The sequence below is a fragment of the Lycium ferocissimum genome, chromosome 8, assembly GCF_029784015.1.
Source record: "Lycium ferocissimum isolate CSIRO_LF1 chromosome 8, AGI_CSIRO_Lferr_CH_V1, whole genome shotgun sequence".
Classification (NCBI taxonomy): domain Eukaryota; kingdom Viridiplantae; phylum Streptophyta; class Magnoliopsida; order Solanales; family Solanaceae; genus Lycium; species Lycium ferocissimum.
In genome coordinates this window covers 48,538,399-48,591,569 of record NC_081349.1, presented here as the reverse complement: position 1 = coordinate 48,591,569, position 53,171 = coordinate 48,538,399, and the positions used below count along the sequence as shown (strand labels likewise).

General features: G+C 36.5%; 1 protein-coding gene and 2 long non-coding RNA genes across 3 annotated transcripts; 2 read left to right on the top strand and 1 right to left on the bottom strand.

The window, feature by feature from the left end:
* The first annotated feature begins 6,368 nt into the window (after nucleotides 1–6,368).
* LOC132066442 (uncharacterized mitochondrial protein AtMg00810-like) lies at nucleotides 6,369–6,987 on the top strand. The gene is made up of 3 exons (XM_059459754.1): nucleotides 6,369–6,430; nucleotides 6,474–6,575; nucleotides 6,705–6,987. Exons 1-3 carry the CDS (start codon nucleotides 6,369–6,371, stop codon nucleotides 6,985–6,987), a joined length of 447 nt encoding a protein of 148 aa, XP_059315737.1.
* A 13,332-nt stretch (nucleotides 6,988–20,319) lies between these two features.
* Nucleotides 20,320–22,946, bottom strand: LOC132068676 (uncharacterized). Its single transcript, XR_009417470.1, has 2 exons — nucleotides 22,804–22,946; nucleotides 20,320–20,576 (listed from the first exon to the last, which is right to left on the bottom strand). It is a non-coding gene; the product is annotated as an uncharacterized LOC132068676 (long non-coding RNA).
* A 9,739-nt stretch (nucleotides 22,947–32,685) lies between these two features.
* On the top strand, nucleotides 32,686–33,160 carry LOC132067027 (uncharacterized). The gene is made up of 2 exons (XR_009416992.1): nucleotides 32,686–32,968; nucleotides 33,042–33,160. It is a non-coding gene; the product is annotated as an uncharacterized LOC132067027 (long non-coding RNA).
* The last annotated feature ends 20,011 nt before the right edge of the window (nucleotides 33,161–53,171 follow it).

The following is a 53,171-nucleotide window of genomic DNA, read 5'->3' as shown; positions in this document are numbered from 1 at the left end:
TCAGCAACAAAAATCAGTAATTACAAAAGTATCCCAAGCAGAAGGGCGAATTAGTCAATTACTATGAACGGGAAGCTCCTCTCGATCCGCTTCTATTAATAGTGGTAAAGTAATACTTTGTGCTTGCAGGGTGACAAAGTTTAGGTTTAATGTAGGATTCATGTAAAGAAAAACCATTAGTTTGATGCAGAAAATTCGTATCTTTTCTGGAGGGGTGTTCTGTTCACAACATTGTGCAAGATGAACTGTCACGACCCAACTAGTGGGCCGTGACGGTTACTCGGAGCTGACTACCGAGCACCATTCATCATGCTATCTATCATGCTCAACCTGGACATACATCATTCCTAGCACAAAACTTATCATGAGACAATCTCCAAATTTTTCCCAAAGCATATGTATGTACGTAAGCTCACGAGGCTACAAAAATGATATATAGAATATACAATGAAGAAGTCACATAACATCTACAACCCACACATAAGAATCTACGAGCCTCTAAGCTGGAATACTGAAATCACAAGGGCGGGACAGGACCCCGCCATGCCCCAATATGTACACAAAAGAATATACCACTAGGCTGCACTGTCGGAGTAGTGAGGTGCTCCTGTGAATCTGCTGAGTGAGCTCCTAAGCGTCTGCACCGTCTCCCTGTCTACGGCGTGGGCATGAACACAACGTCCATAAAAGAAAAGGACGTCAGTACGAACAATGTACTGAGTATGTAAGGCATGTATGTCAACATAATAAAGAAGTAAGAGAACATGAGATGAAGAGATAACCTGTAACTAATTGCCTCTTAAGGCGGAATCATGCATGCTAACTTTCATAATAAACAACATCATATCATGTATATATATATATATATATATATATATATATATATATATATATATATATATATATATATCGCCGTCCATATAGGTACGGTGTGATCATCATTAGCCCGCGTCCGTGGTAAACATCTCGAAGCCGCCCACTAGTTCGGTGTACGCCCGCCAATTAGGCACGGTGTAATCATCATCATAGCTGCCCACTACGCCTGTCGTAGTGGTGGCTGCCCGGCCAACTAGGCACGGTGTAATCTTACTTATACATAATATACATAATCTAAAGCATGCGTGAGAGCTCAAGTAAAATCTGTGACTCTATCGGAGTGACATAAGGTCGGGAGCCTCCGATTACATTATGGAATAATTCTCATCACTATGTCTCACCTTGAAGGAACTAACATCATGAGGTGAGCTAACAGCAATAAGTAACACCAGTGAAATCTTAAAGATAAGAATATCAAGTTCATCATAGCATCATTATCATCATCATTATCATGGAACATATCTCATCTCTATCTCATAACAAGTTTTTAAGAATCTTTAACTTTCATCCTTTGGGATGTAAGAAAATCATGGGATTATAGAAAAGAAATCATAACATTGGGGTCATGCTTTTGAAAGAAGGGAACTAGCCTTACATACCTTTACGTCTCCTTAACGACTAAGAGTTCTCCTTCCAAGCTCACAGCTCTACATTCAAGAGAATTTGTGCTACATTAGATCATTAGGAACATGCTTAAGGCTAAGCTAAGGCGACTAAGAGCTAACGAAAATTGGGCAGCGTTTCCTTTGTTTCGACAACTTTCTCCATTACTACAACAACTCCCAAACATCAATAGCGACACTCATAATATCATAAACAATAAATTTCTCTAGTTAAGCATTATTCAATCCTCAAAATCCCCTTTCAAAATCATCCACAAGCGTAGCTACAACATAACCTCATGTTCATTCTCATATAATACTCCCTTAACATTATTAGCATTATTCATAACAAGATTATACTCACCTCATACTAAGAATCATGACTCAATTAGCTTACTACTCAAAATGCCCTTATTTCCATATTTGAGCTCATATTCTACATTCTTCTCTAATCCAAGTCTTTCAACCACTCAATACCTTGAATAACATGAGATAGTTGTAAAGCTCACCTTTGATTATAGAGGAATGACCTTTGGATGAAGAAACTCCACTTGAGAAAACCCCAACTTCAATTCCAAAGGGAACCTTGGCTTCCACAAACCCTAGTAATCTTCTCTACACTTGATTCTCTTGGTTCTTGATGATAAATCTTTGATCTCTCTTGAATTTATGTTAATAAGGTGTATGTAATATTCTAGAGCTCTCTTGAAGTGTGGAGAATGAGTGAAATGAGAAATAAGAACTTGGGGTCCTCTTTTTATAAAAATTAAAAACTACCCGCTATGGATTATACGGACACTTATACGGCCCGTATAATTTTATACGGTCCGTATAAGTGATCGTATAATACTTCAGATGACCTTCAGCGTGATCGTTATTATACGGACCATTATACGGACCGTATAATTAGTCGTATAACTCAATCTCTTCCGAAATTATTCTCGTTGATTCGTTTGATATCCAATACTTATGGAACCTTCTTAACACTTATTTAATACTTCATTAACCATCTAAGGAGCCCTATAACTCCCCTCAAGACATTAATAAATAATCCCTAACTCGATAGTTCGCGAAACCTTTCCAAAGCGCGACTTATATTTCACTTTTCCTTGATGAACTTAGTTTCACCGATTCATATAGCTTTAAAATCGTATCGTGTACGCTTTGAAGCTACCACATACTCTCCTTAACGTCATAAGGGCTTCATATTCGCCTTAAGCTTGTGTTAGTCTATTCACAGTATGACAACACGGAATTTTTGAGATGTAACATGAACAGTGCTGAAAGGGCTATCTGATAACTAACAAGAAATGTTGTAATAGATGCAAATAGGTTTTTTGGCTGATGCAAATTCAAGTGTAGTTGAGGAATTGAGAAATAACAATAAGAGGAGATAAAAGATACTATAGTGATTTCAGCCTTAGTGGACAGAGTTACCGGGTACCTATGTCGGTGGGAGGTTAGCAGGTATCTGTCAGAACATTCTACACTAAAACGATTGGTATGGACCCCAGTGTTATGAAAAAAAGAAAAAGAAAAAAAGAAAGAACAATTAGTTTAATATGTGAAGTAGAATCGTGTAAATCAAGTTCAAAACAAAAAACAGCAAGCAGCTCTCAAGTCAAGTGTTGCTGCTCTCTTCGGGGATGGATCGCATTAGCAATAAGGCACACACTTTAGTGACTAGTTGCCTATGTTAAAACACCAATTAAGTGAGGCAAAACACCCAACTTGCGCGTAGCTATAGAGTTGACGCCTCAACTAAACTTTTAACAACACTACTACGAACACTTGAAGATACCAGACTGAACAAGTCATGATTTCCATTTTTGTACAATCCCAGTTTGATTCCTTGGATTTAAGTGGATGTGGTAAATAATCGTCAGTATTCTTCATGTTTCCCCTTTTGTTTGGTAGCTCCTGATAATTTGGAAATTTCACAACAACTTGAATTCCTTTTATTCACTTAAATACTAAGTGGGCGTTTGAGCATAAGAATTGTGAAATTTGGTAAAACCTAGTATTGTTTCAGGTTGAAAATTGTATTTGGAAATTGAAGTTGTGTTTGGACATAACAATTGGAGTTGTTTTTGAATTTTTGTGAGTGATTTAGAATGAAAATTGTGAAAATAACTTTTTGGAGTTTTTGTGAGGACAATGGGAGGAGACTCAGAGCATTTCCCAATTATGATGGGGTTGCATCAGGGTTCAGCTCTTAGCCCATTTTTATTTGCCTCAGTGATGGATGAATTAACGTCGCAAATCCAAGGTGAGGTGCTATGCCATATGTTATTCATGGATTACATACTGATTAACAAGACTCACAATGGAGTTAACGCTAAACTGGAGGTTTGGAGACAGACGTTGGAGTTTGAAGGGTTCAGGTTCAGTAGGACCAAGAAAGAATACTTAGAGTGCAAGTTCAGGGGTGTGACGCATGAGGCTAGCGTGGAAGTGAGTCTTGGTACTCAGGCCATCCAAAAGAAAGGAAGTTTCAAGTATCCTAAGTCTATTATCCAGGGAAATGGAGAGATTTTTGAAAAAATAAAGTTGATCTTTTGGAATTACAAATATCATAGATTTTTATGAAAGAAGTTCTAGAATAGCCTAGTGTAGTATCTTAGATAATTATCTTGAAGAAATATTTAGATATTCTAGAGTATTACTAGAAGATAAAAGTTTATTAGATTGTTCTTGTAGATGTATCTAGAAGAGTATCTAGAACCATCCATAGACAACTATAAATAGGGATGGTCTTGTACATTTGAATTATGTAATTCAACCCAAATACAAATCCACTTTAAAGTTATTCAAACCAATTCAAGAGATCCTTCTTCCATAACAAAGTTCTCGTTTCTGTAGCTTCATCTTCTTTAGTTTGAATCTTCCGACCTTAGTTAACAGTCTTGGGTTAGCAGAAGGTCTCCCCGATTTAAGTTTTCTTCTGCTAATTTCTCTACATAGTATCAGAGCCATAGCCATACGTTAGCTTCTGGATTTTATTTCAAGATCGGTTTAGTGGTATATTTAACTGGTTTCTATAAATGGATTTAAGCGGTCGTGTTAATGGACTGGGAATGAAATTGTTGAACCAATCAAATTACAAGGTATGGAAAACATGTATGGAGTCATACCTTGAGGGCGAGGATTTGTGGGATATTGTTAATGGGAGTTGCACAAGTCCTCCTTCGGACCTACCGGAATAGCGGCGCATACAAGAAGTGGAAGCAGATTAATACGAAGGCGGAGCTCATCCTAAAGAGGTCCATCTCGCACAACTTGTTTAATCATATTATAAGGTCCAAATCAGCTCATGAAACATAGATGACCTTCGATCGGTACGTTCAATCAGAAGGATGAAGCCCGAGATATTGGAGAATGAATTGGTGAACACTACTCAAGGTAATCTTTCTATTGCCAAGTACTTTTTGAATATTAAAAACTTATGTTCAGAGATCTCTTTATTAAATCTGACGAGGCTATCTCTGAAGCACGAATGAGAAAAATTATCATTCGTGGTTTGAAGAAAGAATATATTCCTTTTGTTACGTCAATTCAAGGATAGGCTCAACAACCATCCTTGGAGGAGTTTGAGAATCTTTTATCATCACAGGAGCTACTAGCCAAACAGATGGCTGGTGTATCGGTCAAAGAATGGGAAGGAAATGCTCTTGTAGCTAACAAGAGGAATTTAAAGGAAGACAAAAGGAAAGTGGCCCAAGAAAGATGGCGCATTCTCAATTCCAAGAGGATTCAAGCTCGTCAAGACAGAAGGAAGAGTCTTCTAATAATTATGGTCAGAAGACCATTAAATGTTACCAGTGCAGTAAAGTAGGACACATAAAAAGGTTTTCGCGAGCCAAGAAAAGCAACATCGCTCAAACTGAGAAAGCTCTCGAAGAAGAAGAAGACTGGGAAAAATGCCTCATAGTTGATACACGAGGGGTAGATGCCATGGCTTCCATCAATTTTGAAAGAGATTGGATTGTTGATTCAGGATGCGGACACCATCTCACTGGAGATCAATCCAAATTTTCCACCTTTCGTGAATACAATAGCTGTGAAATCATTGTGACAGAAGATAATTCAGTCCATGGTGTGGAGAAGGAAGGAAGTGTTGTCATCAACGAGAAGCAAGGGGGGCCTATCACTCTCAATAGTGTCTTTCATGTTCCAGGTATGAAGAAAAAACTTATTCTCAGTTGCAAATGCAGTAGATGCTGGATGTTATCTACTATTCGGTCCACATGACGCGAAGTTCCTCCGAAATATCAAAGAACTCAAGGCAAATATCATTCATACCGGTACAAGAGTTAAACATTTATATGTGCTATTTGCCGCTAATTCATATGTTGAGAGGATGAGTAGCAAAGATAACACAACAGTCGAGAAGCTAAGAGAAAGGGGGAGCCGGGGAACTCAACAAAATAAAACTCGGCAAGAAGATATTTTATGTGGTTCGCAAAGGACAAAAGGAGATATTGTCAAGCCAACATGCTAACTAGGTGAAAATTTTGTCCGTACGAATTCTTCCTTCTTTGCAGGACCTTTTGATGATGAAGAACCTCCTTTCTTTGACGAAGCTAAAGGAGTTAAAGAGTGGGAGCTTGCAATGGATGATGAAATGGAGGCTCAAATTAAAATCACACTTGGAGCCTCATACGAAAGCCCAAAGATTTACAACACATATCTTGCAAATGGGTTTACAAAATTAAAAGAAGAGCAGATGGCAACATAGACAGATATAAAGCAAGGCTGGTTGCTCGTGGATTTTCTCAAAAGTATGGTGAAGACTATGAAGAACCCTTCAGTCCGGTGGCTAAGATGATCTTATTTCTAGTTGTATCAGCCATAGCGGCCTCGTACGGTTGGAAATTATGGCAACTTGACATGAAGAGTGCCTTTTTGTATGGGAAACTTGACAAAGATATCTACATGGATCAACCACCCGGGTATGTCTCTAACTTATATCCTAATTATGTCTGCAAACTTAAGAAAGCACTTTATGGACTCAAGAAGGCCCCATGAGCATGGTGGAAAAATTGCTCAATATCTATATTTGTGTGGATATGCTGCATCACATTCAGATCCTAACTTGTTTGTTAAGAAATAAGGAGACTTGCATGTGGTTGTTCTCTTGTACGTGGATGATATGATAATAATAGGAAACAATGGCGATGAGGTTGCAAGGCTTCAATAAGAGCTTTCCATAAGATTTGATATCAGGAAGTTGGGAGAGCTATATCATTTTCTTGGCTTAAAGGTGACAAACACGAGTAAAGGGATCTTTGTTACCCAGGAAGGGTATGCCAAGAAGCTTGTTGATAGGTTTGGGGTGAAACAAAGCAAAAAGTGCTCCACTCCTCTTGAGGCTAGCATGAGGTTAAAGCGTGAAGAAGGCTCACTTCTTCCAGATCCTAAGCCTTTTCGAGCGCTTATTGGAAGTCTCCTATATTTGACTATTACAAGGCAGATATTACCTTTTCTGTTGGATATGTCAGCACGTTAATGCAATCACTAAGAAAGCCTCACTTGGAAGCTGCAAAGAGAATTCTGAAATATATCAACTCAACATCAGATATGGGCCTATTCTTCCAAAAGAAGAATGATTTGGTATTAACTTGGTATACTGACGCCAATTTTGGTGGTGATCTGGATAACCGAAGATCTATATCGGCTATATTTTTCTCTGTAGTGGAACAAGTGTTTCTTGGTGCAGCAAGATGCAAGACTCAGTTTCTTTATCAACTACAGAGGCGGAATATAAAGCAGCAACTCTTACCGCTCAAGAATATGTATGGCTCCAAAGACTTGCTGATGATTTGCATCTATCTATGTCAAATCCAGTTGAGATTTTCGGAGACAACTAAAGTGCCATCAAGCTCGCAAACAATTCAGTATTTCATGCAAGAACTAAGCACATTGAGGTGGAACATCATTTCATCCGAGAAAAGGCTCTTGATGGAACTATAAATACTTTGGAAGTGCGAAGTTAGGAGAATATTGTTGATATTTTCATCAAGTCACTTCCTAAAGGTTCGTTTGAGTTCTTCCACGACAAGATTGGGGTAGTTTCCAAAAAATTACTTTAAAGGGGAATGTGAAAAAATAAAATTGATTTTTTGGAATTACAATATCATAGATTTTTATGGAAGAAGTTCTAGAATAACCTAGTATATATCTTAGATAATTATCTTGCAGAAATATCTAGATATTCTAGAGTATTACTAGAAGATAAAAGTTTACTATATTGTTCTTGTAGATGTATCTAGAAGAGTACCTAGAACCATCCATAGACAACTATAAATAGGGATGGTCTTGTACATTTGTAATTCAACCCAAGTACAAATCCACTTCAAAGTTATTCAAGTAAACTCAAGAGTTCCTTCTTCTATAAAAAAGTTCTCGTTTCTATAGCTTGCTCTTCTTTAGTTTGAATCTTCCAACCTTAGTTAACGATCTCGGGCTAGCAGACGGTCTCTCCGATTTAAGTTTTCTTCTACTAATTTCTCTACAAGATTGATAATGTCACACATCGTATTAGTGCAGGGTGGATGAAATGGAGGCTTACATCCGGAGTCTAGTGTGATAAGAAGGTGCCACTAAAACTCAAAGGCAAGTTCTACAGAGTGGTGGTTAGACCAACTATGTTGTACGAGACGGAGTGTTGGTCAGTCAACAACTCTCACATTCAGAAGATGAAAGTTACAGAAATGAGGATGTTGTGATAGATGTGTGGGCATACTAGGAGAGATATGATTAGAAATGAAGATATCCAGAATAAGGTGGGAGTGACCACGGTGGAGACTAAGATGCGGAAGCGAGACTGAGCTGGTTGGGGCATGTGCAGAGGAGATGCACAGATGCACCAGTGCGGAGGTATGAGAGGTTGGCTATGGATGGTTTCAGGAGAGGTAGAGGTAAGCCGAAGAAGTATTAGGGGAGGTGATTATACGGGACATGGCGCAGTTCCAGATTACCGAGGACATGACTTTAGATGGGAGGTTATGGAGGACACAGATTAGGGTAGAAGGTTAGTAGGTAGTTGAGCTTTGTCCCGCTTATCCATGCGTACTAGAAGTAGTAGTATTGCTCTTGTAGTTTCTTGCCCTTCGATTTATGCTATTACTTGATGTTTCTTGTAGTTCTATTATCATATTGCTTTGTGGTAGTTACTGATCCTTTTTTCAAACTACTTTATCATGTTTTTTATAGTATTTTGTCATGGCTTATTCGCTTTCGTTATTTCTTTTTTCGTACTGCTTTGAACTGTTTGTTTTTGTGCTGAGGGTCTATCGGAAACAACCTCTCTACCTGTAAGGTCTGCGTACACTCTAACCTCCCTAAACTCCATTTTGTGGGATTTCACTGGGTATGTTGTTGTTTGAATTCCGAAAAATTTCAGAATTCAACTTGAAAATTGTAACAATTCTATGTCCAAACAAGCCGGAATAATATTCCAGAAAAAAGTGAAAACTATCCATGGTATCCTACTACTAGTTATTGAGAAGAAAGAAGAGGGTGATGATGATATGAGATTCTCCCTTTTTGACTTGATTGGCATTTTACAGTATTTCAGTTTTTGTTACTGGTCATTTTGTTGGCATAGAATTTTGATATGTATTGCAGTCCCTGCATAACTTCTTTCTAGCAAAACGATCCCTAAGTGTGATAATCTTTTTTGGTCTAACTTTGTGTTTGATATTCTTTTGTTCAGATTACTTCGGGACTGAAGCGGGGAGTGCAAAGTCTAAATGAGTTCTTTGCAATTCGTGCACCAACATATATTTTAAGATCCATTCAGTTTGCATTATGTAATGTCATTATGACTTTTCAGAGCCGTTTGCTCATGTTTCCAAAGCATCCTGTAAAATCTGTATGAACTATGAACCAAGGGCCATTATGGTGTATATTTGCCTTCTTGTTAACTTTTCAATCCAAGTACATTCTGAAAGGTTCCAATTTTTGTAAAGAAAAGGGAAGAAAGTTAAGAAACCAAGACTGCATATATTCTGAAAAGTTCATTCATATGTTCTTATCATTGAATCCATTTGTACTTCAGAATTATTAATTAAAAAGTTAATGTTTATTTAAAAGATAGTAATTTTTCACAAATTGTTTAGTTCTTGTAGAAAATGTGGAGTTCTATTGAACGAATAGAATCTTTATTGCATTCGTCTCCGTTATGAATGACGCCGTAGATACTTTTTTACGCAAGTGGCCATCTTTTAAGGAAATGTTTACCACTCATTGCTAGAGGATGTTAATCATCTATCAACTATGCACTGTTCTTGATTGTACACAAGTATGAACTCTTGCTAGAGGGAAATACGCCATTTTATCCATTCAGTCGAGAAAAAAATTAGATACGATCATGTTACTTATAAGGAAATGTTTGTATTAAATTTACCTAGTTGGGTTACCGGCTTAGAGGCCCAGGTACGCTCCAATTATTCAGGCTGATTCCAGATATTAAGATATTTGGAAGTATATATACATTAGTGTCTTATCTATTACTTACTATACCAACATTAGGTGCCATTGTGTGACACTAGCCTAGTTGATTCCAAAAGGGACTCGAATCTTGGGAGTGATACGTCTAACACACTTGCATGTGCAAATATGAGATCATTTTCAAGCAATACTCTTGGCGGATCCTCAGTTCAATTCCTTTTGGTGGATGGCAATGTTAGAGAAATGTTAAATGTGCAATAATAGTTGTGGAAATAAGTTAATCATCTACTTACACGGTCTTGGACATTGTGAGCTAGAGATTTTAGTTTCGTTAAATCCAAGGTTCATTTTCTTTGCGGTACAAGGGCTAGACTCATTGTAATTCCCGGTTTACTTAATGTTAGGCTCCGTATTATATTTGTTCATGCTCTAGCTATCCGGTCCTAAATAACCAAGGGGAGTTGAGTGTACCGTATTGGTTGAAGGATGAGATATTGTCTCCTTATATGAATCTGGACAAATCTAATATGATGAGCTAGCTTCTATATTTGGGTTACGCCGATGTCCATTTTTGTTACAGCAAAAAAAAAAAAAAAAAAGGGAATATCTAAATGCATCTCAACAATTTCAAGGGGGAATTCTAACAGACACTTCGAGGAAATTAATGCATCCCCAACGCTCAAAAGTTTATATATATATATATATATTATATATATATATATATATATATATATATATATATATATATATTTTTTTTTTTTTTTTTTTTTTTTGATCAAGTACTAAATACTTGTCCCGTCATTGCAGACATATCCTAATCCATTACAAGCATTTTCCTTCATAGTCATTCGTTAAGTAAGTCGCCTAATATTCTCCTTCAGTTCTTGTTGCTTATTTATAAAGTCAAGAGGATCAGGCTGATCAATCGAATTTAACATTTTTCCAGGCAGCATTTTGTCGATGTGGATGGTACGGTTGCCCAAAAGGTCAGTCCTGTTGAAATGAAACATATTTGGAGATTACCTCCTATTCATTGGAAGAAGCACTTGATAGTGCTAGTGCTAATATGTTGTCTTGGTCAAGGGATAGTATGCCTTCTAAGCAATATGCAACATAAACAAATATCAGCTAAGATCTGCTTGAAACAAACAAATATTTCATGATATTTTGAGGTAATAGCATGTATATCCGTTATGGTTGGACAAGGTTTCTTTCTGCTGACATGTTTGCCTACAAATCAACAGATTGTTGTCCACAAGAACAGTCTAAGGGGGATACATTTTCGTCGAGCGGATCCTCGCCAAAAAGTATGTAATTGTCTTGTGTGACTACAGCATATTCAACATCTAGATTCTATGGTTTTGTCAAATAAATATGAAGCTTCCTGATGATTTTCAGGTTTATTTTGAGCCAGATGATGTTTATGCATGTATTGTAACATGTGGAGGCCTATGTCATGGTCTCAACACAGTTATCAGGAAATAGGATGCGGTTTATGCTATAGGTATTGTAAGAAGAGTCGTGGGGATAGATGTGAGTAACATTTCATTCCATGACACACAGTAATACATTTAAGCAATTTTACCATATATGTTTTTGAAAAACAAAGCAACATTACTTTTGATGATGGTTACATACTTGGTTTCCCTTTTCTGAAACTTTTCTCATCAAAATGCTTGACAGATAGTTGTAGAACCAGTGGCATCTTGAAGAGGATTGCAACAATTAGATTAACATTTCTCTCAATCCAAAGTATAATGCATAAATTTGGTAATTTTAGGAACACAACGAATGAGGTTAAACTCAAACTTAACAATCAAAAGGTTCAAATCAAACTTAGTTATTCTTTCCCGTTTTTAATATACTTCTCTTCGCTATGTTTTAACAGTACATTCTACTATCTTGATTTGTAATTCCAAAAGTTTGTTTATCCATGTATGCATCAGAACTACTGTAATTTTGTGGATGTGTAGGGAGGATATCGAGGTCTCTTTTCAAAAAACACAGTTCCCTTGACACCCAAGATTGTGATATATTCATAAATGTGGTGGAACAATTCTTGGGACCCAAGTTTATGAAGACCAACACAGAAGGCCCAATCGCTTAAGCACACTGCGGCCCACTTAGTCCTAAGGATCCGACCCAATTGTATTTCTTTACTGTATTGGTTTTATTTCATTTTGGATTCACTTTTGTATATACACAAATATTTTGGGAATGTAAAGTCAACAAGTTCATTTCATTATTTTACACCGACTTACTTTCTTTCTCTTTTCTGAACTGTTAGGGTTTCTTTTCATTTCTCTGCCATTATTGCTCGATTGAGCATCTTAACAGGGTATCAGAGCGAAGTATAAGAATCACCTTGCTATGAGTTTTGTTCTGATGGTAATTTTGATGATGATGGTTGAAGATTTCATTATCAAGTTTAGAGTTCGAATTTCAATTTCAATTTTTGGTTTCGCTTCTCCTTGTTGCTCCAATCAAGGAATTTCTCATCTGGTTTTCAATTTCTAGTGTTAATTAGGTTGTCGTAGTTTCGATTTGTGGTGATTCTCAACGATTTTGGGATTTTTGACGGTTTCTAGGGTTTCACAGTTGAATAAGGCCTTTACTTTTTTAGGTTGAAGAAAAATCCTGGTATCATCTACTCTATCTTCATATCTCATCTGATAGAATTTGATTTCCGCTACTTTGTCGAGATCTGTTATTTTTTTTCATATCGTATACTTGAGAATTTATGTTGTGTGTTGCTGTGTGTATAATCATGGTTTCAAATACAAGTCCTGTTTAATGCAACCCGTACAACTACCACGTCTGGTACTTCTACCAACCCTGGTACTGAAGGTTTTAGCCCTTTCACACGTGATTCCTCCCATGTTTTCTATGTGCATCCGTCTGACAGTCTTGGTTGCCAACTCGTGGCTGTTCCTTTCTATGGATGTGGTTTTGTTACTTGGAGAAGTAGTATGTTGACCTCCTTATCAGCTAAGAACAAACTAGGGCTTATTGATGGTAGAAATGATAATCCAACAGTTGATTCTCCATTTTTTACTTATTGGGAAAGATGTAATGACATGGTGAGAGCTTGGATAACCAACTCTGTGTCTAGGGAAATATCTACTAGTGTAGTGTGTATGAAAACTGCTAAGGATATTAACCAAATATTTGGAAATATTAACCAAATACATTTAGATTCAGAGGGAAATTGCCTCCACAAGTCAAGGCTCCTCTGATATAGCCACTTATTTCACCAAGCTTAGAAACTTATTGGATGAACTTAATTGGGCTTATGTTGGGCCAACATGCACATGTAGAGCTTTGTTCAAATTCATTGAGGACGAGCAACTTTTTCAATTTAAATAGTCTGAATGATTCTTACTCCATAGTCAAGAGTAACATCTTGATGATGAATCCACTTCATTCCATAAGTAAATCATACTCCCTTCTACAGCAAGATGAGAGTCAAAGAGAAATCCTTCCTTCTAACCCAAGTTTCTCAAGTGACTCTACTGCCTTCCTAAGTTCTGGACCTCACAACAATTCCAACAAGTTCACTCAGAAGGTGAATTTTGAACCAAGAAAGGGTATAGGTTCTAATGGACTGAATGGTTTTGACACAAGAAGGGGTATGGGGTATGGTGCAACTACTGGTCAACCTAGTGGTCTTTATTGTAAGTACTGCAAAAAGACAAATCATACCATTGAGAAATGCTATAAGTTGCATGGGTATCCCCCTGATTTCAAGTTCACAAAATCTAGAAAGTCAGCCTCTTGTGTCCAAACTGAGGTCCCTCCACTTGATCTTGCTCCCTTATCTGTTCCAAAAAGTATTCCATTTAACGAGCTCATGGTTTTTCTCCTGAGCAACTTCAGGCCATTTTTCATCAGTCTCACTTGTCATCTACTGGTTATGGTTTTGGTCACATTTCTTCAGAGGACTCAGGTTTTTCTCACTTTGTAGGATTGTTTACTACATATGCTGTAAATTCTGTAGGATCTCATGTATGTGCAACTTCACAGCTAGGGCTTAATCCTTGGATCCTAGACTCTGGGGCAACTAACTATATGACCCCTCACAAACATTTACTCCACAACATCTCACCATTACCTAAACCTTTTCTTGTCACTCATCCTGATGGATACAAGGTAAAGGTTATATCAACTGGATCCTTGCATCTCAGAAATGACATAATTTTATTAAATGTTCTTTTAGTTCCTTCCTTCCACTTTAACTTAATTTCTTTACATCAACTCATTTCTCAGTTGAACTGTATAGCACTGCTTACTAAACATCATTGCTTGTTACAGGGCCTTTCTCAGAAGATGCCACTGGTAATTGGTAAGGCTGTTGGGAGACTCTACTATTTCCATCCTGATGCTGATCTTTTTCCATCCTCCTCCACTAGTTCATCACAACTTCCTACTGTTTGTCCTGATTTTAGTTTTCTCTCAAATGTTTGTAATAGTCTCAATTCTATTGTTCCTTCTGAGTCTTCTATTTCTGCTTGTCACAAAACTTTTACTGATAATTCCCATAAGCAGTTCAACTTTGTAAATAGTCCTAAGAATTTCCCTGCTACTTGTGATAGAGTTCTACTTGTAATCAAGCTTCTGTTGTGAATAAAAGGGACATATTTTGGCATCAAAGACTTGGCTATATGCCTTTTCACAAAATGGCATCTATCCCCTTCCTATCATATAAAGTTTCTTCCAAACAACTTTTTGTCTGTCTAGTTTGCCCCATGGCTAGACAACAAAGATTACCATTTCATGATAGCACAATTCACTCCACAGCTCCTTTTCAACCGGTCCATGTAGATACTTAGGGACCATATAACACTAGGACTTATAATGGTTTTAGGTAATTTTTGACATTGGTAGATGATTGCACAAGAGTAACCTGGACTCCCTTCTTTCTTGCAAAAGCAATGCACTTGCAGTTCTCAAAGCTTTTACCTCTATGGTTAGTGTCCATTTTAAATCTAAAGTACAGACCTTTAGGTCAGACAATGCTTTCGAGCTTGGTAGTAGCACTGAAGCTGTTGCTTTCTTTTCCAGCCAAGGGATTCTTCATCAAACTACCATTCTACACACCCCACAACAAAATGGGGTTGTGGAAAGAAAACACAAACATCTTCTTGAAGTGTCTAGAGCTTTACTTTTTTAATCAAACCTTCCTCTCAAATACTGGGGTGATTATGTCCTTACTGCCATATACTTAATAAATAGAATGCCTTCCTCTGTGCTAAATCAGACCTCTCCCTTTGAAAAGCTTCATCATCTTCCACCTACTTATGACCATCTTAGATCTTTTGGCTGTCTCTATTTTGCCACCTCTTCTAAGGCTGGTAGAGATAAATTTCAATCTAGGGCAATCAAATCTATCTTCTTAGGCTATCCTTATGGTAAGAAAGGTTACAAACTCCTAAATCTCAGCAATCACTTAATCTTTTACTCTAGAGATGTCATTTTCCATGAACATATCTTCCCTTACTCTTCCCCTTCTACATCTCTGTTTCCTGCAACACCTGCTCCTCCATTTGTGGATTTCACACCTAGATCTTATATTCCAGCTCACACTCAGCCTCCCTTTTCACCTCCCACATCACAATCTCCAGCTTATTCATCTCCTCATACACAACATCCTCCTTCCTCCTCTCCCACAACACAACCTCCACCTGCTTCACCTCCTGGTTTTCCAGTTTTACCAATTCAACCTCCCATTGTTCCTCTTATCCCTCCACCCAGGGATTCTACCAAAAGTAAGTTCCAACCATCTTACCTCTCTGATTATATATGCTCTTCAGTTTCTGGTCCATCCAAGGTTCCCAGTAGTGATATTCATGTACATGAACCTCGGTTTATCAACGAGTACCGCCTCTTGGCACAACTGGCAAGAAGCAATGTTAAAAGAATTTCAGGCCCTAGATGCAAATCACACTTGGGATATTGTCCCTCTCCCTTCTCACAAGAAAGCCATCCCCTGTAAATGGGTTTACAAGATTAAGCAGAGGGCTGATGGTTCTGAGAGAGAGACAAAGCTAGACTTGTAATTCAAGTCTAGAGGGGATACTCAAAAAGAGGGCATTGACTTCAATGAGACCTTTTCACCTATCATCAAGCTTACAACTATCAAATGCTTACTCACACTTGTTGTTAAAAAGGGTTGGACAGTTTTTCAATTAGATGTGAATAATGCTTTCCTTCATGGTGATCTCCATGAAGAGGTTTATATAAAGATCCCACCTAGTCTTACTGTTTCTTTCTCAACCAATTCTACTGTCCCTTTGGCTTGCAAGCTTAGAAAATCATTATATGGTCTTAGACAGGCCTCTAGACAGTGGTTTTCCAAATTGTCTGAGGCTTTTGTTTCAAGAGGTTACACTTCCAGTTTGAATGACTACTCTTTATTTACCAAGCAGTCCTCTGGTTCCCTGATAGTATTGGCAGTGTATGTTGATGACATTCTCCTAGCTGGGGATGATCTAGTTGAACTTAATTCCTTGAAGCAATTTTTGGATGCACAATTCAAAATCAAGGATTTGGGTAATGTGCATTATTTTCTTGGCCTGGAAATTTCTCTTACTTCTCATGGATATGTCATAAGTCAAACTAAGTATACCACTAATTTGTTACAAGAGTTCAACTGTCATCATTTTTCACTAGTGATTACTCCTTTGGATTCATCTACCAAGCTCACTTTGGACATGGGGGAACCCCTCTCTGATCCTAGTGCATACAGAAGGTTGATTGGCAAACTCAATTTTCTTCAACATACAATACCTGATATTGCCTTAACTATGTAACTCTTAAGTCAGTTTCTCTAGTAGCCCCAATTCCCACATGTGATGGCTGCTTTGCATGTTCTTAGGTATCTCTCACAAAGTCTAGCTCAGGGTATTTACGCTTTCCAGTGTTTCTGATTTTTCTCTTCAAGCATACTCGGATTTTGACTGGGCTGCTTGCTCCATCTTTCGTAAATCTGTTTTTGGTTACTTTATCACATTGGGTGGCAGTCCTGTGTCTTGGAAAAGCAAGAAACAACCCACTATTTCCTTATCATCTGCAGAGGCTGAATATAGAGCTCTTCGAAAAGTGGTTGCTGAACTTTCATGGCTTATCAGGCTGCTGGGTGACCTTGGGTTGAATATTACTTATCCTATTCCTATTTTTTGTGATAGTCAATTTGTCATCTACATGGCCAAGAATCCAGTCTTCCATGAGCGTACCAAACACATCGAGATTGATTGTCACTATGTTCGTGAATGTTTGTCATCTGGATTGATCATCTTACACTACATCTCCACTGTTGATCAGCTGGCTGATATTATGACTAAGACTCTTCCTGCTGCAGTTCATCAAGGCATTTTATCCAAGGCGGTGTGTCCCCACCCTCCAGCTTGAGGGGAGGTGTGAAGACTAACACAGAAGGGCCAATCACTTAAGCACATTGCGGCCCACTTAGTCCTAAGGACCCCGACCGAATTGTATTTCTTCACTGTATTGGTTTTATTTCATTTTGGATTCACTTTTGTATATACACAGATATTTTGGGAATGTAAAGTCAACAAGTTCATTTCATTATTTTACACCGACTTACTTTCTCTCTCTTTTCTGACCAGTTGGGGTTTCTTTTTCATTTCTCCGCCATTGTTGCTCGATTAAGCTCGATTGAGAATCTTAACAAAGTTACGCAGACTCTTCACTTTTGCTGCTGCACCCGTCTGGACACAGTGCGGGTGCGGGATGCGTCTCGGATTCGGTCAACCAACTTCAAATACTTTGACCGGAGTCCATGGACAAATTTGGGGGGAAATTGAGATTTTGATTTCTCAAAATGAAAGAAAAAAACATAGTTAAGACCTTGGAAATGACATACCTTCAATATTATAGTCCTTTTGTCTCATATTCGCTGCTTCATGTTTCATACCAAACAGAGAGAAATAAAAATTCAAGGGGTAATGTTCTGAGTATTGACTTCTAGTAGACAATATCTGCGACCTGTAAGGAGAATTGGTGGAAGGCCTTGAATGGCTTTCTTTTCTCTTTTGAGGGGAAGAACCAGAGAGCTTGAAAGAAGAAGTTGGGGTCTTTATATCTCTATTTTTATAATTTTGAATTTTCTTAGCCGAATGCCCCCACCTGTATCCATACCTGGATCCGCACCCCCGAATCTTAAAATTTAGATTTTTGCCGAATCCGTCACTCGGATCCGTACCCGTATCGGATACCCGCACCTGAGTCCGAGCAACTTAGCTTGGGACAGCTTGAGGAGGTCATGTCACAAAGAAAATAGTAGATAGGATTCAGGATCGGGGTATCAATTAGGTAAAACTAAAAAATAGAAATTATTGTTTGAGAACTAATTCAGGATATTTTCTTTCCATCTAATCAGCGCATCCTGTTGAGATATTCATGTTGCCTTTTTTTCTCAAGGTTTATCTAATTGGAGGAGATTGGACCTAGAGAGGGGCAGCGGTGATTTTTGAGGTGGACCTTCTTAGCAATTAATCAGTAACAATTCCAGAATAATGCCTCAGAAAAGCATCTTTTTGATCAATTTACTCTAATGTAATCACTTGATGTGATGGTAATATTTAGTGTGTTGATGGAGAAAACAATGAAAATGTGTCACTCAAGTTTATTCTGCCTCTTCTCCTACAGGAAATTAGAAGGCGTGGTCTCAATGTTGCAGTTGCTGGAATCCCCAAGGCAATCGATAATGATATACCGGTAACTACTTTCTCATATAGATTATCAAAATTTCAGTGGGCAACCAAATTATATTTAGTGATCTTTCTACTTCTCTCCAGGTCATTGACAAGTCTTTCGGTTTTGATTCCACTGTTGAGGAAGGCCAGCGTGCTATTAGTGCTGCTCATGTTGAAGCTACCAGTTTTGAGAATGGAATTGGCCTTGTGAAGTTAATGGGACGGGACAGTGGTAATTCTTCACATGCTATACTTTTTGAATTGCCGATTGCTATATCTTCTCTGAGGGAAATTTTAAGAAGTACCTCAGAACTTCTTTAAGGTCTTAGCAAGCTGGTTTGTATTCAAATGTAATTTCAGATCGCCGATTGAGTTGATCCCTCAACAAGTGAGTTTCGTGCTAATCCATGTAAATGTACTAAATTGGTGTAAATAATATTAGAATATGTATACTTGTATTTATTATCATTGCAAAGTAAAGGTGTCAACCGGTTCCAACCGGAACCGGTTATGGAACCGGTTAAGGAACCGGCCGGTTCCGGTTTACCGGTTTTAAACTCCAAACCGGAACCGGTCCGGTTTGGAGTGTTTAAAATATATATATTTTTTGTATTATATATATATATATATATATATATTATAGTATTTATTTGTATATTGTAGGTATATTTACATATGTTATACAACTTTATAATTAAAGTTTAAATATTTATCGACTTGTTAACGATATGACTATAATACAATAGTGTTTTTCGTATACATATATATGTATAACTTACATATACTTATATATATGTATAACAATATATATAGTATATATACTTATATACTATATATACTTATATATATATAACTTAATATATATACTAAATATATATATATATATACATATATACTATATATACTATATATACTTATATATATACTAAATATGTGTATAACTTAATATATATACTATATATACATATATACTATATATACTATATATATATATATATACTAAATATATGTATAACTTAATATATATACTATATATATATTAAGTTATATATATATGTAATATATATACTATATATATGTATAACTTAATATATATAGTATATATACTTATATATATATATACTATATATATGTATATATATATATACTATATATATATAACTTATATATATACTAAATATAGGTATAACTTAATATATATACATATATATATATATACTATATATACTATATATACTATATATATACTAAATATGTGTATATATATATATACTATATATATGTATATATATGTACTATATATATATATACTATATATATAGGTATAACTTAATATATATACTATATATACATATATACTCTATATACTATATATACTTAATATATATACTAAATATATGTATAACTTAATATATATACTATATATATATTATATATATAGTATATACTATATATACTTATATATGTTTAAGTATACTATATAACTAATATACTTATAAGTATATTCTTAGTATATTTTAGGTATATTCCTAACTTAATAAAAGTAAAAATATGAACACAAGTAAATAGAAGTAAGCTCAATGAGCCATATTTTTATTCATTCTTGGATAACATTTATTTGCAAGTTATATTTTTTTTTAACTTGCAAATAATACATGAGTTGTACAAAAATAGTAGAATAATAAAATCACCAATTTTGAACCATTTCGTTAATTTCCCCCGCACATCATATTCGGTCATGGAAATATCTTCAAAGTCTTCCATTTGGTCCGGTCCACTAGCTATCAAATCTTCAATTTCTTCCTCTTCGCCTTCCTCCGCTTCGAGTTTTGGTTGCGTCGCTCCGATCTAATCCAATCTCGAATGCACACTAGTACTTGCAAGCTAAAGCCGGATAATGAATGTCTATGGTCTCCAATTTGTTGTCTTCCTTGGCTAAATGCGCTCTCCGAAGCCACGGTTGATACTTGAACCGTAAGGATATCTCGAGTCATTCTTGAAAGTGGATAGCTTGCCTTGTACTTCTTCCACCATGCTAAGACGTCCACCTCATCCAGGTTGGTTGATATCTACATTTGGGTGCATCAAATAAAAGTTATATTCATCAAAGTTTGCGTAGAAGAAGAAGTTGGTGAATGTAAAACTTTTAAACCCGACAAGCCCTTTTTGCTACTTTGAGAAGTAGTAGGGCGTGGAGCAACGGGTGTTGCACGTTCTTCCAAACTAGAATAATGAGTAAAAACTTTTCTAAACTTATCATCAATAGCGAGTTCGGCTTGACTAAAGATGGTTGAGCTCCCGCTTCAATTTCTAAAAATGTATAAATTTGACTAACCAAATTTTTAGTATAAGACAGCTTTTAAACAAGGATTTAAAAGGGAACCCAATATAAATAAAGTTGGGATGGGAAAAAAATACTTCTTAAATTTGATTATCATTTCAAAAATAGCCGCTTGATAACCGGGTTTATGTTTATACTCTTGTAAAACTCTAGCTATTTCCGCTAAGTAGGCTAAAATTCCGGTTACCGTGGGATAAAATTGTCTAGAAAAAGCAAGAGTTGCATTATAAAAATTTTCTAAGAGTTCAATACATTCTTTAACATCTTCCCAATGCATAAAATTTAACCAATCCTGACTATCGGTATTATATTTGTTGTGAACTTGTTGTATGGGAATCCTATACTCATATGCTTGTTATAGCATAATGTAAGTGTAGTTCCACCTAGTCTCAATTTCTACTTGAATTTTCCTAGGTCTAAGGTTATTTTCCACACAAGCATTCTTAAAATCTCTAATTCTTCCCCTATTAACATTACAAAAAGAAACGCAACAAGATTTCTAACTTTTTGAACGTAATCATCAAAATGCACAAGACCATCTTTAACAATTAAATTTAAAATGTGACAACTACATCTTACATGAAAAATATTTTTTAGAGGAGGGTTTATTTCTTTTTTTAAAAGACCAACTGTCTTTGTATTATTAGAAGCATTATCTAAAGCAATACAAAGTGTTTTTCTATAAATGTTAAAAAATCTCATAATAGTAGACATTGAATCGGCTAAAAATTTTCCATCGTGACGACCTTTTCCTTCGTCATATAAAAAAGCTATAATTTTTTTTTTGCATAACCCATTGTCATCAACCCAATGACATGTAATAGCAAAAAATCTAAATGGTTAATACTAAGACCCAAATCGGCGATAAGACAAACATTACAATTTAAAGAATTAAATACGTGGCGCAAATAAAATCTATATTTTTTAAACAAATCTATAACATCGGCTCTACAAGTACTTCTAGGAATACCCTCAAATAACGGATTATAACAACGTTGAATGTAAGTAACAAACCCCAAACCCGAGGGAAAGGAAAATGGTAAACAATCATAAGCTACCATTTTAGCTATTTCTACGCGTTCTTTTTTCTTGTCATACTTAAAATTTCTCTTAGGTTCGTGGGTCTATCGTCATTTGAATCCCCCCCACATTTGAACCCGTTTGCTCTCCCCAAGCATCCATATGTTTGGTTCTCATATGAGAATTTAGTGTACCCGTTCCACCATCCTTACCAGTTCCTTGCTTAAAACTAAATACTTGTCCACATATGTTACATGTAGCTGATTGGTTTTCCCTATTCTTAGTCATAAATTTCCAAATTTTAGCTGGCTTACGAGTTCTAGGCGGTTTGTCTTGTGTATGTGATTGTGCGGTGTCATGTATCTCTATGGGATTTTCGGGGGGTTGTGTTTCATCATCATTATTTAAGTCTTCATTAAAAGTGTCGGTAAAATGTTGTTGCATTGCCTCATGACCTAAAAGTGGATTATTTCCACCAACATCAATACCTAAATTAGGTGTTTCTTCCACAAATGTTTCCTCATTAAGCCGCACCCCTAACAATACGACTACTACTACCGGCACCACGTCTTAATCTCTTTGACATTATTAAATAGAATTAGTTTAAATCACAATCAAATAAATCACAAGAAAATAAATTACAACAAATTAAATTGCGTAAATTAAATTGCGTAAATTAAATTGCATAAATTAAATTGCTAGAATTAAATTGCGAAAAATAAAGATAGAGTTGAACGAAGATACCAAATTGCCGATTAATTTCCAACAAAGTCAAGGCGGCTAAATGCAAATCCACCAAAGCTACTTCGGATTGTTGCAAAATCACCAACTCCACCAACAATATTATAATTGCAAAATTAATAATTGGAAGTTGAAACTATAATAAGACTTTGTGGCTAGTTATTGCAAAATAATTATAATTGAGAGATTGAGATTTGAGAGAAAGATGAAGAAGAGTGAATTGGTGTGAATTAAAATGAAAATGAAGAAGGGTTTATATAGGGGTGGGGGATGGGTTAAAGTGTTAAAAAAAAAAAAATTTGGGGGCCAAAAATTAACAAAATGGCCGTTTATGGCAACGGCCATTTTTGTAAATGGACCGTTGCATTAGTCCATTAATAACGGACCCAACTAACTTCTTTCCTTTTTTTTTTTTTTTTATTTTTTTTTTTTAATTTTCACTTAAAAACGGTTTAACGAATCCTAATTTGTTTAATGTTTTAACCGGTTCTCCTAAAATATTGGAACCGGACCGAAAACAACAATTACACGGTTAGGAATTAGGCAACGGTTCCTTAACCGGTTTACCTAAGCTCGGTTTAACCGGTTAAAACCAGTTAGCCCGAACCGGTTGACACCTTTATTGCAAAGTACCAACGTACTGAAAAAGTGTTTTGAAATTGTTATCAATTGTGTTCTTCATAGAACAAGCATTGAAAAATCACAGAAACCCAAAATCAATAGAGTTAGATTTGAAATCAAACCCACAATTCCAATCCCTTGTTTTTAAAACGGAAAAGGGCCAAATATACCCCTATACTATTGGAAAAGGGTCAAATATACTCCTCGTTATACTTTGGATCCAAATATGCCCCTACCGTTATACTTTGGGTTCAAATATACCCCTACCGTTATACTTTGGATCAGATATATCCCTCATTTTAACTGAGGGACACGTGTCATCATCCTATTGGTCTATATTAAACTTTATCTTAATTAATTAAAATACAAATATGAGTATGGGTTCCACTATTACTTATATAATTCATAAGTCAAATTTGAAAGCTTAAACTCAACAGCCAATCAAATTATGTAAAAAAGAACGGGACTGAGGAATAATTGGACTGAGATCATGCTGTTGTTGTTATTGGTTTCTGTTTTATTTGCTTGTAAGCATTTTGAAGTAGTACTCTGTTCATAGATTATTTTTGCAGTTTAGCAAAGGCATGTTAGTGAAGTGACCAGATGATTCTACTTTGCCATGGCTATAGAAGCTACCCTTCTGTCCGATCTATCTCCAGCAATGGGGATTAAGAATCTTTCATTTTCATATAATTTTCTGTGAAACTCTGAATGGAGTCGGATGGCTTTCAGTTTTATCTTCATTTCAAGAATGTAAAATGTCTTTGATTTTATCAAGCAGCTGGTGTCATTATTTCTCTTTGTTTTTGTTATCATTATGGGTATGGGTTGGATTAATTACGGAAAAGGGCCAAATATATCCCTGTACTATCGGAAAAAGGCTAAATATACCCTTCGTTATCTTTGAATATATATATATATATATATGTGTGTGTGTGTGTGTGTGTGTGTGAAATATCCTTCATTTTAACGAGACACATGTCATCATCCTATTGGTCCATCTTAAGTATCTCCTAATTAATAAAATCTAACCTATAATTAATATCTAGCCCATACTCCATATCCAATTAAAAGAACTATATCCGTTTCTGAAAATTAAGCCAAGCTTCATCAGTGGCAGCTGCCAATACTCACTGACCATCCGTGGCCATTGCCGATAGTCGGAGCTAGTTACAGTTTCCCAATTCATCTGCCATATTCCTTTATGCTGAATTCTTAAAAACCCAGAAATCAAACAAGATTGAAACGATAGCGAAAACTGCAAATTGTTTCACTAAAGAGTAGAAAAGATAGCTGCAAGTAATAATTCAGAAAGAAAATTTAGATAAAAATCACAGCAAGAAGTAAAAAAGTAACAGAAACAAATCAGTACAATAAGCTTAGATGAAAAATCCCTTCTACATCTCTCTCTCTATTACAACACTAATTGTATATACATGCGGCCCTGCGGGTCTTCGTCTTCAATTTGTGCAGTTTTAATAAAATGATTTTTCGCTTGTAATAACAAAAATGTATTGTTAGTTTTATAGGGCTTTCATTTTTTAGATTACACAGTGAACAAATCAAAACACAGTTGTTCCTTCTGCATTCTACTCTTGCTCTGCCTTATTTTTACAGTTCTCGCAGAGGGAAAAAGAAGCTTTCGTGTTACGATAGACTCGTCGAGATTTAGCGTTTGCTCCGACGGATGAATCACTTGCAATTATCGAAAATTTACAGCAGCAGGGGACACGTTTTAGTTAATTTACATTTTCTGTTGTAACTAGCACCGGGGACGGATGGTTAGTGAGTATTGGCAGCCACCATTGATGAAGCTTTGCTTCAATTTTTTGGATACGGTTAGGGTCTTTTTAAATTGGATATGAGTTATGTGTTAGATTTTAATTAATTAGGAGATACTTAAAATAGGCCAACGGGATGATGACACTTGTCTCTCCGTTAAAATGAAGGGTATATTTTGCTGAAAGTATAACGATAGGGGTATATTTGAACTCAAAGTATAACGAAGGGTATATTTGGCCTTTTCTCATAGTTCAGGGGTATATTTGACCCTTTTCCGGATTAATTAATTAAGGGATATTTAAAATATGCCAATAGGATAGTGACACGTGTACCTCCATCGAAATGAGGGGTATATCTGAACCAAAGTATAACGGTAGGGGTATATTTGGACCCAAAATATAACGGCAGGAGTATATTTGAACTCAAAGTATAATGAAGGGTATATTTGGCCCTTTTCCGATAGTACAGGGGTATATTTGGCCCTTTTGCGTTTTTAAAATAAGTTAGTTTCGGAAACAGCTATTGAAAATATCAGCCAATTTTTTCCAACAAATGCATAATAGGGTCTAAAAGATGTGTTAATACATAAGCTCCTCTATGATTGTATTCAGATGCTAGTGTTAATTCAGAGGGGGATCTAAGATATCTAATACATGGGTGCACTACTAAATAAAAGAGGAAAAAATGTGTTAAATTTGAATTGATCCTTATTCGACTTGGTTGCGGAGAGACCATTGTTTCACGTGTCCCATAATCTCCCCTATAAATTCGTCCCCGTGTTATTGAAACATCAAACAACATATGATGAATAATTATTGTTAAACTATACTGTAAATATTATATATGCATGTTATTCTGGAATGCAAGCACCTATAATATCTAGCAGTACGCTAAAATTGAATTTATATAACAGAAATCGAAATATTTTACCTGTGTTAAGCAAAATATGCCAAGCGAGAAGATCACGAGTAGGTCATTATGGAAAAAGGAATTTTCTTAGCAGATCAAGCAAAGAAAGAGGATACAATGATTTTGACTCTTTATTGCGCACTTTTATAAAGTTAAGAAAGAATATCAAAAGACTATACATGAATATAAGTTGTAATGATGGAAGCTCAAAAGATCAAATAAATGAAAGTTAGAAATATGGAAAGGATGATAATAATTGTAAGATGTTCACAACAACTGCCTACAATAACGAAAGGAAGATGAAACAATTGGTCCACTCACTCGGTTTTCCAATGAAATGAAGCTTTAATTATTCATCAGTAGAAGGAATTTTTTGTGAAGGCTAATAAAATGGTTTTTTGAAATTTCTTTCGTTAATACATCATTGAATATGCAAATGAAGAAGACCATTAAAATAGATCAATGAATCAGACCATTAAAATAGATCAATGAATCGGGTCTACATAATTTTTTTACAACTCCAAATTTTGCTTAGAGCATAATGAACTGATCAATCATGTGGTCAAATTCCCATTTAATTGATTTATTTATTATTTGTTGGAGGATAAATTTACTATTAGGTACAAAAATATTGTAAGAGTAATGTTTAGATGAGGGGTAAAAATGTTGTCTAATTCTTAATGGATGGACATTTTGGTAATTCAACTTTTCAACTTAGATCTTCCCATTTTTAGAATAGTATGATGATGATTGAAGCACATAGTAGTGCTTGAATGAGCTACCATACATCTTTCATATGCATTTTACTCAGTCAAGACTCAAGATGTATTCTACATCGAAGAGGAGCCTTGGAACAACGATAAAGTTGTGTCCGTGTGACCTAGAGGTCACAGGTTCGAGCAGTGAAAGCTGCCACTAATGCTTGCATCGGGGTAAACTTTCTACATCACACCCCTTGGGGTGCAACCCTTTTCGGACCCTGCTAAGGTGGATACTTTGTGCAGCGGGCTGCTCTTAAGATGTTTTCTACATGTTCTAGAACACAGTGATAGTTCTGAATGGCATCTGCATACTGACTTATTTGTAAGGTACTGATTAACACTACGGACCTTTTTGCAGGAGCATTTCTCTAAACAAAAGACGATGGTCATTAATCTTAAATATATAGGTTTGTAATTACTGTTTGAATGAATGCCAATTTGTAATATATTAGAAAGGACCTAACAACCTGTTTCTCTATTCTCTGTGCACATCCCACATACATGATTCGGGCTATTCTGAGTAATGCATCTGACAATGTGTATTGCACTCTCCTGGCTGAAAGTGCTGTACATGGAGCAATGGCTGGCTACACAGGCTTTACAGTTGGTCCTGTCATTGTTAGACATGCTTATATACCCTTTAATGTGAGTTCATTTCCTCTCACTCGGATCGCTTATCCTTGTTGATAATGGCACAACATCCTTCTTACCTTATAAGTCACATAAGTGTATATGATGGCAGTCACTGCTATACTAAACTTCAGCATGAGATGTAGTGATTGTGATCTTTTTTATTTGATCTACTTTTACAGAGAATTATTGAGAAACAAAACAAAGTTGTGATTACAGACAGGATGTGGACAAGACATCTATCTTCAACCAATCAACCTAGCTTCTTGAGAACGAGAGATATAATTAAAGAAAACAAGGAAGAAGAACCACCTACTCAGTTAGCAGACAATTCCACTACAGACGATAATAGAAACAAATCCTTTCCTAAGTAACTATCATATGTATGGTCCGTAGTAAACAGTACGTTGAGAAACAAAAGAAGTCATCTTGTGAGATAATCCTACAGTTCTGTAATTTCAATGTGCGAGGATTACCTGCTCGGTGAGTTTTACACAATGTATAATTTGTGACTGTAAATAATACACAATAATTAAGAAAAGGATACTGTGGTTTTTCAGAAACTACTAGACTTCTGTACCTGCAAAGCATGCAGAATACTAATGCTGAAATTGTTATAAAATAGCATTTTATGTTTTAATAGTATCGATAGGATTTTCTAATAAAACAAGAACATTTATTCGTCCATCACGATTCACGGCAGGGGAGGTTCAATCTAATTGGAGGCCTCCCCGACTTCATAGTAAAATATGTTAATACTTCGGTTTGCCAGTCCAGGCTCAACTCCTCACTTTACGTTAGCGGCCATACACGTCGGGCTGGGGCTCTGCGCTCTTTCTTTCTTTGTGGGTCAATTCCGTTCATTGGAACTGAAAAGGGCTATCCATAAACTGTCTTCCTTGCATCTTGACTGTTATCTTATTGTAGGAGCTAATCAGAGAGAGAAAAGTCTGGGTATACACTACGTTAATAGCAGAGTATTTTCTTTACTGACCATTAAGTCCACTAACATCAGTCCAAAAAGCAGAAATGCTTTCTGTTTGATTACTAAGGTATAGATGGTTCTGATGATGCGTACAGATTCAGTAGATAATCCAAGAAATTACATCTGGATGTGTTTTTCCTGGAAAATATTCTATGATGTGTGCATATTCTGTATATTTTCCATAGATTCAGTTATGACGCATGAGACAAAATTCGCATATTAGTCCAAAAGAAACTTCTGATAGATGGAGTGGTAATACATGATGAAACAAAATTTTCATGTCGGTGCTTCCCAAAGCTCTCATCTTCCAAACAAGATTTGGTCAAGTGTCTATGAAAAGGTACAATCTTGTTCTTCCTCTTCATGTGCCTCTTTTTTATACTTGAAGAAATTTTACGTCTAATATGTACTCATATGTCATCTAAAATTTCAATTAACTGGGGTGTAAGGTTTAGAAATTATTAAGCAAAGATAATGCTGTGTTCTGTACTAGTATATCTTTTACATTGAGAATTGAGGTTTAGGAATGCTTACACACCACCACAATCTTAATCTACGATTCCTTACTTCTCCTCATCATATTAACTGGTTTTCCCCAAATTTTGAAGCTATAATAGGTTGATAAGAGAGGTTTTAGTAGTGTGTGGTGATGACGAGCTGAACACAAGAAAAAGAAAGTGAATGTATAACAGTTTGTTATTGCATTAAGCATTATTTAACACATAATACACTCACGAGAAAGGTCAGCAACTCTACTTGTGACAATATAGTCGAGACATTTGTAGAACGGATTTTAGAGTCAGAGAGAAAATTGAACTCCTGGCCTGTCTCTCCATTCTCTTCTATGAAACTTCTCCACACTGGAAATTAGATTTGCTGCCCCCTGCAGACTCTTCTTTTGAAGAATCTGATGCGCTAACATTGGTACACTGAATTTTACCGTTCTGACTTTCTCTTACTTCCATTTTTTTTTGTTGCCTTAGTTCCTTTTGTAGGTCTAGGTGTATAGTACTTTTACATTTCATCTTCAGGAGTGCTTACATTGGAGATTTGTCCTCTCAAAAGACTTCACATAAAAATGTGGTTTGCATTTGTAACTATGTAGAGCTTGTATAGTAAAAATAAGAGAGACCATTTTCATGTCTTTTTCTTAGTGAGGTTGAGTGAAGCTCCTGAATGAGATTGTAAGTATCACAATTATATGTTGCTTCTTTGTGATCAAATGCTTTGAGGATTTTATCATCCTGCTATAAACTATGTTGATTTATGCTGTTTAGGGGAAGTCCCTTGTTCCAAGTGTTTCTTTTCACTGTTATCTTTATCTTTCAGTTTCGTTTTTTATAACCGTAGTGTTCGGGCCAACTTGCGTCCACCTCGACTATTTCCACGGGGTAACTGCTATTTCCCACCAACACAACACAGGTATTGGGTAACTCTATCCATCAAAGCTTGAACAGATGAGAATAAATCACATAGTGTTTTTGTCTCCGTTGGGAATTGAACCCGAGGCCTCATGGTTCTCAACCATTTCATTGACCACTAGGCCACACCCTTGGGTGTCTTTTTCAGCTTCATTTATACAAACAGTTTTTAATCAATAATCTACCTCGTTCTTATCATGATATTAGCTCCCAAGTTGCAAATGAGGATCACATCGTGGAAGCAATTAGGCTCTTCAACAATTTCACAATGGATGCAGCACGATCTGTAACCAATCAACACATAAACCTTACTCCTGAGATGGCAAATGAGATAAAGGTTTGACTCTTGTGCAACCAATACTCACATAAAATTTCCCGCTATACGTCCTTCGGTCACAGTTTTAATAAATTTAACTTTTTCATGTATGAATAGCAAGCGGAAGCCCAAATTAAGAGACGAATGGGTATCGGTAGCCATATATTAGAGAGACGGCTAATTGATGAACTGACCAGGATGGGCATGAATGAATCAAGTGAAAAGTCCTTTCACTGCTTCACATATATGCCTTTTTGTATCACCTATTTTCTCCATTTATTTGATTATTGGTGCCTTTCTGTTTGGTAATAAACAGGTAGAAGCCTAGATTTATATAACAATACTCTTAGACCTTCTTGTGTTGATGCAAGTGCTAAATATTCTCAGGTAAGAAGAGTACTGATAATTATGCGTCAAACGGATGAAGTATAAAAGAGAACGGAGAGTCATAGTCCGAAAAGCATAATGACTATCATACTACCCAGTAGCCTTCTAAGTAAAACTTTCAGCAAGTTAATGTTACAAGGACACTGTCCCCAGTCCATTGATCATCAAATCGCATGTAATTTGATAATTTGAACACCCTCAGCAAGTCAAGCAGAAATATTTAGATTTCGGATTTAGTGTTGTGAGGAAGGGGAGCCTTGGAGCAACGGTAAATTTGTCCCTTGGGGTGCTGCCCTTCCGGACCCTGCTAACGCGAGATGCTTTCTACACCGGGCTACCCTTTTATTTAGTGTTGTTATACTGCCTCCCAACACCTCTGCACATTAGTCTCTATTGATTATTGAACTGTAGTGTTCAAGGGTAGGAATGCACATCCACTTGTGTCTAATGGTGTTAGTTATTTTGAGCAATCTAATAGTACTTCATCCGTGTGACTGCACCAGAATGATGATGTATTCTACACTTCCCTTGCAATTCCAGCAGGATCTACAACTGGATTTTTATGTAGTTGTATTTTAAATTAAACTCTAAACCTATACGCTAAAGTTACTCTCTTTGCCACCCCGTATCAATATTTTGGTATCATGGGGTCAAGATTATCCTCTACGAAATCGAGAAGATCTTGTGTATTAAATACGGAAAAGCGAAATGGACAACTTTTCTTGATGTAATAGCTGTGCATATTCTGTTAAGTGATTGTGGAAAACCAGAGTGTGCTTAGAGTATTAAGAGCACTATAATAACAGGGAATTGAAAGAAAAAAAAAGTAGAAAGAGCGGATTACAGGGACTAAATTGGGAACTGCATGAATCATCATACTCCATACGGCAAATTTTCCAATTTCTACAAGACACGATTTGGTGACAGCCCGAAATTCAGAATCGAATCAATATCATTCAACATTTAGCTAGTTTGATCTTTGTCTGCACCAAAACATATTACAATTATATGAAGAGTAATACTAACAAAAAGACTATATGGTATTTCACTTTTGCTCCTATATGGTTCTTGAACCATTTACAAAGTTGCATTAAGCATTAACTTTAGAAAGTAATTTGAACATAAAACTTGAATTTCTAGGATCCCAATATAGCCCAATTCCATCACCAACATCCAATCTGCGATCATTGAACAATTCTATGCATGATAGATAATGGTCGTCATGTAGCTTCATAAAGAAAACACTTCCACCTTCATACTTCTTAGGGTTATTCTCCTCAGTTACATCCCACACATCAACACACAATCCGTACCTATTCACCAAACTTTTGGCCGTGCTCAATTTCCAGTATCGAAGAATGTACTCAAACGTCTCGAAAAATGGAATCACCAAGCTTTCCAAGTACGACCTCACCATGGGTAATCTTTTTCTTGATCTGTCGTGGGTTTTTCAGATCAATTTTCAGGACAGGATATACGTCCCGTATCTCTGTTAGTTCTCGAGTCACTACCCACAGAGTGTTGTCAAATTCACAAGCTTCTTCAGCTTTTGATGGGATGAATTTGTGAAAGAATGTGTTCTTCGTGTTGATCAAAGGCTTTTGATCAGCCATTAAAGAAACTGTCCGAATGATACAATTTCCCAAAATATGACACACTGAAAATAGGTAGTAACACCCCTATTTATTAATATAATAGTGCAAAACATACTTTGAGTAGAAAGTGGAAAACCTATTTCCATATACATTTGACTACAAAACCTTTTAAAACATTGATTAAAGTAACTAGCAAATACCAAATCCTAAACATATTAGGTTTTAATTTCTACTCTGTTATGAAGGTGTTTCAGGATTTAGGGTTTGATCGAATCGGGGATTGTTGGTGAATCGGGGATTTCTGATTCAATAATGAGGAGATTAGAGGCACGCATAGCTCACGTGCGCTGAGCTTCAACTTATCCATGTGGCAGGCTGATCAAATAATAGACGGTAGAGGTTAAAAGTTAACCAACGGTGGAGATTAGAAGTCCAATTATTACGCTCAACGGCTGAGATTTATCACAACTGTAAGGTTGTCAAATAACAGATTGGGCAGCTAGCACAAGGCAGTTATTGATTCATGGATGTTAGTGCCAAGGTTGCTTTAGCATAACAACTGTCTTTAGCCATTCTCAGGCCGTGGTTGTTTGCAGAAACTGCTAGACTGTGTTGGGCCAGCCTACTCGTGGACGTGCTAGAACGACGGGACTCGGGGAATGCCTAATACCTTCTTCCTGGTCAACATAATTCCTTATCCGGTCTTTTATTTTCGCAGACCAATAATAAAAGAGTGATTTCCTTTTGATTAGAGATTTCATAAGGTGACTTGGAACACCAAAACTCAATTCTAAGTGGCGACTCTGTAAATAGGTACTTCTTCTTCTTCAATCTTCGCTCTTCTTCTTCTCAATATCCTTTCCTAATCTGCATTTCTCCATTACAGGAATTGCTTGGAGCTCAAGAATCAATTGGAGTTCTTAATTCTTGTATTGAATTCTTCTACATTCTATCCTTGTATTGTAACCCATCTGAATATCAATAAAATTCCACAATTTGTTCCAATTATTCATTTTCGTTACAATTTCCAGTCAATCTAATTCAAGTAACATACTCCAACTTTGCATTGTAGATGTTCAGCACATGGTAATCAAAGGGTTTTCAGCTACTTAAGAAACTGTCAATGCTGAAAGATGCTAAGATCTAATTGGAAATTCGGGAGATAATTTGAGAGGGAAACAGAGAGAAAATTATATTTTCTTGTTAAAACTGATTTTTGAACAATTAATACACGTGGTGTCTATTTAATAAGCTGCAGCTTCACACGTCTTGATATGAACTAGGGGTTGTGTACAAGATAAACCAAAAACCAAATCGAAGTGAAAAATTAAGTTAACACCTATAAAAAAAATCAACTTGGGGTTTGACTTGACTTGATTTGGTGCTGAATAACTTTTTTTTCTAAAAGTATGATATTTGATTCAGTTTGGTGTTAGCTAAAAAAATATTGATTCACCAATTAGAATATTTGCAGTGATATAGTGAATTCATTAGCTCAACTATATATAAAAAGTGGGGGAAAAATAATTTCAATATATGTTTCTCTGTTATTTCTTTTACAAGTCGTTGAAATAATTTTCTCTGCAGTTCATCAAAATGATTAAAAAATCTTATTTTCGTGCATGTAAGATCGTGGCCTTTCTTTTGTTTGGACAACTGTACTTTGTGAAGGATTATCATAGTTTGAAAGTTACCCTTCAACGAATATGTATGATCCAAACCATTTGGAGAAAATGAATCTTAACTGTTCCAAATATAATGGGTGCTCTATTTGTGTTGAAGGCATATGGAAGCAGCTTCTTAGATGTCTTGGATCACAAATTCTGAAGTGTTTCATGATTAATTGGATGGTCAGTTTCTACACTTTTCAGCTGAAAGTTTTACATTTTTGCTAAATAAGGGACTGAAAGTTGGCACTTTACTACGGTGTGCCTTTGCTTATTAAAATTCTACAATAATCTCCTAAGTCCTAATAACCATGGGTACATATACTTAAGTCCGAAAAAGAATAGGTAACCAAGTTTAGCATAGACATAATATTGGCCGGACAAGTTGTCGCGGAGAGCATGAATAAGGTGCACTTTGAAAAACTTGTTCCGTTAAAGTTCTTAGCATACTTTGGCTTTGCTACCAACACGCTGCAATTTTTGCACAGTACTTCTGGCAGAGAAACTTATGGCATGTGAAGTTTTATATTGCTTAACTAGTAGGTTCAAACGAAAGTTTTTTCCATTGATCGATCAGGTTGGTTCTCTGAAGCTTTGAGTTTTTATTTTGCATATGCCTTTCTAATTGAAACTTGACATTAGGTAACCATTATTTATGTTTCTAATATACTAATACCGCCAAGGGAGTCTCAATAAAATTAGTGACCTAAAGCTAAATTTTAGCCCGATGACTTAAGTATACACATATATAAAAAATTTAGTGTTGCCTTTTTATTTTTTCATGCTTGTTGCCATTTACTAGTGAGGATCAATGCAAGTCAATAAGACATTAGCCATGTGTTTTAAACACATTACCTTGAATGTTCTTGTAAAAACTTTATTTAATAATATGAAGATTTGAGTAATTTAGTTCAAAGTTTTAAAATATTTCTCTTAAAAAGTAGACAGTTTTTTCTCTTTCTTTTGTTATATATATTTTGTACTTCTTTTTACAATCTTCTATATTATCTAAGAGAAACTTAAACCATAAAATTAGTCGGTAAATTATTTTGGGGCCTCAAAAGCTTGGGGGCCTAAAGCAAAAGCTACTAGCCTCACCCTTGAGCCACCCCTGGATACCGCTTGTGAAATTTCATGATGACGATTTTATAGGGTAAAATCTGACATTACACGTGGCAAGCGATGATGTTGATATATGTCAGGCAATGACATTTAGGGAGAAATTCATTCGAGAACCTAGAGGAGACCATTCCTTGCGTACCCTAACAACGAATCCGAAGTAATTGTCACGGAGCAGTTATGTGCTTCAGGCGCTACAAATCCTGTCCGGATATGCAACCAGTCGTTATGTTCTTGCAATTAAAGTAGCATTTATTGATCATTATTGTCCATAATGAGGAAGTGATTCAAGGACTCCTGCTGATGAATTTGTACCTATAAAAGGAGCCCAACTTCAGTGTTAGAGGGCATCCAACTCTAGCTTAACAATTTGCACTATACGCATTCTAGCAAATCATCTTATATCTTATATACTTTTTGTACCGGATTCATATTGTCCTTCAAGGCTAAGTGTCTATTCGGAGTCATCTTTACTGAGAGATTCCTCTTAAGCTCATACGGATCAGGCTTAATTTATTACATTATCATTTTACAATTACTTGATCTCATTACTTATCATTTATAGTTTACATTGTCTATAGTAAATTGATTCACGTATCCTTTAAACCACTAAACAAATTCAACTGTACCTTTTGAGGTTAAACAAAGATATTAGAAATATAGCTGTTTCAGGTACTTGTTTTACTTGATAGGGCCTTTCCCTTTTAATATATACTTCGCTTAACTGTTCTTTGAATTTATCAGTTCTTTTCCCTTTCGTTATGTATTTTTGATACCTAATTGTTGTTGTTCAAGCCATGCCGAAGCTGTTGCTCTCAGTAAAACTTTCGATTGAGACGAAATGTTACATGATTTGAAGAAGTTGAATTGACAACTGGAACAACTGGAATTTAGTTAGTTAATTGTCATTAGTTTGAAAATTAGTTGAATTAGCTTTGGCGGGAAAAGTTGTTAGAGTTAGTTACCAACTGTTTTGGCTTATATTTAGCTATAACTAGTTGTATCAAACTCATTGTAATCATTCATTCACATTACTTGATTCTTAATACAAGAACTCTACTTTCTTCTTTCATTTCTATCTTTTTTCCATCAAGTTGATCTATTCCCTCGAATTCTTCCATTACATTCCTGTTCTAGCTATTGAATTACTCGAATCAACATTAGATTCCTGTGATTCTGCTATCACTGGTATCAGAGCCTTGCAATTCTCGGAAAGGATGGCAAAATGACCTAGGTCAAATGGAGATCCAACAACTGAAAACACCATGGAAGGTGTTGATGTTCGAGAATTACTGCAGAAACTGGTTTCTGATATTGGAACCCTTAGTGAAGAAGTAGCTTCATTAAAGAAATTGGATCAAACAGTGGCACAATTGAAGGAGCATATAGATGGAACCAGAAGTGAAACCTCACCAGTGTTAAATGCTACTGAAACTTCAAGAGAAAGATTGTCAAGGGATAAATAAGAAGCTGATGAAGAACATAGAGACAGACATACTGCAAATTATCAAATTTATCTTAGAATATATAGATATTCAAAACTAGATTTCCCAAGATTTTCTGAGAATTTGAATTCATGGTTATTCAAAGTTGATCAATTCTTTGACTTTGATAATATAACCATAGACAAGAGGATGGGACTAGCTACAATACATCTTGAAGGAGAAGAAATCCATTGGCACCAATCATTTATGAGGTATAGATAGTGCAATTCCCCTCCCACTTGGAATGAATATGTAATGACATTAGTTGAGAGGTTTGGGGCTGATTATGATGACCCAACGGAGGAGATTAAGAAGATTAAACAAACTAGTTCTGCAAAAGATTACCAGATTATATTTGAAAGCAAGTTAACTAGGGTCAATCTTTCTCAATAAAACGCAAATTGTATAGAACTGCTAGAATGCAGTAATCCTTCTTGGATGCTCAAGCTAAGTCCTACAAACAAATTTCAGTAGCAACAACAAGTTCTAGCTATGGATATAAGAGGACTAGTGAACAAAGGGGTCAATCTAAACCTTTGTTACCTACTCCTGGAAGTGATAATAGCAGTAAAGGGGTAATCAGAAGGAGGTTGAGTGTGGAGGAAATGAATGAGAAAAGGGCCCAGGGTTTATGCTATTTCTGTCCAAAAAAGTATGTGATGGGACATAAGTGTAAGAACCTTAAATAACTATACTTGTTGACACCTAATTTTTGACCTTCCATAATTTACTTTAATTACTCAGAGTTCTTGGAAAATAAATAAAATAAATGCACCTTAAAAGGTTTAAATGATTTTTATAAAATTGCTCAGACCAATTTCTGCTCTTTTAAATTTATGAAAGGGCTATTCATGACATCACAAAGTTGTTTAGAAATTAATTGGCATTTTATGACATTTATAAGATACTTATTTGATTTAATCAAGAGGAAAGGGCATTTTGTTTTAAAATAATAACAGTTATTTAATTATTAAAATTGTCAAAATTAGTAAATACTTTATTCCCTTTAATCCATGGATTTTGAGTAATTTAAATAATTGACCATTTCACCCTTTAATCTTTAATTTTTGCATGATTGTGTGTTTTATCAAAATTCATGTATAATTATCTAATAAATATTTTAATTAATTAATTAAGTGGACCTTATTACAAATTGAGGTTTAAATTATTTTGTTATGGCCAAAATTAATTTGACCATTTCATGGTTCAAGGAAATTGGGTCAATTTTGTAAAATTAGCCTTTTAATGGCCTTGATTGAAATAACTGTTAACACCTAATTTTCACCTCATAAAACAGGTATTTTAATTTTCCAAATTTCCCGAGTCCAAGACGGAGCAAGGATACCCATAAAAATTTAAAAATCTAAAAGTCCCGAGAAAATTGCAAAAATTAGCGTTTAATTATTATTTGTATAAAAAATTAACAATTTCAAGAAATTACGAGTTATTTACTTTCATAAATACAATTCAAAAGAAGACGTGTATCCTGCTCCGTCTAAATTCGAGAAATTCAGTAATTAAAACGACGTACAAATTACGATTCATTTTTTTACCGCATTTTTTCCATCTTCAAAAATTATCCGGAACTATGTCAATATTGGGCTTATATTAAAGCTTGTATTTTAAAATGACATATTCCAAATTTGAAATTTACAAAAAACGGGTAAGGCATTTTGGACAAATATGTAATTTGGCAAAGTTGAGCATTTATTGTTTTAATTGTGTATAGGGTCCTCTAAGAAAATATTTTCTAAAACCTGAGGGGCCTTTTTAAACCTTTTTTAAGACAATTTTTTTTTTTGGGGAGGGGGGGGGGGGGGTTTACTATATATATTAAAAGGGAATCAAAGTTATCAAAAAGATAACTTTCCCCCCCCCCCCCCCCGCGCGTTTATTTTGTGAAAGCTAATCGTCTTCTTTCTCTCTTGGCCAGCGATGGCGATTTAGGGTTGAGTTCTTTTGCGATCTTTGTTGTAGCCATTTTATGGCCTCTTTCAAGCAAATTCTTGAGGGGTTTTGCTCCCCTTGTTCTCCTATTACTAATGGTAGGTTTTATTTTTAGTTTTAATCATGTTTTCATGTTCAATTCAAAACCCTAAATTGGGAAGTTACTCTTGTTTTCCCCTTGTCATGGGAGCCATGGACAGGGGCCTTTGATCCTGTTGTTATCTTGGCACCATGACACACAAATGGGAGGAATTAAAGGGGGAAATCCCAACGTTCAAATTGGTTAAGGGAATTTTGGGGATTTTATCTGTTAAGTGTACTGTGTGGACGTTGTAGTGTACTAATTTTGGCTGTTTGTGTGGCTCATTGTACTATCCTAGTATTTGGGAATTTATTGAATATTTTTGTGCGTATTTTAGTACTATACATTGGAATTTATTTGGTTTTTGTTGAGTATAGGATAAGGTAGTACAATGCTGAGAGAAATCTGATCCTTTACTCGTTTTTAAATTTTTGTAATGTGGGAATTAGGGTATTTTTGGGGGGAAATCAGTCTTGATGAGGGATTTTCCCTTTTTTGTCCCTAAATCCCTAATTGTTTGCTATAAATAGAAAGCATTCATTGCCATTTGAAAAGAAAGAAAAAAGAATCCGAACCCTTTGGCAAAAATCTTAAACACTCAAAATATATAACTCTCCTATTACTCATATACACTAAAAAGACCAAAATATATCTTATATACATTAACTAGATACTACAAATATACTACTTTGAGAATGCTATAAGACATATGTGATTATGATATACACACATTATACAAGGTTTTGAAAAAAAGAAGAAGGCAGTTTTGAGGAGTTTTAAGTGTTGGTGTTTGAAAGCTCATTGAGTCTCTCCATTTTGATCTTTAGGCTACCCCAAATAAAGGTAAATCCTATTCTAATCATTTTTTTCTTCCTATTTTCAGTTTTGATTATGCTATGTTTAAACTTGTTTACTATTTGAAATGACATGAATGCTTAGTCTAATACTTAATATTGTTATTTATCTGTTTGTTTTGCTATTTAAAGTCATAAAATGAGCTAAATATTGGATAATGTTATGTTAAATGGGTATTATAACATACTAGTTTGAAGAATAGAAAGAAAAAATGACTGAATATGGGGGTGGGTCTAAGTTTTCTTAAAGTCTATCTTTAAGGGTAGATTAGTTAGATGTCTAGGATAAGAGGTCTAGTTGGCTATAATCTGTTTGAAACCGTAATTGCATGCTTCTTTTTTAGCCTTATGTCTTGAAGCTATGATGATTATTTGGAGACTGTTTTGGATAGGAATATTTCGCTTGATTCTGAGTAAGACATAGTTGTTCTAAAATTTAGGAATTACTCCTACGGTTTATTTCAGTTTTATAGACTTTATTTTAAGTTGTTTTATGTATTGAAATCTGTTTATTGAAGATTGGACTATGTTTGGTGTTTCTTCTGTGTTGTTAACTTTTAAAGGGCTTACTTATGTTATAAGGATAGTGTTAAGTATTTTGGGGTGTTGTTAGTGGACATTGGTGTTTAAAAAGGGTTTAAAATAAGGAGAAGTGCATTTTAGCTTATAGGTTATTGTTATATTGATTAGTTTGAGAATCTGAGGCTTTATCTTCCATTTTGCTTGTTTCGCTATTTTTTTTTTTAGATTCTGAAGATTTTAGTTTTTGAGGCTATTTTAGTTCATTTGAGTTTATTAATCTTGGATGCCATGATTTTAAGCAAGGTATAGGTTGTTGAGGGTCTATCTCATAGTTGGTTGCCAATGATTTTGTCTAAAACTGTTTTTAAAGTTTAAAAGTGAGACTGTGTTCTTGTGTCCATTATTGATAGCTGGAATACTAATGATGTCATAAAATTAAAAACTGAGATGGGTTGCTTGTTTCTGTGTATTTTTTTTTTTTTTACATAGAGTTAGACTAGAGGTTATCTGAATCTCTGTAGACTTGTTTCATTTGTATTTTGGCTTGTTTTTATCCTTTAAAGGCTTAATTCTATTCAAAAGTTGCAAGAAATAGTTTTTCAAAAGCCACCTTGTCTGTAAACCTTCTAAAACTTGAACCTCCGATTTTTCTACATTTGAATAATAATAAGATTGCAAAAAGGGATCTTTGTGTTCTTGTGTCTGCCTTGCCTCATCTACACACATTTCATCCTTTTTGAATCCTGCTTAAGCCTTGAAAGAAGTAGAAATGAGTTTTTTTTTTTTTAATTCGCCTTATGTATTTTGAAATGGCCAAAGTATGACTTAATGCCTCTAAAAACTAAGAATTTGTTTAAAAAGATAGGAACTGGATGGACTTATAGCTTGTCATGTTTGTTTCTGGGTTAGTATGAGCCTTGTTTGGTCTTGTATGCATGCAAGTCACCTGTTTTGGGAACTGTTAGAGGAAACAAATAAAAAGAGGTAGGAGAACTTGTTCTCTTGTTTAAGAAAGTGAAGATTAGAAAGCTAGGCTAGTATCTTTGGGACTATGATTGTGTTTGTAACCCTTCTGTGACTTATCCTCTCTTTCAAACTTGTTTGATTGCCTAGGCTACTGTGTAATGTGCTCTGTAAGCTTACTCTGATTAGGTAGTTTTTGGAATACCCTTTGTTTACCTAATCATATAGAGGTTAAAGTTAAAGAAAGCTAAAATTTAACCTTAAAAGGAAGTCTGAAATTAAGTATAGTAAATATTCAAGTCCTTCTTTCCTTCTTTTCCTATGTCTGATCCTGCAACTTACATATCTGGTTCCTTATAAACTGTTCACCTATACTGCTCATAAATACATCATTGTGTGGCCGAGGACAGTGCCATGAACTTTTTTTTTGTCTCAGTTTTGGAATTCTTGAAATCTGTCACCCCTCCCACCTAAAGTTTCTTTTCACTTCTGATTTTCTTATGACTTACAGACCATTTGTCTTGTCTCATATTAGTTACTTGTTTGTAATATTCATGTTGGTTTGTCACTTGTGATTGGCGTTTTACCTTTGGAATTGCTTAAAGACTAGTTGGTCCTCTTTACCTAATATGATCACCTAAATAAACTAGGTGTGGGAATCTAAATTAATACTAAAGCTGTTCTAAAGGATTAAGTGTGGTGCTTGCTTTTTGTGACTCACCTCTCTTTTTTCATTTTCTTGTGAAATCTAAGATTGCTTCATATGTATTCCTCTCCCCTATTGGCCTCAAAACTGAACCATGCTAGGACTTGAAAGTTGGTTTAAGACCAAACTTTCCCTTTAGGATTCTACCTAAGTATTGGAGTTTGTGCTAATTGCTATGGCTTGAATCCACATTTTTGCTTATATCATTACTTTAGACAGAGTTTGATCCAAATTTACTTCTTTGAAGTCACACTAGGAACCTGTGAAACTTAGAATTTGCTGAACCTATGTAAAGTCAAAATATTGAAGTCAAAACTGCTTTAAAAAAGCAAATACAACACTTGTTTATATGTGTCTTTTTTATATATAGCTAGATGGTGAATTCCTGTGGTTCATATGTGTGATTCCCCACTTCTGTTTGCTTGTTTTAATCAAGACATGTTTAGTATAATGCTTGGGGAACCCAAAATAGTATCCAGACACCTTCTAACTATAGTTTGGATTCTTAGGGACTTATAATTGTTTCCACATGATTTTCCCACTATTGGAAGCCTGTGGTGATTGCAACTTAGATCATGTTTACATCTAGGGTAGTCTCATGCTTTCCTTTTACTTTATTATGGCTTTGGATCTTACCTTAATTACCAATTATACCTTAGGCCCCCACCTGTTTTCTATGTTTGTGCATATGCCTTGCCTGAGGCACTTGTGAAAATGCTTCTCTTACCTTCCTTTGACTGTTTTGTCACATTGAGAACTGAGAACCTATTTTAAAGGCAGAGGGACTGAAAATGATAAATGATCAGACTAAAATCCTATTACTTGTGCTTGAAAGAAATTTGGGAAGGGTGTAGTAAGTTTGAAAACATGAAGATGCTTTTCTTGTTTGTTGATTAGCTTGGTTGTTCCTTGACCTTTACTTTGTGTCTTATCTTGTATTGACTCTCAGTGACACTGCACATTTCTTGAGTCCTGTTTGAAATTGGCCTCTTTATTTGATTAGGAAAAGTTATAAGAATAATGCAGTCCTGTTCTTCTTATTTATTGTGCATCATTGTGTTTTTAAACACAACTGCTAGATGTAGTCTTCACTTGTGAACCCCTACTCCTCCTACTTGAACTATATAAGACCTGTAAAATTAATTCCCTTAAGCCAACATTAGAAGGCTAGATGCAGCTGAACTTTGAAAACAGATTAAGAATTGCAGTTTTGAAATCTCAAGAAATTGAGTATTGCCCCCCTTGAATGATCCTGTTTGGTACTAGCCTAGATTTTAACTTTAGGTACACCATTCTACTTGTTATCACCTCTAGACTCTGTCATAAATAGGCTTAGCTTGGCTGGAAGTTTTGTTTATGGCTGCATTTGTGGAAACTGTATAATTATCCTTAACAAATGGAACTTTGAAGAGCATTATTTGGCTGAGTGTTGCCTTTACTATTAGCCTAGACTGATCATGAACTTTAAGTGATAAATTGATTTAAAAAATTTGTTTTCCTGCATTAAGTATTGAACATAAGCTCTTATGCATTTGCCTTGGTATAAAATGTTTGTTCTTTTCCTGTTCATTGGCTGGAATACTATTTGATAAGCTTTGCCTAAAACTTGTTATTTTAGACTACAACTTTAAGTTGTCTATATGCTTGATTGCTTGATAAAATCTAAATATTTTGAATCTGGAAAATCTGGGTCATTTCTGGGAATTTTTAAGTCTCTTTGGGCAGTTAAAAGAGGTGTATGTAGAGTGAATATTAAAGGGTATATAGTTTATATTGGTTGTATATGGAGGGTATGCCCTTTAAAGGGTTTTGCTCTCCATATGCGAGTATATCACTGGTATATCAGGTATACCACAGTTTAGACACTTAGAAAAATTTGAGAAGAAATTAAATAGTATATCACTGATATATCAGGTATAGCATTCTTTGACACTTAGAAAATTTGAGATGAAATTAGGTTTGGGCCTGTTTCTTGGGCCTGTCATTTGTGGTCTTCATCCCCGATTTATTTCAAGTATTTTGGGCCTCTTTTTTGCGGTATTTTGTGACAGTACCTAGTTGTGTTTATACGGGTTTGGCCCAACAGAGTTGTAATTCATTTTATCATTGTCATAAATTGTCATAGCCTCTTAATTTTGTACTTAATTTAATTTGTGAGCATGTACTAATGTTACGTATACTCATTTGCATCCTTGTCCACCCAAACCCGTTGGTGGGCCCCCACAAGGCCCACCAACGTATCTAGATCAAGTCAACCCAACCTGGAGCAAAATGGAGCATACGTTGGACTTAAGACAAACCCGATTGCACAAATATTTCTCTTTTGGGCTTGGTCGGCCCAAATTCTCTATCTCCCTTTAACTATGTATTTTAAATTATTGTTTGTGCAATTATCATGCCTATTAGAACCCTTAATAGATTGTCATATTTTAAAGTCACTAAAAAATGAATTTGCTACAAATTAAGACTAGTTTTTGAGACGTTAAAGCCAAAACTTGAGGCTGATTTGAACAAATGGACTAGAACTGCTAGTTTTCGTAAAATTAAGGACTGAATTGAACATCCGAGAACTTATGGACTTATGACATATGGGCTGATTTGAACCAATATTCAAACTTGTGGGACTAATTATTATTGGTTAGATTTAGGCTAAAAAAAAAAAAAAGTTGACTCGAACTTAGAAAAAAGTAAAGTAAAAAAAAAAGGGACTATTTATGTGTGTGTGCAAAATACTATATAGACTATAATAGTATACGTAACCTATTTTCCTATACTCTAACTATTTTTAAAAATTATTTTTGGGTGGACTTACGTAGGGTCCTACTTAGGCTAAGAGCCTTCGGGTATTATTTTAAGTGTTCTATTCTGACACCCTAAACGCCCAACTTTTGGCAAAATTTTATCACTTTTGATTCTTGAAACACGGCAGTTTTGCATAAATGACTAATTTTTATTTATTTGCGGAAGTATAAAACACAACTATTTTTATCACAACCAATTTATATCTATATGGACATATTATTAGAACTCGTAGGTAAACCGCAATTGAGCGCATCCTTAATTCCGGGGTCCCTAACACCTTCCCCGGGGGATCACCAGAACCCTTACCTAGACTCTGTGTAGATTAGGTTTTTTTTTTAAATAATCATAAAATAATTGTTTTAAATGAATCCTTTTCGACTCGATTTTTCCTAATTTCCTAAAAATTAAGTGGTGACTCTAAAAATAAGTCCATTTAGAGTACCATTATGTAGAAGTATATTTTTTTCTTTTTTCCGGTACGATTGACAATCGTACTTCCCCGGGACACTTTCCTTTTTAAATGAGGCAAGTGCAAATACGAATAGGAAAAATAGACACGCTACAGATGGCGACTCTGCTGGGGACAATCTAAGGTTCTAACCATAAGGGTTTCAATTATTTGTGTGTTTGTATGATATAAATTGTTCAAGTGATATAAATTGTTTATGTGTTTAAATTTTTCCAAAATATAACCGTCATTCATGCATGCATACTCCGCCACTCCTGGCATTTATTTTATATTTTTCTAAAGGATGACGACGCGGGATGAGTTACGGTCATACCTTCACTAAAAAACCTTTAATCTATTCTTTGGAGGTCTCTAAGGTCGAGTGGGCATGTGGTCATCTCACAGCCTTAGATAGCCCACCCCCAGCTTGTCCGCTTATGTAACTTGTGTCATTCGTTTGAAAACCACTCTAGAATAATTAGCGTAGAGCGAAGCCAAATCCCTACTGATATAGCGCATGCTGACCATAGACCGGTTTGGGTATCTCAGACCTACCTGAATCGGATAGGAAAGACACCTTACTGTGTTCAGATGGTGTAAAACCTAAAGACACTGCATCCCACTATTTGCTATTTGGAAGCATTATTGTGCTATGTGTGAAATAAATTACTGTTCCTAGGGGCGGGGAACTAACAGTGTTTTGTCTTGCAGATGTCTCATGATGTGCAGTTTGATATGGTTGTGGGTCCACCACCAAGTTTAGTGATATGGTGGAAAGGTTTGACTAATGATCAGAAGAAAGAAATAAAGAGTTGTATAGGGCATCTGCCTTCGTTGATGGATATGACTGGGGATCCGGGATTGCTAGAGATCATTACCGATTATTGGGACAACGACAGAATGGTGTTCAGATTTGGAGAGATAGAGATGACTCCCACTTTAGAAGAGATTAGAGATGTCCTGGAAAGTTTAGGAAGTGCCAACAGATCCAAAATGAAACTAGCTCAGAATATCCTTATCCCTCACAAACCTACCCCAAGAGAAATCAAAGACATGTTTGCTGTCAATAAAGCCGATTGGGCACAGGGACCCACTATAGCCTTTAAAGAGTTATATGGGAGGTATTCATCCAAACAGGGGTACGAGAACCACATCCTTGAGTTTTTCTCACCCCAATCCTGGGAAGCTAATCAAACACTAGCCTTTATCACTTGCCTATTAGGAACCATGGTATTTCCACAAAATGCCTCCCTAGCTATTGATACCCGAGTTGTCTTTGTTGCCCATGCTATTCTTAGGGGAGTCACAACAAATGGGCTTACCAAATATTTTGACATCATCCCCATTATCCTATCAGACATATACCGAGCTTTGGGAAAATGCCGTGACCATTATTACTACTTCCAAGGTTGCAACCTTTTAGTCCAATGGTGGATACTTAAGCATTTAGATAAGAGCGGCTTATCTACCCGCCGAGATCCGGCCCTGAGAGAGGATGACTTGGGAGTCGCTACTATGCCTTGTGGGGTTCAGGATAAAAAAGGATGGGCTCACATCTTTTCCAGACTGAGAGAAGAACATATCAGGTGGAGGGTACCTGATTTTCACTCCAAGACTATTTGTGTTAAGAGTCGTAGATGTCCATATTTACCACTTATGGGCATTAGGGGAATCAGACCCTACGCACCATTGAGAGTTCTTAGACAGTTTGGTATGAGACAGGTTATTCCGAATGTGGGAAATATGGGAGAGTTTGTACGAGATTATGAAGAAGGTCGTATCGAAGGTATAAAAGATGCTCAGAAAGATTGGAAGAATGTGATAAGGGAAAATGAGTTGGATAAGGATCCAAACAATCCAAGTCATGATGAAAATTACTACGAGTGGCTTAGAGCTGAGTTAGCTGATACTGCCACTCCAGGACCATATCTGTACAAATTTCCCAAGGATAGGGAAGCCGTGAATGCAATCCAAGTTAGAAGAATGAAACGGCGAATAGAAGGAAGAGAAATGGATCATCAAGCAAAGATAGAATATGATCAAAAGATAATTGAGAGTTTGACAGACGACGCAGATGCCTCATTGAAGAGTTTAGAATAGCTGGGCACTTTTGTTAAGGGAGCCATAGATACGGGGACGTCATTGAATGATGATCAGAAGGGTCAGTGGATTGGGACAGCATTGACGCCAGCCCATGTAGCCATTCAGACCGCCTTTCGAAAGGCCACGAAGGCGCGAGATGATAGAGAGCAGATTGCTGTCCATGGAGTGGACTTTTTCTGATTATTGCATTTAATTTGAAAAGCCTTGTAATCCCACTTGGGAAAATACTATTAATTAAAAGCACTGGGATATTATCTTTGGGAACAATATATTTGTTTTACATATGGCACAATTTTGCTTCATACGCTAATTGCCTCGGAGCAACGAGGTATAGGAAAGCGAATTATATATTATCTAAATGCTTATTTGATATAACTGCTTTGTGTGAAAATCATATAATTTGTTGAAACTCTTGATTGGTCCACATTCCGGTCAACTACCCAAAAGAAAAACCAAAGTAAGTAACCCTTAAAACAAATTTAGCTCTACTTTTAAAATGGTTGATTTGCTAATAGGAAATGGAGACTCCAGACAGCATGAGTGCAACTTCGCCTTACGTCAACCTAGTAAGTGACGACGAGGGTGCGGAAGCAATAAGTGAAAAAAACTGACAATGGGACGATAGAATGGCCCTAGCCACTGCTTGAATGAAAGAGGCTGTCCAAACCACTAAGGCAGCCAATGAAAAAATGAAAGAAGCAGAAACTCTCCTAGCTTATGTTGAAGAACTAACAAAGCAACACCCTGCCAATCGGGTAAAACAGGGAAAGACACCTGAAGCTCCACTCGGGAGTTATGTCCCGCTCAATCAACAAGAAGGGCTTGACCCCATACCATATGGAGATGACGAACTACTTATCCCCAATCTGAAAGCCTATGGAGACCTACGCGAATCTCAGCTAGAGGAACCTCCTATTTCATGCACAATTGTTCTTAAAGGCACAAGATCACACAATTGGGGTGCACCAGTAGAATTGACAAAACAAGAACTCTTGGAAACTTTGGGGAGCATTGAGGTGTACGCACAAAGCCCAAATCTGTTACCACCATGCGCTCCTTCCATGGGTTACAAAAAATGCCTCTACCACCGAGGTCAATCAAGTCACACTGCCAACGAGTGCGTAGTGTTAGAAAGAAAGCTTATCCAATAGATTGATCAAGGGAGAATTAGCCAACTGTGGGGGCCCCACTCTTTCCTGACTCATGACCAAAGAAGAAATCACTCAGAAAGGATATCCAAGGTTGGGTTACGAGAAATAACTTTTCCAAATTTGAGGAGTCATACGCTAGGATTCACTCCTTACTATGCAGCGTAAAGAAGATGAGGACGTTGCCACAAACCTACCGGGGTTGCCCAGGATCTCCAAAAGAAAGGGTTTGCGTGTATCACCATGGCCGCCCCGGCTATGACATTGAAGAATGTGTGAATTTCAAGCTTGGGCTGGAATGCCTTGTGAATGAAGGTCATGTTTGGATTGTCGCGGGAGGACGAGAATAGAAGATGAAGATGAAAAAGACAATGAAGATCTGCTTAGTATGGTTGGGTAGAAAAACATAAGTATCCCTTTACTGCTTTCAATAAGATAGAGTATCCCTTTCCCTTTTTTATGTAAATGGAACCACACCGACCTGATGTCCCATTGGGGATATGTGGGAAGCCTACTTAAGGCCTGGTCAGGGTAGAAAGCTAAGTTTTGGGTAGCATAAGAAAAAACCTTTTCTGTGTATGCCTGAACTACAGATGGACCTGATTTCCCTTTGATGGGATACGTAGGCAGTCTATTTAAGACTCGTTCCTTTTACAAATAAAATCTAAATTTCCTCTTAGTACAGGATGGGTAGAAGCAAATCAACCATAAAAACCACTTACCGAAAAATCAATATCCCCACAAATACAAAAGGCCAAATACCCTTGGAATGTGAATCAATCAAGAGTTGAAATAAAATGTATGACTTTATGTGCTATAAACTGCAAACAACATGATATTTTGTGTTTCATGCTTAAATCTAATGCTAACTTGGGAGCTTTTGAGTTGTTTTCTCTTATAGATAGGGGTCGATTCGCTAGCACCAGTTACTCGATCAAAAGCTGCCGCAGCGTCCTTAAACCTTCAAGAAGAAAACATGCCTGAAACTCCACCACCGAATAGAAATGCTTTAGTCGAAGGTACCCCAACAGTTGACATAGATGGAATGCCTTTAGAAGAGGCTGTCGGTCTGCTGATGAGACAATTGGCTGAAGCCAGAGAAGAAGCGGACCGCCTGAGGGCCGAAAAAGAAAGTGCTACTAATACTGAGGCTAGGAGACCTCCACCCACTTTCCCAAATCTGGATCTACCAATTCTTGACCATTTCCCTCAAACCCAGACTGGGGCTACTTTTCAAACTCCACTAATCCAAAATACCACCCATGTGGGGAATTGATCCTACCAAACCCCGGCTTTTCAAACACATGCTCACGCTACAAACGCAAATGCTTATCAAGCCCCTCGGGAGACAAGAGTTCCTATAATTCACCCTGTGCAACCAAATGTCACTTTCTAAGAACATGTCACCCATATTGACTCTTCGCCAGAACTGGAGAACATGGAAATGTTCTTTGAAGCAAGAATAGACAAGATCGAGAAAGAGATGGGGAAGAAAATTGTCGAACTGGAACATGGCTCTAAGAAGAAAGAGGGGTTGAGATACTCTGACTTGTGTATACATCCAGACCTGGGTCTACCTGAAGGCTTCAAAATTCCCAAATTTGATCACTTCAATGGGTCGGGCAATCCCAGAGCCCACTTGAGGGCTTACTGCGACCAGTTAGTTGGAAGTGGCGGAAATGAAGCTCTGCTCATGAGGTTGTTTAGTCGAAGCCTATCAGGAATAGCTATGGAATGGTTCATCTCTCAAGATATTAGTCGATGGAAAACATGGGAAGAAATGGCAAGTTCATTCATGGAAAGATTCCCCTTCAATGTGGAAAATGTGCCTGATCGCTTCTCATTAGAGAAAATTCATCAGAAATCGACTGAAACCTATCGAGAATATGCTAGTCCTTTGGAGAAATGAAGAGCGCGTGTGTACAACCTCCTATGACTGAAGCTGAGCTGGTAGCCGCATTCATACGGTACCAAGAAGCTGATTGCTTTGACAAAATGATAACTATGAAAGGGAGTTCCTTTGCAGATTTAGTTGCCGTTGGGGAAGATATCGAAGATGGCCTCAAGACCGGTAGAATTGTTAGTGTACTAAATAGATCAGGTGTGTCTGGTGCCATGGGTGGCAAAAAGAAAAGAGAAGATATAGCCTATATTTCTAGAGCTACTAGGCCGAAAAGCCAAGGAAAAGAGATGTCCCACAAAAATTCACCACCAACCAACTATATAACCACCTCACCCTAATATAGCCCAATGTTTGTGTGCTACGCATAACCCGGCTACCAAGATCCACAACCAAATTATCAAACACCAGCACCAAGCAACCGAACTCCACAACCAAATTATCGAATGCCAGCACCCAAAAACCAAGCTCCACAAAACCAGACTTTTTAGAACTAGCCTCCACCAGAAAACTATGAGGCACCCCAAAGGAAACCATGAGAACATTCACTCCTCTGCCAGAATCAAAGACAAGTTTATTTGCCAAGCTAAGAGACGCCGAGCGAATAAGCACTATTCCACCAAAACCTGCTAATCCCACGGATTAATGGTACATGCCGGATTTCACTTGCGCCTACCATACTAATCAAGTTGCCCATGCCACTGAATACTGTATAAACCTAAGGCACAAACTACAAGATATGATTGACAATCATGAGCTTATCCTAGAACTAACACCTCCGAATGTGGACACAAATACGCTCCTAAAGCATGGAGGAAACCAAATTCACATGATAGAAAGAGATGTTGAATGGAAAGAGAGCCCGGCGATAATTCGTCTAGATATTGAAGGGTTAGAGAGCACCGTCGCCTCCTTGTCTTTACAGGAGCGAGAAGAAGTGCTAGACCCTTTGACAAAGAAGTCTGAGATATCTGCCATAGCCAAAAGAGAGCCTTTCGTGCTTAAATATCCCTCAACAGTCGCTCGAATTCATAACGAGCCATTCATACTCAAAGCATCAAGATCAATTGAGAATGCACCCTTTGTGATCAAACCACCGAACCAAATGATGGACAACAAAGAAAAAGAGGTAGCTGCTGTGGTTCAGGGTATGACCAGGTCAGGAAGGTGTTATGCCCTAGAAGAACCTGTGCTCGAAGTGCCACGCCGCGAAAACCCTCAGAGAAGACCAATCACTGAAGGTGAAACTGGGAACTTCTGGAGGCAAATGCCAGTCAAGGATTATTCGATTGTCGAGCACCTGCATAAGACTCCTGCCAGGATATCGGTAATGTCATTGCTACTCAGTTCGTCCCAACATCGCTTGGCCTTGATGAAAGCCTTAGATGAAGTCCAAGTACCCGCCGGCACTACAAGTGAAACATTGGCCGAAATTGTGGGGTATGTTGTGCGAGCACATAGGCTATCATTTTCTGATGATGAATTACCAAAGGAAGGGAAGTCCCACAATAAAGCCCTGCACATAACAGTCAAGTGCCATGACAAAATTATCCCCTAAGTACTGATTGATGGAGGAGTTGGGTTGAATGTATGCCCTGTGATGACTCTAAAACAACTCGGGTATGATATCGACAAGATCCGTCAGAGTCGGACCAACGTAAAAGTTTATGACGGCGCGACTAGCGACCCAATTGGAGAAATAGATCTACACATACAAATGGGCCCCGCGGAGTTCGTAGTGGAGTTCGTCATCATAGACATCAAAACAAAATATAACTTGTCGTTGGGTCGACCATGGTTGTACGCTGCCGGGGTGGTGGCATCTTCATTACACTAGTCTCTCAAATTCGTATGGGATGATCACGAAGTCGTGATTCACAGCAAAGGAAGCGTCCACAACTATCCAAATAACTCTGTACCAGTCATAGAAAGGTCACTAGTGGGCGCTGATTTTCACACTGTTGAGCTAGCCATGGTAGATCATAAGGGAGATGATGAAGATATCCCTATGCCGCTGGTCTATAAAATGGTTGCTACAACTATGATAAGGAGTGGGTTTGAACCCGGGAAAGGTCTGGGAAAGAACTTACAGGGAATCAGAGAACCAGTGAGTATCAAACACGGGAAGTATCGGTTTGGGGTTGGATACGAGCCATGTGAGATAGAAGAAGAAGAAGCAGAATACGGGCCAAGAGGTCCGTTGAAATGAGAAAGTCGTTCCCTCATCTATACCAGTCCTTCACAACATGCCCATTGGGTCACAACAGCGAGGATCTAGAAGAGGGTTTAAGGACGTTGTTTTGGGAGGAAGAATGCGCAGCCATCATTGAAGAATGCTTTGAAGCATTAGAGATTCGCCATGCTGAACCAGGAGAGACAACAAGCGGATGGACTTCTACCTCGTTGTTCACTCTGCGGTAGAAAGAATGCTCATTTTCAGAAAAAACGGCGAAAGTCGGCTTTGAGGCCCGGCTTATCGCCTTTTCATGTTTTATTACGTGTTGTTAAATAATAGAAATGGATTGGTGTTCCATTCCAAGTCAGGACCACCGTTTGTACTGCTCTTTTAAAATTTCAATGAAAACGCCTCAAAGTTTGCAATAAAAACAAAATTGTTTACAATAAAACAAAATCGTTTATATATATATATATATATATATATATATATATATATATATATATAATTAAAATTACTTTTACATGATTAATAGCCGTGCTATTTTGTTTTACAATAATAATACAGAGGCCACAAATAATGTCATGACATGTTACGAAACAAGTAAAAACAACGACGAATAAAATGACGATCAAGAAGAAGAGATAACTGAACCGGAAGGGTTGATAGATGTCGAAGAAGAATACGAGAACAGGTCAACGCCAAATCTAGAGGAAACAGTGGCAGTTAACCTAGGAAATGAAGAGTTGGTTCGAGAAACTAGAATAAGTGTGCACTTGATAAAAACTGAGAAAGAAGGGTATCCGAGTTTTCTAAAAGAATATGAAGATGTTTTCGCTTGGTCATACGCCGATATACCGGGTTTGAGTACGAATATTGTTGCCCATAGGTTACCGATCCTTGAAGGATTTTCCCCGTAAAACGTAAAATCAAAACCTAAGCCTAATGTCGCATTTGAATTAAAGAAGAAATAGAAAAGCAGATTTAGTCAGGAGTTGTTGAGGTGACATCGCACCCGACATGTGTAACGACCCATCCGGTCGTTATTTAATATTTTAAAAAAAACATGCCCAATTTAAGTTTAGGGTCGTATTT

What these genes read in the sequence shown, in the direction of transcription:
- LOC132066442 (XM_059459754.1), top strand. Translation starts at nt 6,369, where the DNA reads ATGAAGAGTGCCTTTTTGTATGGGAAACTTGACAAAGATATCTACATG. An exon ending in TACATGGATCAACCACCCGG is followed by an intron (nt 6,431 to 6,473) that starts GTATGTCTCTAA and finishes TGCAAACTTAAG; the next exon opens with AAAGCACTTTATGGACTCAA. An exon ending in TCACATTCAGATCCTAACTT is followed by an intron (nt 6,576 to 6,704) that starts GTTTGTTAAGAA and finishes ATTTGATATCAG; the next exon opens with GAAGTTGGGAGAGCTATATC.